General features: G+C 36.7%; 3 protein-coding genes and 2 non-coding genes across 5 annotated transcripts; 1 reads left to right on the forward strand and 4 right to left on the reverse strand.

The window, feature by feature from the left end:
- Nucleotides 1–1236: 1236 nt before the first annotated feature.
- Nucleotides 1237–1319, reverse strand: Trnal-caa. The gene has a single exon. It is a non-coding gene; the product is annotated as a tRNA-Leu (tRNA).
- An 18558-nt stretch (nucleotides 1320–19877) lies between these two features.
- LOC123257805 (myb-like protein X) lies at nucleotides 19878–23405 on the forward strand. Its single transcript, XM_044717788.1, has 2 exons — nucleotides 19878–21933; nucleotides 21991–23405. Exons 1-2 carry the CDS (start codon nucleotides 20895–20897, stop codon nucleotides 23331–23333), a joined length of 2382 nt encoding a protein of 793 aa, XP_044573723.1. The 5' UTR covers nucleotides 19878–20894; the 3' UTR covers nucleotides 23334–23405.
- Nucleotides 23406–25457: 2052 nt separating this feature from the next.
- LOC123257812 lies at nucleotides 25458–29699 on the reverse strand. Its single transcript, XM_044717795.1, has 3 exons — nucleotides 29424–29699; nucleotides 26666–28937; nucleotides 25458–26551 (listed from the first exon to the last, which is right to left on the reverse strand). The coding sequence occupies exons 1-3, from the start codon at nucleotides 29697–29699 to the stop codon at nucleotides 25458–25460; spliced, it is 3642 nt and encodes a 1213-aa protein (XP_044573730.1).
- A 7399-nt stretch (nucleotides 29700–37098) lies between these two features.
- On the reverse strand, nucleotides 37099–41514 carry LOC123257813. The gene is made up of 3 exons (XM_044717796.1): nucleotides 41239–41514; nucleotides 38481–40752; nucleotides 37099–38366 (listed from the first exon to the last, which is right to left on the reverse strand). Exons 1-3 carry the CDS (start codon nucleotides 41512–41514, stop codon nucleotides 37099–37101), a joined length of 3816 nt encoding a protein of 1271 aa, XP_044573731.1.
- Nucleotides 41515–61484: 19970 nt separating this feature from the next.
- On the reverse strand, nucleotides 61485–61566 carry Trnal-uag. The gene has a single exon. It is a non-coding gene; the product is annotated as a tRNA-Leu (tRNA).
- Between the last annotated feature and the right edge of the window lie 10523 nt (nucleotides 61567–72089).

Genomic DNA, 72089 nt, shown 5'->3' on the forward strand with positions numbered 1-72089 from the left:
ATTCGCGGTATCTCATCCGCTAACAAGAGATCCCGCTAACAAGTAGCGGGATGACGAATTACTTAACCGTCATGCCACCGTGAACCGTCATACCGCGATTCATTCGCGGTATCTCTAGGTCCCGCTAACAAGTAGCGGGATACTTGATCTTTACAGGGATGACGGTTGTCGTTTAGCTACAAACATTAAGAAATTTACCAAATGAAAAAAAAGGCAAAAGAAGCCCTAGTCATTGTCTATTTTCAGTATTTGGCGTTTTTTAAATCTTAAACACTGCAATTTAGCTGCTTTTAAACGCAACTCACCTTAGTTTAAATGTTTAAGAAATTTACTAAGCAGAAAAAAAGGCAAAAGAAACCCCGCGTTAGCTAGTTGTCACTCTCTAATCCTGCAAATTGGCGTACTATACTGTCTTAAATGACTTATAAGCGCGTTTCAGCTTATATAGGTAAAAACCCAGAAATGTTGTGAAGACATAAGGTGCACATAGTGCAAAAAATTAAAAATAAGACGCCAACTACGTTGTTTTCTTGCTGTTTAATCTGCACAGATTGAAGATAAATGAACACCTTCAGTATCATGATAAAGGGGCTGGCGAAGGGTGTCAAGTAGTTTTTAGCTCTGCCTTCTAAGGCTTTTACTCGTGACAACCACTGTGCCTGCGATCTTATCGTGCCAAGTTTGACAGCGTTTGTTGAAATTTGACCATAACAAGCCCAAGAATAATGGTGCAACTGACAATATAAAGGAAAAAAATCTCTTAGTTGCTTGCCTTAAAGTCATTTTTCTGAAGGTTTGTGCATCCACAACTCTGAGCCCAAATAATAGTTTTCCAGGTGTAGTAGCAAACTTTACCCACATATATGTAACATAGCAAAAGAGCATAATAAACTGGACTATTTGATTTAGGATTAGTAATTTTATAAGTCTACTCTGCGTTGTCTTTTCTTCCGCAGACAGTGGTGCTTGCATTGGGGATTTTGCAGCAATTTGACTTAATATTTTGCTATCCTCTGAGTTCATAAAGAGCTGATTTAAGGCTTGGCTGCAAAACTGCAAGAACAAAACGATAATAATCAAATCAAGCAATACTGATATATAGCGCCTGAGGCCCGTTACATAACATATCCCATTTTCATCTTTCTTTACCTTTTGAATAACATTTATAGAAGAAAAAATAGAAAATAAACGATTAAAAAATTTATGTAACATATATATACTTTCCAATATTTAACGTGCCCCTGGCCGGACTTGAACCAGCATGCTTTTGCAAGCAACAGATTTTGAGTCTGCCGTGTCTACCATTCCACCACAGGGGCATTAAGTTTTAATGCTATAGGCAACACGGAATTAGTCAAATTTTATATGTCTTTCAAATCAAAACTAAATATTCTACAATAATCGATAGTTACTCTTAAATGCAGAATGAATAAATTAGCTGATCTCCTTGATTCAAGAGGTGTAGACAAAGAAATATGTAAATTACCGCATAATTTAGAAGCTGAACAGATGCTTATTGGTGCAATGATTCGTGATAATAGAATCTGTGATGCGGTTGAAGACACAATTACAGCAGAAAATTTCTATGATCCACTGCATCAAAGTATTTTTACGCAAATATCTAAAACCAGAAAACATGGCATAGTTGCCAATGAACTGAGCCTCAAAATGTTTTTTGAGAACGACCAAGCGTTTACCGAATGTGGTGGGGTAGAGTACTTAGCAAAGCTTGCAGCAAAGGCAAGTATTGCACTTGATATTTATAGTTTGACTAGAATAATCCGTGATACTTACTTAAGGAGATGTTTAATCAAGCTCGGGCAAGAAATAGTTGGTGATAGCTACAACTACGATATTGAAAATCCTGCACAGGCGCAAATTGAACAAGCAATGACAAAATTGTTCAATTTGGCAGTAAAAAAACAAGGTGAGAAAACATATATAAAACTTGCAAGTTCAATTAAAGATGTAGTTGAGAAGATCAGCACACTGAAAAATAATCCAGAAGCGCTAGGCGTTACAACCGGACTTCAAGATCTAAATCAGCTTCTTGGTGGTCTACAAAAATCTGATTTATTAATTTTAGCTGCAAGGCCTTCTATGGGTAAAACAGCATTGGCGCTAAACATCGCACTTAATGCTTGTAAGATGTTGCAAAAAAGAGCAGATAAGCAACACTATGTAGCGTTTTTCTCGCTTGAAATGTCAGCAGAGCAATTAACTGCAAGGCTGATCACTATAGATTCAGGGATTAGTTATTATAAGGCATTAACCGGGAGAATTAGTGATTTTGAATTGCATGAATTTATCAATACTAGTACAGAATTATCTGAACTGCCTTTCATCATAGATGACACCCCTGCGCTATCAATTAGTGCCCTTCGCACCAGAATACGCTTGCTGTATCAATTATATAATGTAGAAGTGGTATTCATTGATTATTTGCAGCTAATCAGAGGAACAACAAAAAGGAGTAATGAAAATAGAGTGCAAGAAATCTCGGAAGTGACGCAGGGTTTGAAAGCAATTGCAAAGGAGCTAAATATTCCCATTGTTGCACTATCTCAGCTCTCTCGTTCTGTTGAGCAGAGGGATGATAAAAAACCACAACTTTCTGATTTACGTGATTCAGGGAGCATAGAGCAAGACGCAGATATAGTAATGTTTCTCTATAGAGAAGAGTATTATGAACTAAGAAAACAGCCAAATGAAGGAAACAATAAACATCGGGAATGGCAAGAGAAAATGGAAAAAATTAGAAACATTGCAGAGCTCATTATTGCAAAGCAGAGAAATGGACCAATTGGCAGTGTGAAGCTATATTTTGACTCTAACAGAGGTGCATTCAAAGATTACACGGAAAGGCATAGTTCATAGCTTGGCAGCAATCTTCTTGTTCCCAAGTTCATTGATTATTTTTTTTATGTAAAGATAGCTTGACAACTTCTTAAAAATCCTTTTATAATGGTATTATATTTTATAATACGTGAGATGATGAATAAAAACAATGTACCCTATTATATAGCTGGAACTCTGGCTACTTTCACTTTATTAGCATCTGGAGTGTTTGCTGCAGCTCCTTATATTGGTTTCTTAGCTCCAGTTGCAGCATTAAGTGTTGGCCTTCCATTTATTATTGGTGGTGCTGTATTTTCTGCTGTAGCTATTGCACTTTCGTATGCAGCAGTTAGTAAGAACAAAACTATTTCTGAGAAGGAAGCTCAGCTTTCTGATGAAAAAAGTAAAGTAGAAGCTAAAGGTAAAATAATTTCTGAGAAAGTAAAAGAAATATCCGAAAAAAATACTCAACTGGCTAATCAAGCAAAAGAGATAGAAGATAAAGATAAAACTATTTCTGAGAAAGATCGGGAGATTTTTAGAATGAAAAATGAGTTGGCTGCAACCAGAAGGATTAATGCTTCTCAGCCAGGTGATGCGGTAGAAATTGGTAGCGTAAACCAGCAGCTTACTAAGAGAGATTTCGAAGTATAAACTCAAGAGCAAGCCATTATTTCACAAGCAAAAGGGAAATTTAATAGTGTTGGAAATAAATTAAAAAATATTTATGATACTATGCCATCAGCTGAGTTTGCAAAGGATATCAAAACAGCATCTGAAAAAGCATTTACTTCTACAAAAGAAGCATTTATTAGTGGTCGTGTAACTCGTATTGTTAAAGATGGCTTAAAAGATGTTTATGGTACGTCATTTGAACCAGTAAAAAGTGCACTTAATAGCTTTGGAAGCAGCTTGAAAAACACTTGTGATACATCAATTGAGTCAGCAAAAGGGACAATTAGTAGTGTTGGAAATAAATTAAAAAATGTTTATGATACTATGCCATCAACTAAAATAGAATTTTCATGGGTCTCAGAAAAATTTTCACCATACTGGAATAGTGTTAAAAACTTGATGTTTGGTAATAAGGCAGATCAAGCAAGTGGTGCTAGTCAACTTTCAAGTGAATCTCAAGGTAATGGTATTGTTATTCCAGAGGGGGCAAAGCTAGAGCTTTCTCCAATATTATTTGATTTTTTGTTCAGAGAAAAACAGAAGATGGTAAGGCAATTTTTAAGAGAGCAAACTGATGAAAAAAAGAATGTGGCTACACAAGAAAATTTAAAAACTGAGACTCCTAGCCAGGAAAATCAGATGAATATTGATAACGTTCCTAAGCAACCTGATCATTTAAATGTTGATGCTGCTAAAAGTTATTTAATGAGTCTTTCTGAGGATCAGGATGTATTTTATGATGCAGAATCTGGTGATGAAAAAGGTACTGAGATTTCTAGCCCAGAAAGTCAGCCAACTAAAGAAGAAAATGGTCAAGGCCGGTTTGCATGGAGCCTAGGAAAGGTTAAGTCGGCAATTACTGAAGTAGTAGTGATAGGTGCTGATGTTACTAAACCATATTGTGCTAAAGTAACTAAGGCACTTGCCACCTAACTTGAATATGTAGACAGCGGTGCGCACCGTTGTTAACTAAAGATAATCCCATCCAGGAGAAATAGTTTTTACACTATTTCTCCTCTTTAGCATCAACCCTCAAAAAAACCGGCGTAGGTTTAGGCAGCGTAATGCCTAAGCTTACGCATGCGTTGCACAGAGATTTTAAATCTCGTTGTTCTTTCGGAATTTGCAGTTGATTTAGTATCATCTCTGCTGACTTGGGAACGATTGGCTGCAATAAAATGCCTATTATCCTGATATATTCCAGTAACTTGTAAATTACTAAATTCACGCGCTCTCTGTCAGTTTTGCTTAGTGTCCAGGGTGCACTTTTGTCTATGTAGGCATTTGCTTCAGAAGAGATGTTGATGATTAGAAGTATGATATGGTTAAATTCATACTTTGATAGGTGATTCATCACTTGATCGAGTATAGCTTTGCAACCTGGAAGACTTTCTTCACCTTTAAGTAGGATTTGATCGATTGTTGGTACAATTCCAGAACATTGCTTGTGTAAAAATGAAATTGTTCTTTGCACTAAATTGCCTATGTTGTTTGCCAGTTCTGAATTTATCCGGCTGATCATATTTTTCTTACTAAAGTTGCCATCTTGGCCGAAGCTTGCTTCCCTGAGGAGAAAATAGCGTAGCTGATCAACACCAAACTCTTGAGCGAGGCCAATTGGATCTATGACATTACCAAGGGACTTGGATATTTTCTCTCCCTCGTTCAACCACCAACCATGAACTGCAATTTGTTTTGGCAGTGGCAGGTCTGCTGCAAGGAGAATCGCTGGCCAATATACAGCATGAAAGCGCAATATGTCTTTACCGATTACATGAACGTTGAAAGAGTTGTCAGCTAGGTTCGGCGTCATTCCAGTGCTTGACACTGGAATCTGCGTTTTCCCTTGGTTTGGTGTCATTCCAGTGCTTGACACTGGAATCTGTGTTTCTGGTTCTGCCCAAAACCTCTTATATTCCTCACCTTCAGTACTAGGGAAACCTATTGATGTAAGATAATTGGTTAATGCATCTATCCAGACATAGATTACGTGTTTGTCATTACCTGGTACTTTTATTCCCCAGTTAAAACTAGTGCGAGAGATTGAGAGGTCAATGAGCCCTGATCTTACAAACGATATCACTTCATTTCTTCTGCTCTCAGGAAAGATAAAACTTGGCTGATTTTTATAGAGTTCCAGTAATTTGTCTTGCCAGTTTGACAAGCGAAAAAAGTAGCTCTCTTCTTTTATCCACTGAACTTCTGCGCCTGTTGGTGCTTTGCCATCTATCAGCTCTGATTCCTGATAAAATGCTTCATCACGAACTGAATACCAACCCGAATAGGAATCCAAATATATTTGCCCTCTCTCTTCAAGTCTATTCCATAAAGCTATAACTGCTTTTTTGTGACGTTCCTCCGTAGTGCGAATAAAATCGTCATACTCAAAATTCATGAACTTAGCCAATTCTTTAAATGAAACGCTCACATCATCTGTAAATTCTTTTGGCTGCATTTCCTTTGCTTTAGCTGCTTTTTCTATTTTTTGTCCATGTTCATCTGTACCGGTGGTAAATTTGACATTTTTCCCAGCTAGTTTCATGAACCTTGCCACCACGTCACACAAGAGAGAAGTGTATGCATGACCAATATGCGGCTTATCGTTTACGTAATATACTGGCGTGGTGATGTAAAAGTTCTCGAATTGTTCCATGGTTTAGCATTTTGATAAAAATCAACTGAGTTAATTATAGTATTAAAAAGGCAGTAATAAATAAATATTGATTGGGTTAAGCATAATTTTTGAAAAAAGCTATTTACTGAAATTTTATTAAAATAAGAAACAATCAGGCATGATTATTGAAAGAACAATGAGAAATTTTCTTGTAATTCTATTTATAGTTTTCTATGCATTTGATGCACACGCTGATGGAGCAACAGATGTAATGTGTAATGTAATAGGTTACGTTCATGGAATAGGTGGACCAATGATTACAGTGGTAATAATTGGTTCAAGCTTACTTGCAATATTTGGCAGAATGCCTTGGCCTGCACTTTTCGCACTGGGTATGTTTGTTGCTGTGTTTTTTGGTGCTCCTCAAATTGTAACAAAGGTAACAGAAAAAGAAGTTTGTTGTCTTTTTAAAGTCAAACCTTGGAGAATGGAAAGTGTGTTGCTGCTCCTGGATATGAACGTGTAGGTACAGGTTATGCTTGTCGTTCCGGTTGGGCGCTAACTAATAAAGGCTACTGTATAAAAGCTGGCCAAGATCCTTCAAAGTATTGGAAGTGAAAATGGTGCTTTTATAGAGTTAAATCTAACAAACCACAAAGTATATAATTAACATCTACTCCTTTAGTTAGATTCCACTCACGCTTTATTACGTTGTACTCCATACCAGCCATGTTTTGCAGCGTTACATTATTTTCTCTTAAGTGATTTGCAATTTCTGACGGCTTGAGAAATTTATTCCAGTTATGTGTACCTTTTGGCAGCCAATTTAATATGTACTCTGCACCAATTATTGCAAGGCAGAAGGATTTGATAGTTCTATTTATTGTGGATATAAATATCAGCCCATTCGGTTTTAGCAGTTCTATCGCTTTTTTCATGAAAAGCTCTAAATTATCCACATGTTCAACTACTTCCATCAACAGAACCACGTCGTACTTCTTGTCATTGCTTAGCTCTTCAATGCTGGTGTGTATATATTCTATATTTAACCCTACTTTTTTTGCATGTGAATGCGCTACTTTTATGTTTTCTTCACATACATCTATTCCCACAACGTTAATGCCAACGCGTGCCATTGACTCTGACAAAATGCCACCACCGCATCCAACATCAAGCAATGATAATTCTTTCAAATTGCATTTTTTTAACTCTTTTATTTTCTCAATAATGTAAGATACTCTAACAGGATTCATTATGTGCAATGGTTTGAATTTGCCGTTCTCATCCCACCACTGGCCTGCCATTTTAGCGAATTTTGATATTTCATCTTCGTTATAAGTTTTTGTTTTTTTTTTCTTAGAGGTTATATTGCTGAGTTTATCAAGGCGTTTTTTATGTCTGCTTTCTTTTGAAAATTCTGTTTCGAGGAATTGTTTGACTATGTCTTTTGCTAATCCACTCGCAGTAAACCCTGCACCAAGACACAGTACATTTGCGTTGCCATGCTCGCGAGCTAATTTTGCGATCTCAACACTGTTACATAAAGCAGCGTAGATTCCTTCAAAACGATTTGCCACAGTACTCATGCCCAAACCTGTACCACAAATTAATATCCCATAATTTGCTTTTTTGCTTGTTATATCTTCTACAACTTTAACAGCATAGTCTGGATAATCCACGCACTTTTGCTGAGCAGTGCAGCCTTGATCTACCACTCTGTAACCTAGGGCTTCCAGGTAAGGTTTTATTTCTGATTTTAATTCATAACCAGAATGATCTGAGGCAATTGATACTATACCTAACATATAAGAAATAAGGACATTTTATATGGGTTTGAACTTTCTGTCAAGTCATTCAATGCTTCTGACCTTTTGGGGTATCCGTTCAGCGGAGTGGCAGAATAAGGTAGACAAGGTGATCTAAAAAGATAATCATAGAGCAAAAGTGAAATAATATGGTAAACCTTTTAGAACTTTGCAAAAATTTACAGCAAAAAATAGAAAGGTTAGAAGCAAAAATAGAAAGATTGGAAAAAGAGAATGAAAGTTTAAAAGCAGAAAATAAGGCTTTAAAGATAGAAAATGCTGAGTTAAGAGAAAGACTCGGTTTAAGCTCAAAAAATTCATCAATACCAAGTTCCAAAGAGTTGTATAAAATAAAAAAGAATAAGCCGAAAAGCGAAAGGAATATTGGCGGTCAGGTTGGTCATAAAGGAAGTTTTCGCGCCAACATGGATGCAGATAAAGTAGTAAAGATAGAGTTGCCTAATACTTGCGAATGCGGAGGAGAAATTGCAATATGTGAAAAACCATATATTCATCAGAAAGTTGATCTTCCAGAAATCAAGCCTTATGTAGTGGAATATCAGTTAGAACATGGCCGTTGTCGGAGATGCGGAAAGAGAAGAAGTAGCAAGTTACCGGAAGGTGTTACGCCAGATACATTTGGTCCAAGGGTTAAGTCAATAATTGCAGCGTTCAGCGGATTCTACAAAAATTCAAAACGCGAAATAGCGAGTGTCGTAAATGATATCTTCAATTTGAACATAAGCGTCGGTAGCATATCAAATAGTGAACATAGAGTTGCTTCAAAATGCAAAAAAATGTATGAGCAGATCGAACAAGAGATAAGTAGGAGTAAAGTTCTACATATTGATGAAACGAGCCATTATAACAAAGGTAAACTCGCTTGGTGTTGGATGTTTGCAAGCAATACGGCAAGTTTTGTAAAATTTACAGAGTCAAGAGGAATGAAAGTTTTACAAAATAGTAAATTCTGCAATCGCAATAGCTTGGTAATAACTGACAGGTATGCAGCATACAATTATTTTGCCGATAAAAACAGGCAAATCTGTTGGGCACATTTATCAAGAGATTTTGAAAGATTAGCACATAGTTGGAATATTGAAGTTAAAGTTCTGGGTTGTTACTTGAGAAACGTGGCCACTGAATTATTTGCACTAAAAAAAGCTTTACTAAAAAGTGAGATAGATGTTTTGAGGTTTGTCAGACGTGCCAGAAAATTAAGAAAACGTACAAAGTATTACTTGAAGGAGATATCTCGTTTACCTGAAGCAATTGGAGCCTCTCGAGTTGCAAAAAATGTTCTGAGATCTGAAAGAATGATGTGGAAATTTTTAGATGACCCAGAAAATATTCCGCTGACAAATAACCACGCTGAACGGCAAATTCGGCATTATGTCGTTTATCGCAAAAACTCATATTTTACACAATCAAAGCGGGGAAATACATTCCTTGAGCGGATAATTTCATTATACTTAACTTGGAAACAAAGGGGTCTCAATCCTTTCCAAAATCTCCTATCTATTGTTTCTTAAACCACTCTCCTGAACGGATACCATATTTTACACAATCAAAGCGGGGAAATACATTCCTTGAGCGGATAATTTCATTATACTTAACTTGGAAATAAAGGGGTCTCAATCCTTTCCAAAATCTCCTATCTATTGTTTCTTAAACCACTCTCCTGAACGGATACCTTTTGGGAGTTCTAAAGCTATAGCTAAGGTTTTCCTACGTCATACCGCAATTCATTCCACAACTGTACGAACATTGTGATTTGAGAATAATCTCCGCCAGGAAGGGTGTCATCCCAGTGCTTTGGCACTGAGATCCAGAAAACTTAATTTTAAATAAGTACACCAGATAGCTGTATAATAAGAACTGGATTCCAGTGTCAAGCACTGGAATGACACCTTCTGTATAAATATTAAGAAATTTACCAAACGAAAAAAAAGGCAAAAGAAGCCCCGTGGTTGGCTAATTACTTACATTATACTTTCAAGTATGGCGTTTTTTTATTCTAAACACTTAATAACCGCGATTTAGCTGCTTTTAAGCCACAACTAATCTAAATTATAAACGTTAAGAAATTTACTAAACAGAAAAAAAGGCAAAAGAAACCCTAGGGTAGCTAGTTATTCACTATCCATTTTTTAAGTTGGCGTTTTTTAATGTTTTAAATGCTTTATAAGCGTATTTCAGCTTGTGTAGGTCAAAACCCGGAAATTTGATAAAGACATAAGGTGCACATAGTGCAAAAAATTAAACATGAGACGCCAGATACGTTGAGTTTTTTTGTCATTTAATCTGTACAGAGAAGATAAATAAATAGCTTCAGTTTCATGATAAGGGCGCTGGCGAGGTTTGTCAAGGAAGTTTTTTGTTTCTGTGGGCTACCTGGATGACAGGATTGCTCTTGAATTTGTATAGCTACATTGTCGGTAAATCTAAATTGCTTTAGTTATAGAAATAAATTTCGAGTCAGATGTGTATAAATTCTATATAATTTTTATCCTACTACTAATTTAACAAGATGGATCATATAGATATTATAAAATCAAAATTATTATTATCCGACATAGTAGGTAAAAAAGTCAGATTAATAAAAAGAGGAGATAGTTTTGTTGGGCTCTGTCCATTTCATAACGAAAAAACCCCATCTTTTTCGGTGAGCAATACTAAGGGGTTATATTACTGTTTTGGTTGCTTGGCTAGTGGTGATGCATTTGAATTTATTTCACAAACTGAAGGATTAAGCTTTAAAGAAGCATTGGAAAAATTAGCATCGGTTACAGGTGTTGAACTGCCCAAAAATCTTAGTATTACAAAAGAGGACAATAAACTATTTTTAGCGCTTGATTTAGCTGCAAATTGGTTTGCACAAAAAAATCAAGGTGTTGTAGATTATTTAAAGCAGCGTAAGATTTCACCTAAAATCATAGATAAATTTAAGATAGGTTATGCACCAAGCTCTGGTTTGAAAGAGTATTTAAACTCTTCAGGTATTGAAGACAGAATTTTGATTGATATTGGATTAGTAAACAAAAATTTTCGTGATTATTTTTATGACCGGCTGATATTTCCTATACAGAGCATTGCAGGGAGAGTTATTGGTTTTGGCGGACGTGTGCTAAGTTCTGAGCAACAGCCGAAATATTTAAACAGTCCAGAGAGTCAGCTCTTTAAGAAGAGGGAGAATTTATACGGATTAAACTTTGCTTTAAGCGAAATACGTAAAAAACAGCACATACTCGTTGTTGAAGGATATATGGACACTATAGCGCTACATCAAGCGGGAATTAGTAATGCAGTTGCTCCGCTTGGTACCGCAATTTCTGCAGAACAGATAAAAAATCTATGGAGATTTGCTAAAGAAATCTCCATCTGTATGGATGGCGATAGTGCTGGACGTCATGCTGCTACTCGAGTTGCAGAACTTGCTCTGCCAATATTAGAGCCTGGATACACGTTAAAGTTTGTGACTTTGCCGAGTAATAAAGATCCATACGATATATGTAACGAACTGGAATACAAGAAAGAAGACGTATTGACTGCGCTTGATCACTCAACAAAACTTCATTCTGAATATTTATGGCATCACATAATCGATAGCAATTTGCAAAATTATGAAAAACTTGCTCCGGAAAAATATTCAATTCTTGAGCACAAGTTCATGGAATATGTAAATACTATTAGCAACAGCAGTATTAGAAGGTATTACAGAGATTATTTTTACAATAAGGCTAGTGAACTAAGAAGTAGCTTCAAAAAACAGATTTTTAATAGTAAAACTAGAGCAACAAAAGGTGAGTATCTTCATAACAAATCTCCAGAGCTAATTGAAGCAGAGCAAAATCAGGCCGTAATTTTGCGTATAGCCGTAGAATTTCCTGAAATCTTGAACCGTCCTATATTTTTTGAGCAATTTTCTCATTTTGAATTTACTAATGAGATGAAAAGATTACAACAGCGTATAATTGATGTAATAAGTAACAAAAACAAACTCGATAAAGAGGCTTTGTTACAAGAATTGAAACAGTTTAACGTTATAAAGTATGTATTTGAAAAAACTAGTGTACTAAATAGCCAACTGAACGAGAGAAAATCTGCAGAAATTGTGTGGAATAATATAGTGTTACTAAAAGAATTAAATGCATTACGAAAAGAAAGAACCGAAGCGAGGCTGAGCGGTAATCTTGACTTAGAAGAAAGGTTAATAGAACAAATAGAGCAAATAGAAAGTAGTATACAAGAAATGCAAATGGAGTTTATTGAAAAGTAAATATCGTCTCGTTAGTCAACAAGAAAATTACAAAATAAGACAATATTTTACATAAGATTGAAATTTTTAACTAATTAAGCCTTCCTCCAACAGCTTTGCCCTGTAGTTTTTGATATGGTTAGGATCACTTGAAAATGTATAATTTTTGTAGTTAGCTCTGCTATGCATATAAAGCTTACTATTGACTTTTATCACATTATCTCACATTATCTCACATAATATGCATGTGAGAAGAATATGAACTGGAAGAATTTTCGTCTTAGTACACGTCTCAACCTAGAAGGGCCTGTAATTGAACAAGTGTACGAGTTAATTACTGCAGTTGATAGTGTTAAAAATAGCTGGCAGATAACGAAAAAACTACTACCACAAACAATTGAAAGATTAACTCATTCAGTTATTGTTACATCTTCTGGCGCTTCTAACCGTATTGAAGGAAATCGTCTAACCGATAAAGAAGTTGAGGATCTATATAAAAACCTACGTGTCAAAAAATTTAAAAATAGAGATGAGCAAGAAATTGCTGGCTACTTAGAAATGCTTACACTAATATTTCATGATTATACGGATATTCCAATTAGTGAGTCATCAATATTGCACATTAACAACCAGATGCTACTTTATAGTGAAAAAGATTTGTATCATAGAGGAAAATACAAAGCAAGTTCTAATAGAGTTGAGGCAAAAGATCAGAATGGAAAAGTTGTTGGTATAATTTTTGATCCCACACCACCTTACCTTGTTAGAAAGGAAGTACAAGAGCTTATTGATTGGTATCACTGGTCCTTAAATAATAAATTTAAGCATCCTCTTATTATTGTTGCTAACTTTGTTTTTGAGTATCTGGCAATACACCCTTTTCAAGATGGGAATGGCAGAACTAGTAGATTGATGACTAATTTAATGTTGTTGCAGCAGGGTTATGATTTTGTATCTATTGTATCACATGAAAAGATAATTGAAACTAACAAACTTGATTACTATTTAGCGCTTAATAAAACACAAAGTAGCTGGAAAAGTGGCAAAGAAGATATTTCCCCGTGGTTAATATTTTTTCTTAATGTACTCAAAACGCAAGCAAATGAGGCGCATTATATTCTTGAGAGGGAGAATACTGAATATTTATTATCAAGAAAACAATTGTTCTTCTGGGAATGGGCACTTAGCCTTGCAGATAAAGAATTTAGTAGAAAAGATGCTATAGAAGCTCTAGGATTTCCTCCAAGAACAGTAGAGGCAATTACAAAGAAACTGCTAGGGATGAAATACTTACAGCGTCTTGGAGAAGGCAAAGCCACTAGATATAAAGTTATTATTTAAAAGTTTTAGTATGTTTTTCAAGATTTTTTTAAATCCAGTCTTATGCACAACTTTGTTTGCAATTTTACATTTTTATTCGATTAAAAATTGCATTTTAGCAATAAAAAACTTACTTATTGTAGGAAAATCTTGTGTTTGTTCTCATATAAAACTATTTATGGAGTGACAATGGTACATGTATTATACTTACATTTCTGATTCGAAAATTTATGCAGTTGTTTCTAACAAGATTGGTCAACAAATTCTATTGTTTAAAGGTGAGAAACAAAGTAATCATCATTTCCAGTATTGCTTTTATTCTACTGTTTTTTATCAGCAGTGCATTTTTAAAAAAAGATCAGGCGGTTCATAGCGATAATGCAACTAGTAGCTTTTCAGTAAAAACTCAAGAATGTGCGCCGCAAAACCGCACTATATATTTAAATTTTTCTGGTACAGTAAATCCCTTACATAGAGCTAGCCTTGTCTCAAAAATAAGTGGTAAGATTATTGCTATTTATTTACCTGATGGTGAAAAGGTAAAAAGAGATGATGTAGTGTTAAAGATAGAAGATTATGACAGGATTGAGCAAGCTCAGAAAGCCAAAGCTTTATTAAAGCAGCGTGAAATTGAGTATGATTCCTCTCACAAACTGAATAAAAAAGGCTATGGGGCACAAATACAAGTAGAAGCAGCTTTTACTGCGTTACAAAGTGCAAAAGCTGACCTAAAAAGGCTAGAATTGGATTTAGAAAATACTGCAGTCACATCTCCTATAGATGGTTATATTGATAAAATCAATGCAAACGAAGGGGATTTTGTTAATGCTGGGCAAAAAATAGCTGACGTGGTTAATTTCGATCAAATTCTTGTAGTGTTATACGTTTCGGAAAATGAAGTAAATAAAATAGAGCTAGGCAGCACAGCTCAAATTAATTTGCTGGACGGAAAAGAATTGGCAGGTGAAGTAAGTTTTATTAGTAAAATTGCTGAGCCTAAAACTGGGTCTTATAGGGTAGAAGTAAAGGTAACTAATAATAAAATGATATCCTTGCAGGGACTAACTGCCAACGTAAGGCTACCTTCAGGCGAAAGATTTGCATATAAAGTTCCTTCTTCAGCCCTGAGCTTAAGTGACGAGGGTGCTCTTGGAATAAAGATTGTTGATGACAATAATTATGTAGTATTTGCACCAATAGAAATTGTTGATCATGAGAGCGATGGGGTTTGGATAGTAGCAAATAACGAAGGTAAATCCATAAAGTTAATAGTATTGGGCCACCTATTTGTTAAGCCTGGTGATAAGGTTTAAGACATAAGATCCTTTGACCTTACCCAGAAAAAGTGGAGAGAAAGTGTGGAATGTTTTTTACAAAAAGAATGATGCATCAAATTGTTCTGGAATGCAATAGTTAATAGTGACGTTGTTTGTTATAAAAAATTTCTATGTATTCAAATATTGCAGTTCTAGTGTGTTGAGCAGAGTGTTGTGAAGTATCAATAAGTATTTCTCTTTTCAATGAGCTAAAGAAGCTTTCTGCAACAGAATTGTCGTAACAACAGCCTTTATTACTCATCTATATTCTTTACAGCTAAGAGATATTGATACCCTTGCGCAGTATATTGTGAACCTTGGTCACTGTGCAGCAGTAGATTTTTAACAGGTTTACGCCTATTAATGGCCATTAATAAAGAGTTCATAACCAATTGTTTATTTATTGCACTACTCATTAACTACCATACGTGAGAATTATTGCTGCCAAATATAGCCATCCCTCCTTGGTTTTGATGTAAGTAATCCCATACTTTATTTGGTTGATCAACAATAAAGTTTTGATCTAGTATATTGGGAGCTACAGCTCTATTATCTGTTTGTTGTTTTTTAATTTTAAACTTTCTTCTCAGTATAGCCCTGATGTCATTTTTCTGCATAATACTTTGCACCGTTTTCAAATTGCAACTTTTACCCAAAGCCTTCAATTCAGCATGAATTTTAGGAGCTCCATATCTACATTTAGAAACTTGATATATTTTTTGAATAGCTTCGAGTAGCTCTTTATTTGCTGATTCTCTACTGCTTATTTTTCTTGTGGTCCACTTATAGTAGCCACTAGCAGAAAATCCTACATAATTCCTGTACTTTATAGCAGTTACTATATAAAAAAATATTTTACTCTTTTTGACTGGCCAGGGCTTTTTTTTAAATGTCTCTTTCCCTTGTTACTCTTGCTTTGTAAATCAAACCTCTCTTTGTCGTAAGGAGCCATGTTACCTCTACCTGGAAATGCATCTGCTGCCGACTTTTTTTCGTTGTGTTTCTTTATCCATTTTCCTAATAAACCACCCTTTATTCCTAAATCTCTTGCTATTTTTGTAATTGTTTGACCTGCCTTTCTTTGTTCATTTGCCAGCTTAACAGCTTCCAATTTGAATTCTGCCGTATATTCTCTTACCATTTCTAATCCTCCAAAATTTTATTTTACCCGAAAAAACTCTTTTCTTTCTCTCCACTTTTTCTGGGTAAGGTCACTACTGCTATTCCACGTCAAGAACAACCATAAGTTCATTAGGGTTCACATAACCTAAAGCATTTTTTGCTTGCTCATCAAGCAGATCTAAATCTAAGCTTTTTTCATATAAGCCAAATACTTTGTTGTCCAACTTTTCCTTTTCAGAAGAGACATCCTTTAGCAAAAGTTTATTGTACTCGATTTCTTTTTTTAAATCGATTAACGTCAATAAGCCACGTTTACCTGTAATTGTGCTAATGCTGAAATATAATGTAAGGGAAGAAATGAGTAAGGCTGCGCTTAAACACAGTAACTTTTGCTTCTTTTTAGATATAAGCACCGTACTTTCACATATAAAAAATATATAACATGAAAAGGTGAACAAAAAGCTAAGAACCTTGACGCGCTTTACACCTTGGCTTTACCTTATTTATAATGTAAATCTTACCACCCCTTTTCACAACTTTACAATTTTTATCTCTGTTACGATGAGATTTTAGCGACCCTTTGACTTTCATATCTATAGTAAGAATTAAATTACTTTACATTATAATCACTTATCAAGAGTTAGTCAATTGATAACATTTTATTAAAATATTGTATAATTGTTGCTGATACTTCTTCGATCGACTTTTGCGTGACATCGATAATTGGCCAGTTATTCTGTTTAAAGAGCTCCTCTGCTTCTTTAATTTCCTTTTCTACTTTCTCAGGGTTAGCATATATATTATTATCTTCGTTGTTAATTGAAGTAAGTCTATTTTTGCGTATTTCTATTAGCCTACTTACGTCTATTGTTACCCCTATTGTCAGTTTATTTTTTAATTTTGCCAAGTCGACATAAAAGGGTACCCCACTAACAAAAGGAATATTTGCAACCTTATAGCCTCGGTAAGCTAAATACGTACTGGTGGGAGATTTTGATGTACGTGAAACTCCAACCAAAATTATATCTGCTTTATCAATATCTTGAATATTTTGTCCATCATCATGATTAATAGTGTAGTTTATTGCCTCAATGCGCTGAAAATATTCGTTATTTATCTCAGTATGCAAGTCAAGCTTTTCGTCTTTTTCAATTTCAAGATAAGACGAAATTTCTCTAATAATATGTGATAATATTGCTCTATAGGGAATTTTCAACTTTATACAGTTATCTTTTAGATATTTTCTTAGCTCATCATCAGTAATAGTGCATATAACAAAATTATGCTCATCACTTTTCCTATTAATTTCCTCCAGAATTTTGTCAATCTGCTCTTCTCCTTTTACAAAAGACCAAACATATTCGATCGTTTCTACAGAACGAAAGTGTTTCAGAGCTGATTTTGCAACTGATATAACAGTTTCACCACTTGAATCTGATACTAAGTGTAGATTAAGCTTTTTAAGGGTCATATACTAAAAATAATAGCTAGCAATCTGCTACTGAAATTATGCTAATTTGTTGACCTACGTAAATATAGAAAAACTATCCTGTTGATAAAACTCAAACTAATTGGTAAATTCTTAACACAATTATTCTCAAAATGAATGTTTTTATTAAAGCCTACAAATTTCTCTTATTTTTCTAAGAAAGCTCTACCTTGGCTTGGGGTGATTTGTTTCGCATGTTTTTTAATTGGAATGTCTTTGGCGTTATTCTTCTCCCCAGAAGATTATAAACAAGGAGAAATTGTACGAATTATGTATCTTCATGTGCCTTCTGCATGGCTTGCTCTTGGAATATATGGATTAATTGCATCACTCAGTTTCATTTCATTGGTGTGGAACAATAGCATTGCTAGTGTCTTGGCACATGCTGCTGCTCCTGCAGGGACAGTCTTTTCGGCAATATGTTTAATCACAGGCAGCATCTGGGGAAAAGGAACCTGGGGCACTTGGTGGGTATGGGATGCAAGGCTTACTTCAATGCTGATTTTATTTTTCCTATATGTTGGCTACCTTTCATTGTGGAGCGCTTTTGATAATGAAGCGAGGGCAGAAAAATCAGCAGCAGTATTTGCCATTTTTAGTGCTATAAATATTCCCATAGTAAAATTTTCTGTGAATTTATGGTCTACTCTTCATCAGCCTGCAAGCATTTTGAGAAGAGGTGGAGTAGCAATAGAAGGTTCTTTGCTGTTGCCACTCATTGTAATGTTTATGTTTTGTGCCACATTTTTTTTAGTAGTGTGGATACTGTATTCGCTTTACTTAATTAATTTATATAAGATAAAGAGAGAAATTAGTGTGCGGTATTAGATAGTCTTGCAATTCTATAGCTAAAGTGGCTTGGGTTTATCTACAATTTGAAAAACAACAAATTCGTCATTCCGCTACTCGTTAGCGGAATCTATGCTGAGATACCGCGAATGAATCGCGGTATTACGTAGGGAAACCATTCTTGCAATTCTATAGGAAAAATGTTTTATCTGGCTTGGAAACTCTTTATTTAAGAGGTGTAGGAAAGGCGTAGATTTCTCTTTCCATTTGTAGCGTACTGCATTAATATTTATGTATTAATCTAGAAAATAATGATGAATAATATTGTAATTGTTGGTCTGCAATGGGGTGACGAAGGCAAGGGTAAAATAGTAGATTATCTTTCTGAGAATGCAGATGTAGTTGTGAGATTTCAGGGAGGAAATAATGCAGGGCACACTATAGTAGTAGATGATGAGGTTTATAAATTAAATTTACTGCCCTCTGCTGTTTTGAGGCCAGGCAAAATATCTATCATAGGAAATGGCGTTGCTCTTGATTCACACGCTCTAATCTCAGAAATAGAGTCATTGAAAGTTAAAGGAGTAGACGTAAACTATAACAACTTGATGGTATCTGAGAGCTGTCCATTAATACTTAGCGTACATAAGGACAAGGAAAAGCTATTTGAAGATTTAAATGGAAATCACAAAATTGGTACAACAAATAAAGGGATAGGACCATGTTATGAAGATAAAGTTGGGAGGAGAGCTATACGCCTTTGTGACTTAGAAAACGCAGATGAGCTCAATAAAAGATTGGATACTCTTTTGAATTACCACAATGCTATCAGGAAAGGCCTTAACTACCAGGTAGTTAAAAAAGAAGAAATATTAAAGGAAATTCAAGAGATTTCAGAAAAAATTCTTTCATATAAAAAACCTGTGTGGAAGATATTAAATGACTTGATGAAAGAAGGTAAGAAAATAATATTTGAAGGTGCCCAAGGCGCATTTTTAGATATCGACCACGGAACTTACCCTTTTGTTACTTCAAGTAATACTGTAGCATCGCAAGCAATAACAGGCTCAGGGTTATCCTCCAATGCTTACATTATTGGTGTGGTAAAAGCTTATACAACAAGAGTGGGCAATGGCCCATTTCCTACTGAGCAGAAAAATGAAGTAGGAGATAGCTTGTTTACTATAGGTAAGGAACTTGGAACAGTGAGCAATAGAAGAAGGCGTTGCGGATGGTTCGATGCAGTTTTAGTGCGCCAGGCCGTACAACTCTCTGGAGTTTCAAGCATTGTATTAACCAAATTAGATGTGCTTAATTCTTTTGATACAATTAAAATATGCACTGGTTACAAGTATAGCGGAAAAATGTATGATTATTTACCCGCATCGCATTCAATACAAGGGGAATTAGAGCCAATATATGAAGAGTTTCCTGGCTGGTAACTCAAGGTAAAAGGTCGATTGAAACATTGCCTATCAATTTAATAAAATATATAGAAGGGTTAGAAAAATTAATAGGTGTACCAATTCATCTAATCTCAACTAGTCCAAAGAGAGAGGATGTTATTAAGCTTAAAGATTTCTGAAAACGTCTTTGTATCTTAGAGCCTGTACGTAATCTCAAAAAAGAGATAAAGTGAGAGGATAAAGTATATAAAGTAGGATATGCGAAGTTTATAACCAAGTGACATAAGTCGAGAAAAGTTTGAGATTATTGTAGCAGATCTGGAATCTTGCAGAAAGAAGACAAAACCAAGAACACTTGATTTACATGATATATTTTGTGGAGTGTTATACGTGTTAAAAAGTGGTTGCCAGTGGAGAATGGTATCAAAAGAGTTCCCAAAATGGCGCAATTGTTACGACTATTTTAAGAAGTGGAGTGAAAAACCAGATGTAAATAAAGAAAGTGTTCTGGAGCTGGTATTAAAAAAAAATAATTGCGACAAAACAATGGTCGGAAAAGCTTCTGCATAATTGATGCACAGAGTATAAAAAATGCAGATACTGCTGAAGCTATGATGCAGGCAAGAAGATTTCAGGGCCGTATTGCAGTAGATACGCAAGCATGCAATTTATACAACAACAGCAGAGATAACTGACCGTAGCAGTGCTGTGAGAATGGTCGAAAATGCAAAAGAAAACCTCTCGGGAGTTAAAAATGTACTGGTTGATGCAGGCTATACTGGAGAGAATTTTGTAACTCAAATAAAAACGATTATTGGTGCAACCGTTGAAGTGATCAAAAGAAATGAATTACGTTCCTTTGTTGTATTGCCCAAAAGATGGGTTGTGGAGCGATCTTTTGCTTGGTTAGAAAAATGTAGAAGATTGTGGAAAAATTGTGAGCGAAAACTCAATACTAGCCTACAAATGGTCGTTCTGGCTTTCACTGCCTTACTTCTGAAAAAATTATGAACAGGCTCTTACTAACTCTTATCTAATAAAAAAAATACTTGTGTAACTTCGAATAGTCTATTATGCAAGACAGCAGTATAAACATGTAGTAAGAAATGTATAATGAAAAATAAAAGCTCAAGTTTAACACTTGCAGTTATTTTTACACAATTAAGTAATCATAAAAGTTAGTGTAGGACGAGGTTATACAGTTTGATTTCTTTTAATATATGTTAATTGGTATAATATAAATATAGTTAAGGAGGCGTATTATGACTGGAAGTTTGGCTAAGGAAGAAAAAACAGCAGAGGCAGGAAAAACAAGTAATCAGTCAGAGAATTATGATGTTGAATCAGTTATAAGGGTAGCATCATGTGCTTGGAATGCAATACATTGCTTGTTGGCATCTTATGAATACGATCTATATTCGTCATGGCTTGAATCGCATTTTACATCCCTCAAGGACTGTATCAATAAAATGGAAAAAGACAATTCTTTCACTAAGGACTCTGCTATAATAAAGTTCTGCCGCTCAATTGCAGAAAATAATAAATTATACAAAGAGTTAAAAAATTTAAATAATCCTGCTGAAAAATTTTCTCAATTAGAGAAGATAATAACAGGCTTTAAACTAAAAGACCTAGAAGACAAGGTAAGCTTCTTAATGCTTTTGAAAGAAGAAAGTGACTTCACTGCTATACAGAAGGCTTATAGAGATGAGTGGAGTTTTTATGACCTAATAAATGATAGAGATTTTAAAAAAACGTACATAGATAAAGCAGTAACAGAGTCTGCTAATAAGAGCTTTAAGAAAGATATAGATAAATGCATAAAGTTGGCAGAGCAGGGAAAAAAAGCTGCAAGTAAATATCTTGGAAGGAAAGGCGTAGAGCTTCAAGCTTATTACACAGAAACTGATAACGCTTATAGAGTTTTGAATATCAACTCTATTAATTACAATAGAAGTGAGCCAACCAGGATGAGTGACATTTTACAGCAAGAGAAAGATATTAAAGAGCTGAATATCTATTGCAATAAAAAACATGAAATACACGCTCATCGGAAAGGTAAGGAAAGATATTATGAATTTAAAGAGGGCGCATATTATGAAATGAAAAGCACTTGGCCTGTAAAGGATGGATCCGAAATGTGTACCATGATTATAAATGTGAGTAGCGATGGCATAACTGAAGTACTAAAATTTAATGATGAAGATTTTGTGCTATCGGATGAGATCTTAGAATTGATAAAGCAAAATGATGAATTATATATTCAAGGTCTCTCCTTATATGATGCTGTACTAGAAAAAGGTAAGGCTGCTGATGTTGTACCTACTGCTAATAACAATTTTCAAAATGAATCTATAGTGGCCTATCGCAAGGAACCAGAGGGGGAATTAGACCCTAAAGTTGATGCTGACAATAGCCTTCCTCCTTCTATTAATAGCAATGCATCAACTCAAACGGAAGTCAATTTACAACACACTGAAACTCAAACAGAAGTTGCTTCACAACAAATCGAAACTAAAACGGAAGTCAATTTACAGCACACTGGAACTCAGACAGAATTTGCTTCACAACAAATGGATGAATTGATTTTAAATAATCAGATGCTGTCCGAAAAAAACGTTGAATTGAAGCAAGAAATGTCAAATTTGAAAAAAGAAGCTGTTGAATTGAAGCAAGAAATAGAAGCAGGGTTGCAAGTGATAAATAAAAAGCACCATGAATTAATACAAGAAAATCAGCGACTACAGGAGAAACTAGAAACAACCCAAGCAGAAGCTAATCAAACAATTGTAAAGTTAGAGAAGCAGAATAGCAATTTACAAGACAGGTTTGAAAAAGAGGAGCAAAAAAACACGGAATTGCAAACTGAACTGGCACAAAAAAATGAAGAATTAGCAGGTGTGTTAAAAGAGCTACAAGGGAAAGCACAAGAACTTAAAGGTGTATATGAAGAAAAAAGAAACCTAAAGGAAGAGCTGAAAATTGTTAATGCAGGAAAGAAGAATTTGGAAAAAGAGCTAAATCAAGCACGAGAAGATGCGGAACAGATAATGGTTGAACGACGCCAGCAGAAAGAGCGCTTGAAAGATCAGCTAAGAGAATTAGATCAGGAATATAAGGTACAAGTAGAAATTGAGCAAAAGATTAAAGAATCAGATAGGCAGGATAGCGATTTACAAGATACACTTGGAGAAGAGAGACTAAAACTCAACATTGAAGAACTAGAAAACGAGTACGAGGAATTTCCAGGAGATAAGGTGCTTACACTTGAACTCACTAAAGATGAAGATAAAGTCGAAGAGTTAAGAAACGAGCTAGAGCGTGAGAAAGAAAAGTGTAAACAATTATTAGAAGAAGAAAATGAATGGGGTGATGAATTGGTAGGAATGCTTGATGGACTGGAAGAAAAAATTCGTGCTGATGAACAAAGGAGCTTCAACAATCAATTAACGGGAGAAATTTCTAATGAGTCTGGTAATGCTCCACGACAGAAGAAAAGGTTATCCAAATCTTCAAGCGTTGATAATGAGTCTTATGTTCCACTGAGAGAGAAGACAACATTACTCAGATCTTTAAGCGTTGATAGTGGACTTGATAGCGATGAAGAAAATTGTGATAATGATTTATCTTTCAACATAAGTCCTATAAGTTCTATTGAGAAGGTGGCAGAGAGTAGAAACGTAGGTAGGGTATCATTGTGAAGATGGTTGGGGTTAAGTTGCAACTTAAGTGGGGCGCAAAAGGTCTTTTGTGTTGATAATAATTTAAAATCTATAGTAGACTAAAAAAGATTATTAAATTATAATATAACATATGATAAAAGACGAGAAATCGAAAACAATTTTTGAAGTGGAAGGGGCAGTAACTGCTTTACTACCTGCAGCAGAATTTAGAGTGAAACTGGACAATGAACATGAGATTATCTGTCATGTATCAGGGAAAGTGAGAAGAAGTAAAATACGCATCATTATAGGGGATAGGGTGTTAGTTGAGATGAGCATTTACGATAGGAATGCGAGAAAGGGTAGGATCATTAGAAGGCTTAAAGGTACAAGTGACAGAACGATCTCTAAATAATCTTATTCTTGCTTCATCATCGAAAAGGCGTATAGCTTTACTAAAACAAATAAACATTGAGCCAGGTTTAATTTTGCCAGCAGATATAGATGAAGCCCCTTTAAAAAAGGAACTTCCGAAGGATTACTCAATCCGTATGGCAAAAAGTAAAGCGGAGAAAATACAAAGCTCAAATCCAAATTACTTTGTGCTTGGTGTTGATACAGTTGTTGCTTGTGGTAGAAGGATATTGCTCAAAGCTGAAAACGTTGAGCAAGCAGAAAAATGTATCCGCTTGTTATCAGGAAGAAGGCATAGAGTATACACCAGTGTATGTCTATTAACTCCCGATCAATCTAAACAACATATCAGGACTGTGGTTACAATAGTGAAATTTAAACGTCTCAGTGAACAAGAAATTAAGTATTATTTAGCATCAGAAGAGTGGAAAAATAGGGCGGGGGGATGCAACATACAAGGCCTAGCTGGAGTGTTCGTATTGTTCTTACGCGGCTCCTACTCTTCCGTTATAGGGTTACCATTACATGAAACCTATTGTTTGCTAAGCAATTATTTTAACTTCAATTTATATTGAAATACCTTTATTAGTATCTTTTTTTTGTTGTGACTCAGCAACCTGTTTAGCCCAATCTAGTGGTCTTTTATTTCTGTTAGCTAATGCAATTCTATTGCGATCATAACCATCAGTGTGTTCTGTTAAAGTATCTCCTCTTTCTTCTTCTATTACTCCAGCTTTCAGTTGTGCTTCATCTTTCTCTAGTAATTTATATAGTTCGCTATTTTGATCTACAGTTGGATTAGTGTCATTATTTTCTCGTTCTGCCACTGTTTTTTCTAACCACTTACGTATAGGGTCATATTGTTTACCTTCTCCTATCTTTTCTAAAATGTTTTCTGAGAATGAATCTTTAGGAATATTTTCTTTAGTAGCCTGTTGTGCCGGTTCTCTTAACCCTTTATCCGGGTTTCCCAATGCTCCTTTTAACTCACTCGTATCTCCGATTTCTTTTGGTTCAATGTTTTCTAAGCTCTTCTTTAACTGTTCAGGATTTACTTGAGATTGTTCATTATTGTCATGAGTTGGAGATGAATAGCCCGAATCGTTTGCTTTTATGTCTGTTGAGCTGTCTTTTAGCAACCCAACTTCTCTCAAGCGTTTTTTAGTTTCTTCGCTAATCTGACTCTGATCAGCTGGTTTTAACCCGAGATTTTCTTGACCTAATGTATTTTTAAGTTCTTCAAATAGAGTTAGATTACTTTGTCTAATATGTTCTTCTAATTTCCTTCCTACCTGTTTTAAATCTGTTTGAGATTTACTATCACTATTAGTTGGAGATATATAGCCTGAATCACTTATACTATTTGGTGTTGAAGCAGAGACACTGATCCCCAACCGGCAAGACGAATGAGTAGTGGACTGTAGAGTAATATGTTCTTGTCAGTTTCGCTGTCTAATTGGTACTAAGAAAATTTTACATTTGTGGAACTTAACGATAGGTGTGTGTGTGCATACATGTTGTGGATTGTAAAGCTAGTTGGTATAGAAAATATAAAGATGACAATATAGGTGACTTATAAACTATGTATCGATAGTCCATTCCTAAACATCCCGGGCCACCCTGAAACACGGTTTCTGAACTGAGTAGTTTCGCAATTTTCGTTATTGGCCGGGTTTTGAGCCGGATGATCCGGACTGCTCGAACCTTATTGTCCTTTCCTTGGAAAGTGTCGATCACCTTCGCTAGATGTCATAATGCTGGTGGTGTGTTGGACTCCTTGACGAGCGCAACGCTGCCGATCGAAATGTTAGGGGTTGGCGTGGTCCACTTAGGACGCTGCTGATGCTTCGCCTCTGCTGACAACTGCGAATGTTGGATTCGTCCACCTACTCTTAGCAGGTTGTCCTTGTCGATGATTGGTGAGATCTTGACCAATTGAGATTGGTTCCCTAGAGCCTTGTTTGCGCGTAGTAACTGGATCTCCTGTTGAAAACCAGCTTGAGCGTGTTGCAGCCACCGAGTCCTTGCTGCCTTGATCTCATCGAATGTTAGAGAATTCGATGTTTGTTTCGAAGATGGGTGCTTCATGCGATGAATGAAGCGCAAAACGTAAGCAAGTGTGTGTATAAGCTTCAGCCAAGATGAGTTGCGATTGAGAAGCTTATCCCATGGGTTGTCCGTCGTGACATTCGTCTGCGCAGCTAGGCAGGTAGTTTTGACTTCGTCTTGTATGCGTTTGTCTGAAAGAGAAGTACAGTTATGAGTATTGTTCAACCTTTCCAAGAATTGTTCCTTGTCCCTCAGCCATGAAGGACCCTTCCACCATAATTGGAAGTCAATGAGCTCGGATACTCCCAAGCCACGGGATGCGCAATCCGCTGGGTTCGATTTTGAGTCTACATGCCGCCATGCATGCTTCGGGATGGTTTCGAGGATTTCTGAAGTGCGGTTCCCAACAAACGTCTTGAGTTGGGCTGGTAAATACGATAACCATGACAGGACTATCGTCGAATCACTCCATGCGTAGATCGTTACGTCGTTGTTCATTAGTCCAGCTTTTATGGATTGCAGAAGTTGACTCAATAGAAGTGCGCCACATAATTCCAGGCGCGGCAAAGACTGCTGCTTCAAAGGTGCCACTCTGGTTTTTGCAGCCAGTATGGCGACCGAAATGGTTCCATCGTCGTTAACCACTCGGCTGTATACCACCGCTGAGTACGCCTTGGTGGATGCATCTGAAAATCCGTGCAATTCGATTCTCTGTTTGTCGCTTTTAACTAAGCGCGGTATCTGGAGCTTGTGAAGGTTGTCCAGATCAGCTCGCCATTTGAGCCAGTTGTTTGCTAGTTTGCTCGGTAGTTCGTCGTCCCAATTCAAATTCAACAGCCAGAGTTTTTGAAATAGTATTTTGAATTGAACTACGATTGGTGCTAATAGACCGAGAGGGTCGAATATACGTGAGACATCCGACAACACTTGCCTCTTGGTGCAGCGAGGGTCTTTCGATAGGTTTACATTGTACGCCAATGTGTCCTCTCCAGGGTGCCAATGCAGCCCTAGCACTTTGACTGGTGATTGTGAGGAATCCGTGTTATCCTCCGATTTGATGCGTTTGGTATTCGATACCCATTTCCCGAGCTCTAGGTTAGCACAGGACATCAGTTGGACCAGTTCGTCCCTGTTGCGTAGCAGCTCATCCTCACTATTTGCTCCAGTGAGAACGTCGTCGACATAGAAGTCCTCCAACACGATTTTTGCTGCGTTCGGAAACTCGTGCTTATGGTCAGCAGCTAGTTGCTCTAGCACTCTGACTGCTAGAAATGGTGCGCATGATGTTCCATACGTCACCGTGCATAGTTGGAAGTGCTTGATAGGATCTGAGGGATCCTCTCTCCATACGATTCTTTGATAGTCTCTATGTTTTTCGCTCACCCATATTTGACGGAACATCTTGACTATGTCCGCTGAAGAGACGTATTTGTACATACGGAATCGCAAGCACACAGCAAATAGGTCTCGCTGAATACTCGGTCCGATCGAGAGCGTGTCGTTTAACGCCATGCCTTTGGCGTCTTGATATGATCCGTCGAAAACCACTCGAAGTTTCCGACCCAATACGGGATGATGTGGCAAGTAGAAATTCCTACCCTTGGGAATTTCGGTCGGTGAGATTTCTCGCATATGTCCTAGCTCCTGGTATTCCCTCATGAACTTTACGTAGTCGTTACGTAATTGTTGATTCTGTGCTAAACGTCGTTCAACTGATTTGAACCTCTGCAACGCTCCTTGAAGTGTATCTGCGAATTGTGTTTCGGATACTTTAAACGGAAGTTCCACTATGTACTTGCCTTGTTCGTCTCGAGTGTGTGTTGCAAGAAAGTGTTTCTCCACCTCCTCGTCTTCAGGTTGAACTTCTGCCTTGCGTTGTATGCTCTCCAGCTCCCAGAACCTTCTGAGATAAGCATCGATGTCTATTGTCGTTGTGAGTGCCGTAGCGCTGCATGCGCGTGATGAAAGCAGTGATGTAATTACCCATCCGAAAATTGATGATATAGCAATGAGCTTTCCTTTGTCGTCGTAGATTTTTCTTCCAGTTATAACACTCCAAACGTGTTCGCTGCCCAAAAGAATGTCAATTGGGGCATTCGTGCTAAATTGCGAATCTGCCAATTGCAGATCGTTGAAAACTCGAAGTACAGACGCGTCGATGGTCTGCCTTTCCAATGATGACGTAATCTTTCCAAGCACGTGAGCCTGGACTACCAGCTGATCTTGCGAAATACGGGATTGGATGCTTATAGTGCTGCATCCCCTTGTAGTGTCTGCTTTGGTTGATGAAATTCCCGTAACCAGTATGCGTGATGGCGTACGAGCCAAACCAAGTGTTTGTATACAGCGTTCAGATATGTACGACAGTTCTGAACCCGTGTCCAATAGGAGTCGGCATGCAACCAAATCTCCCTTTGCGTTGCGAACGTTGACCATGGCCGTCGGCAAGGTGCTCCTGTTCCATCCAGTTGATTGTTGTGAATTTGCAGTGCCTTGTGCACATACCATTGCTGCAGAACCTTCTGCTTGTGCGATGTGACTCGTAGTCACCGTTGAGATGTGTGCGCTAGGATCCTCCTGATCCTCACCAGTTTGAGAGATTGTTCCAATAGCCTGTTGCGTGCGTTGCAGGTGCAACAGTGAGTGATGCTGACCTTTACATTGTCTGCACTTGAACGTAGATTTGCATTTTCTGACCCCATGACCAGGATTCAGACAATTGTAACATAGAGCGTTTTCCTTGGCAAACGAAAACCTCTGTCCTGCTGACATATCCAAGAATTGTTGGCATCCATACAGACGATGCTCTGTAGAATGACATTTGCTGCACTTGTTTCCTTCAAGTACAACCAGCGAATGTGTGACCTTCCTTCCCTTGTCACCGATTGAGGCTGTAGTCTTGCCTCCGATTGTTTCACGCTTGCTGAGCTCTAGTTCCTCGCAACGTGCATCCAAAAATTTGAAGAATTCCTCCAGTGTGGGTGAGTCTGTCTCCACACTGCGCTCGATCCACCTGCGTCGAGTATCTGCATCCAGCTTCTCCAGCGTCAAGTAGATGATCCAACAGTCTCGTCCTGTTTCCTCTATGGCATCCAAACCACGCACTATTTCATTGGCGCCGTCTGACACCTTCCGTAATGTTGCTGTATCCGACCTTGTTGTTGTTGGCAGCTTCATAAACTGCTCCAATAGTGAATTCACGATATGCCGTGGACGATTATATCTTTCATTAAGTCGCTCCCACGCAGTGTTGTAAGCTGAATCCGTAATAGCCAAATGTCGTACCAGATTTGCAGCTTCGTCGATCAGAAGAGATTTCAAATGATGAAATTTGTGCGTATTTGTCAAATTCGCCTTGTTGTGAATTGTGCTCTCATATATGTCTTTGAAAGCTGGCCACTCTGAATAATTGCCAGCGAACCGTTTAATTTGAATTTTAGGCAATTCGCTTTGAGCTGATGCCCCTACCATTTGAGCACTACCTGAATTCGCCGCGTAGGCGTCTCCTCCTTCAGGTCTCGACATGTTTGCAGTGGCTCGATTTGCCGCCAACTGCTCGAAGAGTTGTTGTTGTTGTTGTAGCAAACTTATTATTGCGTCGTTGTTTTGCAGCACGCCGCTGCCGTTTTCACTGTTCCCAATTGATGGACTAGGTCTTGTACCTACCATCGCCGAAAGTAATGCATGCGCCCTTAGATATTTTTCCTCGTAGAATATGTTGTCATGCTCCGGATCCACATAGCCATCTACTTCGTCGAGCATAGCTATTTCATCACCAAATCTATTGAAGTCTTTCCATGTTGTGTTGAGATGCTCCAGCCGCGAAGACACCTCTGCCCGTGTGGCGTTCGAATGTTGCGCGTCCTCAGCCCAAGCCAAGCTCCGTGTGATATTGGCCTTGAGTCTGGCGCGCCCTTTTGTCAATGCTTTTAATTGCTCCATGCCGAGAAACAATTACAAATGAGAACCAATGCACAGAAAACTACAAAACAAATCCGGATGCGAAGGACCAAACAATGATCCCCAACCGGCAAGACGAATGAGTAGTGGACTGTAGAGTAATATGTTCTTGTCAGTTTCGCTGTCTAATTGGTACTAAGAAAATTTTACATTTGTGGAACTTAACGATAGGTGTGTGTGTGCATACATGTTGTGGATTGTAAAGCTAGTTGGTATAGAAAATATAAAGATGACAATATAGGTGACTTATAAACTATGTATCGATAGTCCATTCCTAAACAGACACTAACAGTTGGACCTTCCACTATTTTTACATCTGCTAAATCGTCTTTTTGCAATCCATCTTCTTTATCTTGTGACAGTTTATCAGTAGGATCAACTTGCCTTAATCCTCTATTATCCTGCTGTGATCTATCTCTGATTTCTTTAAGAAGATTTTCAGGTGGAGTTTGATCACTTTGTTCAATGTTCTCTAAGCTCTTCTTTAACTGTTCAGGATTTACTTGAGATTGTTCATTATTGTCATGAGTTGGAGATGAATAGCCCGAGTCACTTTTATTATTGAGTGCTGTAGCAGAGAGCGGCTGTTCACTTTCTTTCCACTTAGCATCACTAGCATCTTGGTTATCACTGTTATCTGGAGAAGATGAATAAGGAATTCTGTCCTTTAATGTCTCTAACGGTGATGGGTTATTTTTTCTACTTCCTGCAATTGATGCTTTTCTATCATCAACATCAATGTGCCGTAAGTTGTTTTTCTTGAAATTTCTGATGTCTTGTAACAGATCGCCTTTGCTATTTCCTTCTTGTTGCTGGGTTTTAGGTTGTTGCTGATCATTAGGTGTTTGCTCACTTCTATCTGGTTTTTGGCTTCCAGGTACAGCATGTCCAAATGTAGGATTGTCATACCGTTCATCTTCTTGCCTATTATCTTGATTGTGGCTTACAGACTTGGTGAAAGTAGAACTATCTGAAGAATCAGAAGTTGCACCTTTTTGCTGATTATTAGGTGTTTGCTCATTTTCGCGCAAGTCATCTGGTTTTTGGCTTCCAGATTTGGCTCCCCCTTGCTCATCGAAAACACCTTTTTTAGGTGGTAGTGAACTAGTTCTAGGTGGAAGTGGCGGAGGAGTTTTTTTGTTCTGAGGATTCTCCTCAAAAAGCGATTGTAGGTTATAAACTTGACCTCCCGAATTTGCTTCTCGTGCTGCTTGTCTAAGCTCACGCTTTTCTTTAGCCTCCTGAGAATTAATTTTATCGTCAAAATCTTTTCCAATTCCGCTATCGTAAGACTGCCCTCTGCTGTTAGATTGTGGTCCAAAATGTGAATGGTGATCTTCTTTTTTTCGAGTTATATCAGTAGCTTGAACGCTAACATCTCTATTAACATCAATTCTTGTTGTAGTTTCAGATGATAGCTCGTTACTGTCTTTATTATGTTGCACCTCATTCACTTTTCCTTTTTCCCTGAATTCTATTTCATGCAAGAATAAACCACCTATTTTTACATCTCTGTTTACTTCTAACCGTTCTAGAGAAAAATCATCACCTTTAACAAGGTCTACACCGTTAGCATCAATCTTAATTTTGATCTTACATTCTTTCCCCTCCGCATACCACTTTAAAGTCATTTCATATGAACCATCAGTTACGACATAATGTCTTATTTTTTTCCCTTCTTCCTCGGCAACAAAACCATGCATTCCGCTCTTTCCATCACTATGCAATGTTGAAAATCCCGAGATTTCATTCTTCTCACAAAAATCACTATTTAAAAATTCGCTAATTTTAAACTCTTTTTTGTTATCTCCCAGCGTAATACTTGCGTGATTACCGTATATTGAAACTCCTGCAACATCATCAACATACTCTTTCAACCTTTCTTTAACTTCACTTTCAAGCTCTTGTCCAGCTTTCTTTGTCTTGTCGCATTTCTGAAGAATAACTCCATATGCTTTATCTTTGTTTTCTTCTTCGTCCCAATTCCAGTTGGCGTGTTTTGTTAAAAACTTTACTGTGTTAAAATCAACTCTAGCATTATAAATTGGGTCGTCTTCCTTTTTTATTTTATCAAATAAAGGAAAAATTTCTTGAATGCGCTCATTATAAATGTGTTCTTGTTGTGTATCGTTAGTGCCCATATATCCCTCACTAATAACCCTCTGCCTTTAGTTCTAGCTAATACTAGCTAATATAATTATCACAAGCATTGGTTGAATTTTTATTAAGGAAGGTTGTGTTACTAATGTGATGACACAAGCTATTTTATGGTAACATCAAACGATTTAAGTTGTCATTCCAGTCTGGAATCCAGCCTTTCACGAACCCCATCAAAAATGTTGTGTTTTAACATAAGATTAGCTACTTTTATGCTCACTAACTTAGTGCCAATCAAGATTCCTGGATCCCAGTGTCTGGGCACTGGGATGACATCCTTCTTGGCGGAAATCACTCTTATATCACAACAGCTGCATAGCCTAAATTGCTTTAGCTATAGCTCTGTTTTTGCAACTTCAAATATCTGCTACTCATAGTAAACACTTCTGGATCTTGAGAGGTTAGCTTGAGTATAGCGAGTATGTTGATAAACAACAAAGCGGCGATCGAAATATCAGCAACATCCCATAGCAATTGAACTTTACCTATCGCACCAAGCGGAATAATCAAGGTAAAAATTACAACCCAGATTTTAGTGTATTTATTATCCATAGACACATAGCGTATTGTCTGTTTTGAGCAAAAAAACCAAGTAAAAATAGTAGTAAAAGCAAAACAAAACATTATGGCCATAATTAAATAGTCAATATAAGGCCAATTCATTGCCTTTCTAAAAGCAAATATGCACATGTTAGTGCTCTCTAAATCAGTGACCCAAGAATCTGTGACAAGCAGTACCATTGTTGTAATAAACACTATAAACGCAACTATAAAAGGCGATATTATCGTAATTAGACTCTGCTCAATAATAAATTTATTATTATTTTTCTTAGGAACAATTGAAGAATGTACGATTCCTTCAAGGCCAAGCCCTATATCTGTTGCAAAAATACCTCGCAAAGTTCCTACTTGAATAATAGTCAACATTTCTAGAATCAAACCTAGAGATAAACCAGAGTTAAAGCTACTGGTTGTAAAAAAACTGCTTGTTATTAGTTTTAGAGAAGGAAGAATATTTTCACTAAATTTAAATAATATGATACCGCAAAGTGTGAGGTAACTTACCGTCATTATCGGTATCATAGCTGATATAAAAATTTTAATTTTTTTTAAGCTGAGAGCTGCAACAACAAAAAATATTATGGCCATTACAATGCCACCAATGACTACAGGCACATCTATCATGTTAAGTGGTATTGATAGAGAATTTACCTGAACAAGGTTACCAACTGTTATTGAAACCATTATCATAACAACTAGAAACACAATTGTAGCTTTTCTAGAGTTAAATGCATCAGCCATGTAGGCTACAGGGCCACCTATAAACCGTCCGTTCTTTTCCTTTCTGGTTTTTATACTTAGATAACAAGTGACATATTTTATCACAGAAGTGATAACAATAATTATCGCCATCCACAAAATAGAGCCCGGTCCTCCGGTTTTTAGAGCAACAGCAGTTCCTGAAATATTTCCTACTCCTAAATTTCCCCCTAAAATTGTAAACAGAGCGGCTATAGAAGAAAATTTATTTTCTCCTTTTTTAGCTCCAAGGAGTGAAAGGGCGTATGGTAATCTAAATACCTGTAGCCATTTTAGTTTAATCGATAGGTAAACACCAGCAACTAGCATGAGTAATATTGTTGGCAGTAATAAAACAAACTTTACTGTATCCATCTGTAAAAGTGAGATTTTTATTTGAGTATACAACAAAAATTGAAAATACCTAACCTATTTTCTATGTATGACTTCGTTTCCGTCATTCTAGAAACCTTGTATCTTGAAAAAAGCATCTAGTGTTTTTAAGCTTAAGCATTAGGTGGAGAAGGGAAGAACTCTGGAAGATTCCTTAGATATAAAATCTGTAGAAAAGAAAAGAGTTCCCTTCTCAAAAGTAGAGGCTGGACGGTATCGTAGAAAGGCCTAAATGGTTCTAATTCTGTATTCACAAGGTAAGCCTTACTTTTCATTTTTAATAGTAGTATATGGAGTTATATATGATCAACAACTTTTTAGGTATAGATGTTTCAAAAGAACGCTTTGATGTTTCTCTCTCATTCATAAGTAAAAAAGGAAAGCGTGAAACTAGGAAAAGGAAATTTAAAAATGATGATACTGGGTTTCAAGGTCTACTGAACTTTCTACAAAAACATAACGTAGAAGAAGTAAAAGCTTGCATGGAATCCACTGGTTGTTATAGCGAAGCTTTGGCTGAGTTCCTCCACAACGCTGGATATTTCGTTAGTGTTGTAAACCCAGCTTGCATAAGATTTTATGCAAAAAGTAAGCTTACACGACAAAAGAATGACCAGACTGATGCAGAGATTATTGCAGATTATTGTCAAAGACAGGAACCTTCTCGTTGGACACCACCTTCTCCTGAAAAGAAAAAATTAAAACATCTTTATCGTTGCTCAAATGCGTTAAAGGATGAGTTAACATTAGCAAATAATCATTTAGAAAAGAAAGAGAGACTGCCTAAAGAAGTTGCAAATGCTTGGGAAGACCTTGCAATGAACATAGAGCAAAAAATAGAAACAATAAAAAACTCCATACGCGAACTATTAAAACAACACAAAGAATTGTTGGAAGATTTTCAACTCCTATTAACTATTCCAGGAATAGGAGAGGAAACAGCAATAGCTATTTTAGCTGAAATTCCTGGTATAAAAGCCTTTATAAATGCTAGGCAATTGGCAGCATATGCTGGAACTATACCACAAAATATAACATCAGGCTCATCCGTACATGCCAAGCCCAGATTAAGTAAAACCGGTTCACGAACATTACATAAAGCAATGTACTTTCCTGCTATAGCAGCTAAAAAGCATAATCCTATCATTATGGCTTCTTGCGAAAGATTAAAAGAGAAAGGCAAGCATGCTATGGCCATAGTTGGTGCTGCAATGCGTAAGTTACTTCATATAGTTTTTGGTGTTTTAAGTTCAAAAAAGGCCTTTGATCCAGATCATATCAAGAACTATAGGGCTAAAAGGTTAACTGAAGGTTTAGTACTTTAAAATCAAAAAATGCTTCTAATTCATCTTATGTAAAATGGCATCTTACACAAATTTATTGAATGTTGTTGGTTAGTGGATATGTTGATAAGTAAATTTCTGCTGTTTTATATGTAACTAATTTACTTATCAACATATCCACTAACTATAATCTGTATACTGCTACACAGTTGGAAGTATTTTTTGATTTTATTATGCAATTTGGAGAATTTTTATGACTTTTTTGTTGACTAACAAGACGGTATCTTTTCTTGTCATCCAAGTAGCGTGACACATAACTGTACGAACATTGTAATATGGTACAATGTTAAGACGATGTCATTCCAGTGCTTGACACTGGAATCCAGCTTTTAATGCAACCCCTCACCAAAAATATTGTGTTTTAACATAAGGTTAGCTACTTTTATACTCACCAACTTAGTGTCCAATCTGGATCCCAGTGTCTGGGCACTGGGATGACATCTTTTTTCTTGGTACAAATTACTCTTATATCTCAATGTTCGTACAGTTAGTGCGTGACACTTGTATCTTTATGATGTGAGGCATTAGAGCTAAAATACCTCACAGGGAGGGTGAAGCTGATGCGACACTAATGCCATTAAGCCAGATTTTGCTTCCCTCCCATAGAGTTAAAGACTGAACAGTATCTTTTGGAATTATATCCCGTATTACAAGGTTAGTCTAAACTCTCAGTTTATTTATAGTCTTGGAGGCAATTTTATGCAAGTAAATGCTATTTTGGGTGTGGATATTTCAAAAAAGAAATTTGATGTTTGTTTGTTAGTGGACAGTAAAAAACGACACAAAGTCTTTCAAAATAATCAAGATGGTTTTGCAAAACTTGTAGTTTGGTGCAATGGCCATGGAGCAAATCTTACTCATTTATGTCTTGAAGCAACTAGTTGGTATGGAGAAGATTTGGCTACTTTTATGCACGATTTAGGACATAATGTCAGTATAGTAAACCCAGAAAGCTTTTGGCAAAAGTGAGCTGCTCAGAAATAAGACAGATAAATCAGATGCAGTTATGATAGCTAGATTTTGTATCGCCAACAAACCTGCTCTTTGGAAGCCCATTGCACCTGAAATGAGGCATTTGAGGGCGTTGCATGCAATCGCTAAAAGATGATAAGGTGCAACAGACAAATCGCTTGGAAAACAAAAATATGCATTCCAGTTGCAAAGAAGCTATATCTAAAGTAATTTTGGCAATAGAGGAGCAAATTATTGTTCTCGAAAAAGAAATTAATGAGCATATAAATAACTATCCACATCTAAAAAATATGGTGGAAAACCTTAAGACTATAAAAGGTATAGGATATCTTACTGCTGTTGCTGTTGTCGCAGAAATGCCATCAGTTGATAACTTTGACAATGCTAAACAATTTACAGCTTTTGCTGCCAGGACATTATCAATCGGGATCGTCAGTAAGTAAGAGAAGTTGCATATGCAAAATAGGATCTGAGCGTATTCGAAAAGCTCTTTATATGCCAGCTATAGTAGTCAAAAACCATAATAATCATTTTCAAAAGTTTTGTCAGCGTCTAGCAAGTAAAGGCAAATGTCCAAAAGTCATAGTTCTTGCGTTAATGCGAAAATTAATGCATGTCTTTTTTGGTATTCTTAAAAAGAATCAACCATTTAATTGTAATTTTGTTGGATAATTTGTTTGACAGCAGAGACAGTATCTGGGATCTAAATTTTTTATGTGAAACCATTATGTTTATATACTTGTAGGCCCAAGTTCCTCACATAGTGAACAAAAAAGTAAATGAGATTCCAGTGTCACGCGCTGGAATGACACCTACCCCATGAGAACTCTATTTTTCATACCACTCATTTATAAGTTTATTGATATCAGAATCTATAAAATCCTTTAATGGTTGCCTGATTTTTATCTCAACATTTTTATGGATGCACCTATCTTTACATATCGCATAATTTATATGGAAGTTAAGGTCAATATACCCTTGATTTAAAAATATATTCATCTTAAAGGGAAATAATACCATTGATCCCCAACCGGCAAGACGAATGAGTAGTGGACTGTAGAGTAATATGTTCTTGTCAGTTTCGCTGTCTAATTGGTACTAAGAAAATTTACATTTGTGGAACTTAACGATAGGTGTGTGTGTGTGCATACAAATTGTGGATTCTAAAGCTAGTAGGTATAGAAAATATAAAGATGACAATATAGGTGACTTATAAACTATGTATCGATAGTTCCTAAACATCCCGGGCCACCCTGAAACACGGTTTCTGAACTGGGTAGTTTCGCAATTTTCGTTATTGGCCGGGTCAATTCTCCTGCTGCCGTCTTGATCTTGACTGCGCGAACCATATTGTCCTTTCCTTGGAACGTGTCGATCACCTTCGCTAGTTGCCATGATGCTGGTGGTGTGTTGGACTCCTTGATGAGCACAACGCTACCGATCGAAATGTTAGGGGTTGTTGTGGTCCACTTAGGACGCTGCTGATGCTTCGCCTCTGCTGACAACTGCGAATGTTGGACTCGTCCACCTACTCTTAGCAGGTTGTCCTTGTCGATGATTGGTGAGATCTTGACCAATTGAGATTGGTTCCCTAGAGCCTTGTTTGCGCGTAGTAACTGGATCTCCTGTTGAAAACCAGCTTGAGCGTGTTGCAGCCACCGAATCCTTGCTGCCTTGATCTCATCGAATGTTAGAGAATTCGATATTTGGTTCGAAGATGGGTGCTTCATGCGATGAATGAAGCGCAAAACGTAAGCAAGTGTGTGTATAAGCTTCAGCCAAGATGAGTTGCGATTGAGAAGCTTATCCCATGGGTTGTCCGTCGTGACATTCGTCTGCGCAGCTAGGCAGGTAGTTTTGACTTCGTCTTGTATGCGTTTGTCTGAAAGAGAAGTACAGTTATGAGTATTGTTCAATTTCACCAAGAATTGATCCTTGTCCCTCAGCCATGAAGGACCCTTCCACCATAATTGGAAGTCAATGAGCTCGGATACTCCCAAGCCACGGGATGCGCAATCCGCTGGGTTCGATTTTGAGTCTACATGCCGCCATGCATGCTTCGGGATGGTTTCGAGGATTTCTGAAGTGCGGTTCCCAACAAACGTCTTGAGTTGGGCTGGTAAATACGATAACCATGACAGGACTATCGTCGAATCACTCCATGCGTAGATCGTTACGTCGTTGTTCATTAGTCCAGCTTTTATGGATTGCAGAAGTTGACTCAATAGAAGTGCGCCACATAGTTCCAGGCGCGGCAAAGACTGCTGCTTCAAAGGTGCCACTCTGGTTTTTGCAGCAAGTATGGCGACCGAAATGGTTCCATCGTCGTTAACCACTCGGCTGTATACCACCGCTGAGTACGCCTTGGTGGATGCATCTGAAAATCCGTGCAATTCGATTCTCTGTTTGTCGCTTTTAACTAAGCGCGGTATCTGGAGCTTGTGAAGGTTGTCCAGATCAGCTCGCCATTTGAGCCAGTTGTTTGCTAGTTTGCTCGGTAGTTCGTCGTCCCAATTCAAATTCAACAGCCAGAGTTTTTGAAATAGTATTTTGAATTGAACTACGATTGGTGCTAATAGACCGAGAGGGTCGAATATACGTGAGACATCCGACAACACTTGCCTCTTGGTGCAGCGAGGGTCTTTCGATAGGTTTACATTGTACGCCAATGTGTCCTCTCCAGGGTGCCAATGCAGCCCTAGCACTTTGACTGGTGATTGTGAGGAATCCGTGTTATCCTCCGATTTGATGCGTTTGGTATTCGATACCCATTTCCCGAGCTCTAGGTTAGCACAGGACATCAGTTGGACCAGTTCGTCCCTGTTGCGTAGCAGCTCATCCTCACTATTTGCTCCAGTGAGAACGTCGTCGACATAGAAGTCCTCCAACACGATTTTTGCTGCGTTCGGAAACTCGTGCTTATGGTCAGCAGCTAGTTGCTCTAGCACTCTGACTGCTAGAAATGGTGCGCATGATGTTCCATACGTCACCGTGCATAGTTGGAAGTGCTTGATAGGATCTGAGGGATCCTCTCTCCATACGATTCTTTGATAGTCTCTATGTTTTTCGCTCACCCATATTTGACGGAACATCTTGACTATGTCCGCTGAAGAGACGTATTTGTACATACGGAATCGCAAGCACACAGCAAATAGGTCTCGCTGAATACTCGGTCCGATCGAGAGCGTGTCGTTTAACGCCATGCCTTTGGCGTCTTGATATGATCCGTCGAAAACCACTCGAAGTTTCCGACCCAATACGGGATGATGTGGCAAGTAGAAATTCCTACCCTTGGGAATTTCGGTCGGTGAGATTTCTCGCATATGTCCTAGCTCCTGGTATTCCCTCATGAACTTTACGTAGTCGTTACGTAATTGTTGATTCTGTGCTAAACGTCGTTCAACTGATTTGAACCTCTGCAACGCTCCTTGAAGTGTATCTGCGAATTGTGTTTCGGATACTTTAAACGGAAGTTCCACGATGTACTTGCCTTGTTTGTCTCGAGTGTGTGTTGCAAGAAAGTGTTTCTCCACCTCCTCGTCTTCAGGTTGAACTTCTGCTTTGCGATGTATGCTTTCCAGTTCCCAGAACCTTCTGAGATAAGCATCGATGTCTATTGTTGTTGTAAGTGCCGTAGCGCTGCATGCGCGTGATGAAAGCAGTGATGTAATTACCCATCCGAAAATTGATGATATAGCAATGAGCTTTCCTTTGTCGTCGTAGATTTTTCTTCCAGTTATAACACTCCAAACGTGTTCGCTGCCCAAAAGAATGTCAATTGGGGCATTCGTGCTAAATTGCGAATCTGCCAATTGCAGATCGTTGAAAACTCGAAGTACAGACGCGTCGATGGTCTGCCTTTCCAATGATGACGTAATCTTTCCAAGCACGTGAGCCTGGACTACCAGCTGATCTTGCGAAATACGGGATTGGATGCTTATAGTGCTGCATCCCCTTGTAGTGTCTGCTTTGGTTGATGAAATTCCCGTAACCAGTATGCGTGATGGCGTACGAGCCAAACCAAGTGTTTGTATACAGCGTTCAGATATGTACGACAGTTCTGAACCCGTGTCCAATAGGAGTCGGCATGCAACCAAATCTCCCTTTGCGTTGCGAACGTTGACCATGGCCGTCGGCAAGGTGCTCCTGTTCCATCCAGTTGATTGTTGTGAATTTGCAGTGCCTTGTGCACATACCATTGCTGCAGAACCTTCTGCTTGTGCGATGTGACTCGTAGTCACCGTTGAGATGTGTGCGCTAGGATCCTCCTGATCCTCACCAGTTTGAGAGATTGTTCCAATAGCCTGTTGCGTGCGTTGCAGGTGCAACAGTGAGTGATGCTGACCTTTACATTGTCTGCACTTGAACGTAGATTTGCATTTTCTGACCCCATGACCAGGATTCAGACAATTGTAACATAGAGCGTTTTCCTTGGCAAACGAAAACCTCTGTCCTGCTGACATATCCAAGAATTGTTGGCATCCATACAGACGATGCTCTGTAGAATGACATTTGCTGCACTTGTTTCCTTCAAGTACAACCAGCGAATGTGTGACCTTCCTTCCCTTGTCACCGATTGAGGCTGAAGTCTTGCCTCCGATTGTTTCACGCTTGCTGAGCTCTAGTTCCTCGCAACGTGCATCCAAAAATTTGAAGAATTCCTCCAGTGTGGGTGAGTCTGTCTCCACACTGCGCTCGATCCACCTGCGTCGAGTATCTGCATCCAGCTTCTCCAGCGTCAAGTAGATGATCCAACAGTCTCGTCCTGTTTCCTCTATGGCATCCAAACCAAGCACTATTTCATTGGCGCCGTCTGACACCTTCCGTAATGTTGCTGTATCCGACCTTGTTGTTGTTGGCAGCTTCATAAACTGCTCCAATAGTGAATTCACGATATGCCGTGGACGATTATATCTTTCATTAAGTCGCTCCCACGCAGTGTTGTAAGCTGAATCCGTAATAGCCAAATGTCGTACCAGATTTGCAGCTTCGTCGATCAGAAGAGATTTCAAATGATGAAATTTGTGCGTATTTGTCAAATTCGCCTTGTTGTGAATTGTGCTCTCATATATGTCTTTGAAAGCTGGCCACTCTGAATAATTGCCAGCGAACCGTTTTATTTGAATTTTAGGCAATTCGCTTTGAGCTGATGCCCCTACCATTTGAGCACTACCTGAATTCGCCGCGTAGGCGTCTCCTCCTTCAGGTCTCGACATGTTTGCAGTGGCTCGATTTGCCGCCAACTGCTCGAAGAGTTGTTGTTGTTGTTGTAGCAAACTTATTATTGCGTCGTTGTTTTGCAGCACGCCGCTGCCGTTTTCACTGTTCCCAATTGATGGACTAGGTCTTGTACCTACCATCGCCGAAAGTAATGCATGCGCCCTTAGATATTTTTCCTCGTAGAATATGTTGTCATGCTCCGGATCCACATAGCCCTCTACTTCGTCGAGCATAGCTATTTCATCACCAAATCTATTGAAGTCTTTCCATGTTGTGTTGAGATGCTCCAGCCGCGAAGACACCTCTGCCCGTGTGGCGTTCGAATGTCGCGCGTCCTCAGCCCAAGCCAAGCTCCGTGTGATATTGGCCTTGAGTCTGGCGCGCCCTTTTGTCAATGCTTTTAATTGCTCCATGCCGAGAAACAATTACAAATGAGAACCAATGCACAGAAAACTACAAAACAAATCCGGATGCGAAGGACCAAACAATGATCCCCAACCGGCAAGACGAATGAGTAGTGGACTGTAGAGTAATATGTTCTTGTCAGTTTCGCTGTCTAATTGGTACTAAGAAAATTTACATTTGTGGAACTTAACGATAGGTGTGTGTGTGTGCATACAAATTGTGGATTCTAAAGCTAGTAGGTATAGAAAATATAAAGATGACAATATAGGTGACTTATAAACTATGTATCGATAGTTCCTAAACAACCATATCCTCATATACGTTACTTACAAACGTCTCTCTCCCTACTTTATCTTTATGTTCCTTTGGAATAGGCCAGTGAATATTTATATCTGATGCATTACCTTCGTAACTAATAGACGTGGGAAGGCCAAAATCTCCAGGATCTTTATAATATATGTGCCAGCCTGGTTCTACTGTAACCTTTATTGCACCTTTAAGAGTGAAGCTTGCTTCATTTATCTCGCCAATAAGTAAATCAAATTTTGCAATTTCCTCGTCAGCATATAGTTGAGTGCAAGAAAAAAATAAAAACAATATTAAATATATATGTATTTTCATTAAGGTAAATTTCTCCTTTTATAGAGAAAGTAATTTAGATTTTAATTATTATATTTAATAGTATTATATAGATTATTTATTAATATAGCATTATGCTATAGCTAAACTGACTTACGACAATCTGAAAAACGACAAATTCGTCATTCCGCTACTTGTTAGCGGAATCTATGCCGAGATACCGCGAATGAATCCACAACTGTACGAACATTGTGATTTTGGCCCATAAGGAGGGTGTCATCCCAGTGCTTGACACTGGGATCCAGGAATTTTATTAAGTTGGCAAGCATAAAAATAGCTGTTTTTTGTTAAAATACAATGTTTTGATGATTATGGAAATGCTGGATTCCAGTGTCAAGCACTGGAATGACATCATCCTTTTTTCTGAATTCCAGTGTCAGCTACTTTCATGACATCGTTTACTATGTGCCATATTGTAATGTTCGTACAGTTGTGGAATGAATCGCGGTATGACGTGTTGCTTGGGTCAGCTATAGTATAAATATACTAGGGGTTATAGTTTTCTTATGCTGCCTTTTTGTTATTAGACAACCACAATATAAAGGAGCGAAACGGATGCAAACAGTAGTGCATTTCTGCACCAAACGTATTACCTTTAACGAATAGTAAAATGTGAGATTTTTTGGAACTACCGTGGAGCAATTGCTCCACGGTTTCATTCTACTTAGAATCCACCCATGCCACTCATTTCTCCTGCACCCATAGGAGATGAAGCATTTTCTTTGCTTGGTACATCAACTATCATAGATTCAGTAGTTATCAGCACACTCGCAACAGATACCGCTGTTTCAAAAGCAATACGCACCACTTTTGCTGGATCAATCACACCAGCTGTAAATGCATTAGCGTAATTCATAGCCTCAACGTTGTATATAAGCTCTTTATCATTCTGCTTAATCAAATAGTCAATTATAACAGCAGATTCAAGACCAGCATTTTTAACTAACCTTCTAATTGGAGCACTGAGAACTTTCTTGATAATGTTTATGCCTATTTGTTCCTCGTCACTTGCACCTTTTAATTTGTCGAGAACAGATGAAGCATAAAGAAGCGCAACCCCACCACCTGGAACTATACCTTCTTCAATTGCAGCTCTTGTTGCATGCAGCGCATCTTCGACTCTATCTCTACGTTCTTTAACTTCCACTTCAGTTGCTCCACCAACTTTGAGCACAGCAACGCCACCTGATAATTTCGCTAAACGTTCTCTTAGCTTTTCTTTATCATAATCAGAAGTTGAAGTTTCAATTTGAGATTTAATCTGCTCGATTCTAGCTTTCACACTGTCAGAATCGCTATTTTCGCTGACAACTGTGGTATTATCTTTAGTAATTTTAACATTTTTAGCCGTACCAAGATCATCAAGCGTGAGATCTTCCATCTTGATTCCAAGTTCATCTTTTATGACGTACTTAGCACCAGTCAAAGTTGCTATGTCTTCGAGCATCTCCTTTCTTCTGTCACCAAAACCTGGAGCTTTTACTGCAGCAACTTTTAAACCACCACGCAATTTATTGATAACTAAAGTGCTTAATGCTTCACCTTCGATATCCTCTGCAATAATAACCAAAGGTTTACCAGATTTAACAATAGCTTCAAGAACAGGAAGTAAAGGTTGAATAATATTTAATTTTTTCTCTGTAATTAATAGATAAGGATTATCAAGCTCCACGATCATTTTTTCATTATTTGTAATAAAATACGGAGAGAGATAACCGCGATCAAATTGCATGCCAGTAGTCAGCTCAACTTCTAACTCTTTTGAACCTTTACTCTCTTCAACAGTTATTACACCCTCTTTTCCAACTTTTTTCACGGAATCAGCGATACTGTTACCTATATCCTTATCACCATTTGCAGAGATTATTGCAACTTGTGCCACTTCGTCTATTTTCTCTAGAGAAATTGTACGAGACATTGACGCAATTTCCTTTAATATTACATCTTTTGCCTTCTGTATTCCGTTTTTAATACCAACACGATCGTTTCCAGCAGCAATTGATTTTGAAGCTTCCATTATCATGTTGCTAGTTAGTATTGAGCACGTTGTTGTACCATCACCAACTTTATCGTTACATTGAGAACAACTTTGTGCAAAGATGCTTGCTATCGCAGCGTTTAATGGTTTTTCAGGCTTGATACCCTTCATCACCTTATAACCATCTTTTGTAATTTCTGGTGCTCCATAGGGCTTATTAATCCCTACTGTTTTTCCTCTAGGTCCCGCAGTTATTGCCACCGTTGAGTCTACTATTGCTGCGACTTCACGAAAGGCTTCTTGCAACTGCTCACCTGATACTACTACATTAGTCATTTTTATCACCTCTTGTTAATAAAAAATTTAGAAAACTATAATAAAATCATTCACAATGCGTCATGTTGCGCTTTGTTTAAGTTTAGTAAAATAAAGACTGCTATTTAATGACAGCAAGTATATCGGACTCTTTCATCACGATAAGCTTTTCATCATTATGTTCTATTTCTGTACCAGCCCATTGACGATAGAACACTTTATCACCAGCTTTCACAGTTAAAGTTACGCGTTCGCCACTTGAATTGCGTGAACCTTCACCAATTGCTATAACTTCACCTTTAGTAGGTTTCTTTTCAGCACTTGATGGAAGCACAATTCCACCTTGCTTTTCTTCGCTAATAGGCTTGATCAGCACGCTATCATCTAATACATTTAAACTTATACTTGACATTTGTTTTTCCTCATCAACAAATTAACTTATAAGTTTATATATATATACTCGTAAGTTAGATTTCAAGGGCTGGAGCTTGTAAAATATGCACGCCATTATAAAATATGCACGCCAAAAGCAGTTTCTAAAAGAGCCTAATGTTATATAATAAAATTTAGATTTATTTATAGAGATTTCATGAGTTATATACCATTTTTAAGTCGTGGTGTGATAGTGCTATATGGGCCTGACACTAGAGATTTTCTGCAGGGTATTATAACCAATGATATTAATAAGTTGGATAGCCAAAAAGCCATTTACTCTTTATTGCTTAGCCCTCAGGGAAAATATCTATATGATTTTTTTCTTATTGAATATGGTAAATACACCCTCTTAGAGTGCGAAAACATGCACTTGCAGCAAATAATCGAGAAACTGGATTTGCTTAAAACTTATTTGAAAGTGAAAATTAAAGACGTTAGCGCACTATATAAGGTTGGAGTTTTGTTTAATACTAAGTTGGCGGAGTGTAGTAGTGAATCACAAGTTATTTTTCAAGATCCAAGGCACAAGCTGCTAGGAATGAGGATCATACATAAAGATGAAATAAAAGAGCCGGTTGGGGATTTTACTCAGTATGAAAAAGTTAGAATTCAAAATCTCGTTCCAGATGGAGCGAAAGATATGGTGCAGAATTCATCGTTTCCGCTGCAATTTTTAATCGATAAGGTAAACGGTATAAGCTTTAATAAGGGGTGTTATATAGGTCAGGAAGTTGTAAATCGAATGAGCAGACAAGAAATATTCAGAAGAAAACTTTACCTTGTTGAGGGGGATAACGCACTTCCAGATATTGGCACTAAAGTGACAAATGAAAACAATGAGGAAATAGGGAAACTGCGCTCTAGTGTAGACAACATTGGACTTGCATTGCTTAATACTGGAAAGAGCTATGCAAATTTATATGCTGGTGGGGTCAAGTGCGTTAAGACGTTGAAGTCTTAAGGTAGCCCATATAGAAACGAAAAACTTGCTTGACACCCTTCGCCAGCGCCCTTATCATGATATTGAAGGTATTCAGTTATCTTCATCTGTGCAGATTAAACAGCAAGAAAACAACGTAGTTGGCGTCTTATTTTTAATTTTTTGCACTATGTGCACCTTATGTCTTCACAACATTTCTGGGTTTTTACCTATATAAGCTGAAACGCGCTTATAAGTCGTTTAAGACAGTATAGTACGCCAATTTGCAGGATTAGAGAGTGACAACTAGCTAACACGGGGTTTCTTTTGCCTTTTTTTCTGCTTAGTAAATTTCTTAAACATTTGCAGCGTAGGTTAGTTGCATTCAAAAGCAGCTAAATTGCAGTGTTTAAGACTTAAAAACGCCAATACTGAAAATAGACAATGACTAGGGTTTCTTTTGCCTTTTTTTTCATTTGGTAAATTTTTTAATGTTTATGGCTAAACGACAACCGTCATCCCGCTACTTGTTAGCGGGATCTAGAGATACCGCGAATGAATCGCGGTATGACGGTTCGCGGCGGTATGACGGTTCGTGGCGGCGTGACGATAAGCTCGTCATCCCACTGCTTGTTAGCGGGATCTAGAGATACCGCGAATGAATCGCGGTATGACGGTTCGCGGCGGTATGACGGTTCGCAGTGGCATGACGATAAGCTCGTCATCCCGCTACTTGTTAGCGGCTAAGAGATACCGCGAATGAATCGCGGTATGACGGTTAAGTAGGGTGTCATCCCAGTGTCACGCACTGGGATGACATTATAGGAGCACTGGGATGACACCCTCTTGGATGGAAATCAGTGTCAGATAATTTCATGACACCAGTTGTTGTAAACTCACTTTTTCTCGATTTTTTGGTTTATCTTGTCTACCTATTTTGCCACTCTGCTGAACAGATACACTCAACTAATGGTCAATACATCTTCTATTAAAAATTGTACAAATTCATTGCCATTCCAGTAATTCATAGAGATTTTACCCAAAATAGCTTTAACATTACCCTGCATGATAGCAGAGCCAAGATGAGTATTTGCAGAACGAAATGCAATAGCTTTTACCATAACATTATCATCAGCAATAAAACATTTTATATGGTCAACTCCTATAACTTCAGGCTTTCTTATCTTTGCTCCTTGGATAATAAACCTTGGTTCAGGATTTCCAACTCCAAATGGTCCCAAGCGTTGCAATTGATTCCATAAAGACAAATTTATTGCTTTAGCAGTTACTATACTATCAGCTTTTAAAGTTTTCTCATTTATAGAATTTGAAAATCTTTCAGTAAAAAAATCATGCAAATCATTTATTTTGTCTTCTTTAATTGAAAATCCTGCCGCCATACTATGGCCACCACCTTCAATAATCAAATTTATAAACTTTGCGGAAAGGACTGCAGCACCGATATCAACTCCCAAAATTGATCTACAGCTTGCTTTTCCTATTCCATTATTTAAAGATATCACTACTGTTGGCAAGTGAAACTGCTCCTTTAGCCTTGATGCAATTATACCAATTATTCCCTGGTGCCAATTGCCACTTATCATTATAAAATTCGCACCTGATTGGGCAGACTTTTCCGCTTGTGCTGTAGCTTCCAAGAGAGCCTCATTTTCTAACACTTTTCTTGCATTATTCAAATCTATTAATTTTAGCGCGATTGAATGTGCCTCTTCATCATCATCGGTGGAAAGCAACCTTGCACCAAGCGATGCTTCTCCAATTCTTCCTCCAGCATTTATGCATGGCCCAATACTAAACCCTAATCGAGAAACACTTGGTTTTTCAAGGATTCCCAAAGCATCAAATAAAACACGCAAGCCAACGTTTTTTCTTGTTGACATAACTTTTAATCCTTGTGAGACAAGTGCTCTATTGAGGCCTGTGATCTGCATAACATCACAGACAGTTCCCAGGGCAACCAAATCCAACAGATCAAATAAATCTGGTTCTTTTTTGTTGGTAAAAAATCCTTGCTCACGTAGGCTTTTATTAAGAGCAACAATTAGCAGAAATGACACTCCAACTGCTGCTAGGTTATTATAAGGAGAGCTCTCATCAAGGCGGTTTGGATTCACAATTGCTACGGCGCTTGGTAATTTTTCCGTACCAAGGTGATGGTCAACAACTATAATATCAAGACCAAAAGCCTTTGCATCTTCTATTGGTTGATATGCAAGCGTACCACAATCAACGGAAATACATAAATCAATTCCATTCTTTTTAAGTTGTAATAAAGCATCTGTGCTTAATCCATAACCCTCATCAACACGATCTGGAATGTAGATTATAGAGTGTATATCGATTGCTCTCAGGTACCTGTTAATCAATGCTGACGACGTTGCACCATCAACATCATAGTCACCAAATATTGCAAGGTTTTCATCATTTTTTATTGCCCGTATTATACGAGAAACAGCTTTATCCATATCAAGAAGGTGAAAGGGATCTGGTAATAGCGATCTGATTAGTGGATATAAGAAGTCGCTTGCATTTTCTATGTTAACACCACGAGTAACCAATATTCTTGCTAATATTTCTGGTAACTCAAATCTCTGTGTAAGAGTTAAGATTTGCCTTTGATCTGCTTCTTGCAACTTCCACAATGCATTTGTTATGCTGCGCTTTTCAATTTCAAGTAGCATATTCTTTCTTTGTAAATAAAACTACTTTACCAGAATTTTTAAGCTTGTTCTATAATTGTATTAGACTTCTGCATAACCTAAACTAAGTAGAAAAAAGATACCGTCTTGTTAGTCAACAAAAAAGTCATAAAAATTCTCCAAATTGCATAATAAAATCAAAAAATACTTCCAACTGTGTAGCAGTATACAGATTATAGTTAGTGGATATGTTGATAAGTAAATTAGTTACATATAAAACAGCAGAAATTTACTTATCAACATATCCACTAACCAACAACATTCAATAAATTTGTGTAAGATGCCATTTTACATAAGATGAATTAGAAGCATTTTTTGATTTTAAAGTACTAAACCTTCAGTTAACCTTTTAGCCCTATAGTTCTTGATATGATCTGGATCAAAGGCCTTTTTTGAACTTAAAACACCAAAAACTATATGAAGTAACTTACGCATTGCAGCACCAACTATGGCCATAGCATGCTTGCCTTTCTCTTTTAATCTTTCGCAAGAAGCCATAATGATAGGATTATGCTTTTTAGCTGCTATAGCAGGAAAGTACATTGCTTTATGTAATGTTCGTGAACCGGTTTTACTTAATCTGGGCTTGGCATGTACGGATGAGCCTGATGTTATATTTTGTGGTATAGTTCCAGCATATGCTGCCAATTGCCTAGCATTTATAAAGGCTTTTATACCAGGAATTTCAGCTAAAATAGCTATTGCTGTTTCCTCTCCTATTCCTGGAATAGTTAATAGGAGTTGAAAATCTTCCAACAATTCTTTGTGTTGTTTTAATAGTTCGCGTATGGAGTTTTTTATTGTTTCTATTTTTTGCTCTATGTTCATTGCAAGGTCTTCCCAAGCATTTGCAACTTCTTTAGGCAGTCTCTCTTTCTTTTCTAAATGATTATTTGCTAATGTTAACTCATCCTTTAACGCATTTGAGCAACGATAAAGATGTTTTAATTTTTTCTTTTCAGGAGAAGGTGGTGTCCAACGAGAAGGTTCCTGTCTTTGACAATAATCTGCAATAATCTCTGCATCAGTCTGGTCATTCTTTTGTCGTGTAAGCTTACTTTTTGCATAAAATCTTATGCAAGCTGGGTTTACAACACTAACGAAATATCCAGCGTTGTGGAGGAACTCAGCCAAAGCTTCGCTATAACAACCAGTGGATTCCATGCAAGCTTTTACTTCTTCTACGTTATGTTTTTGTAGAAAGTTCAGTAGACCTTGAAACCCAGTATCATCATTTTTAAATTTCCTTTTCCTAGTTTCACGCTTTCCTTTTTTACTTATGAATGAGAGAGAAACATCAAAGCGTTCTTTTGAAACATCTATACCTAAAAAGTTGTTGATCATATATAACTCCATATACTACTATTAAAAATGAAAAGTAAGGCTTACCTTGTGAATACAGAATTAGAACCATTTAGGCCTTTCTACGATACCGTCCAGCCTCTACTTTTGAGAAGGGAACTCTTTTCTTTTCTACAGATTTTATATCTAAGGAATCTTCCAGAGTTCTTCCCTTCTCCACCTAATGCTTAAGCTTAAAAACACTAGATGCTTTTTTCAAGATACAAGGTATCATCTAAGTAGCTGACACTGGTCTCCATCCAAGAGGGCAGTAGCCCCTTCGGTGTCATTCCAGCGCGTGACCAGGTCTTTTTAGCTATCATAGGATGACAGAAGCAGACACTCCACTTTGTCGTTCCAGTGCCTCCTTTTTTTGTCATTCCAGTGCCTTGACTATTTGGATCCAGGAAAAAGAATGGTGTCATCCGAGTAGCCCCTTCGGTGTCATCCGAGTAGCTGACACTGGGATCCAGGTTGCTCACAAGCAAACTAGTATAGAAAGTGGTTACAACGTTTCCGATGAGATTGCAGAAAGGCTGGATCCCAGTGTCAAGCACTGGGATGACACCCTCCTAGTAGAAACGCTTTTGTAATTGCAACATTCGTGCAATCTTTAGCCATAAACATTAAGAAATTTACCAAATGAAAAAAAAGGCAAAAGAAGCCCCGTGGTTGGCTAATTACTTACATTATACTTTCAAGTATGGCGTTTTTTTATTCTAAACGCTTAATAACCGCGATTTAGTTGCTTTTAAGCCGCAACTAATCTAAATTATAAACATTAAGAAATTTACTAAACAGAAAAAAAGGCAAAAGAAACCCTAGGGTAGCTAGTTATTCACTATCCATTTTTTAAATCGGCGTTTTTTGATGTTTTAAATGCTTTATAAGCGCATTTCAGCTTATATTAGGTAAAAACCTAGAAATTTTATAAAGACATAAGATGCACATAGTGCAAAAAATTAAACATGGGACGCCAGATACGTGAGTTTTTTTGTCATTTAATCTGTACAGAGAAGATAAATAAATAGCTTCAGTTTCATGATAAGGGCGCTGGCGGAGTTTGTCAAGGAAGTTTTTTCGTTTCTATGGGTCAGTTGGTACGCGCTTTGCCTTTTAACAGATGTAAAAGCACAATTATTACGAACAACATTCCACCAACAACTGATATAGCGCCACCTATAATGAAGCACGTGCGTGCTAACATTGATGAAATACTTGGCAGATCTGCAACCTTCCTTAAAGCACCATATCCACCAAGCCAAACAAGGCCAGTAATATGGAGAAAATGCCCTATACTGTAGGCATAAATCTGTAATCTTACCATGGAACTTTTTATCTCTTTAAAGTTTAATTTGGGTAACAGCCAATAAACAAAGTTCATAAAAGCTATAGTGATCCCAACTACAGAACCATGGTAATGAGCGGGAATCGTGACATTACCTTCAATAGTCAACACTCCGAGCACATCTCCATAAGTGAACAACAAAAATGAATGTAATAAATAGTTGCTTTTATCATTAATAAAAGTTCTGATGTTGCAGCACACTAATATTATCAAAAAGCACGGCAAAACTGCTCCAGCAATCCTCATATGCCAAGTAAAAAACTGTATTAACTTGGCACTATCAACTGGATAAACAAAATATACAAACGGTGCGCCTACAGCTAAAATCGTGTTTATAAATAGTGGTAAAATAGTAATTTTATTGCTTGAAGCTAAACTAACATCACTGATCATTAAATAGACTAAAAACATTCCTTGAGTAAAAGCAAACTGCAATAAATGTCCGCCTCCCCAAAAGAGATATTCGTAAAATAAATTATTATCTGAGTGATATAGACCTGGAGGCATATTATTATATGCTAAAACAAAGCAAAGAAATGACGATACAAGTATAATAACTAGCCCAATTTGCCCAACAGAGAGAAATGAAACCTCTTTTTTTGATGTGTATGCTAGCATTGTATTTACTAATATACTGGCAATAAATAAACTGAGTCCAAGTAAAAATAATTTGTTTTGTAATACGGGAATATAGTTACTTTTGATAACTTCAGTGTTTGGAACGAATGCGGATATAAATATGAGCAGCATCGAAAGGGTTGATAGAACCCATGAAAAGTTAAACCAACTATTGGTATTTTGTAGGTTTATGATAAAGAGCAGAGATATTATAGAGCACATCCACACTAAAATTGACAAGTTCACGTGTATTACCAGCGCATTATCAAAAATATATTGTGCAGAAGGAACGAGAGAGGAGATAAAAGGCAATCGTAGAAAAATAACAATTATTGACAGTAACCCAGAGCAAGCAAGGGCACATACTGCTAAGAACATCCATTTTCTACAGAGCGGAGCGTTGTCTTGTATATTAAGCACAATCTTTTTTCTCAATTTTGTTCAATACAATATATAACACTGCAATAATACCTAAAACATAGCAATAGTATACGTGTGGCACGACTGCCAAAGGTGAAACTCCAGCAATAGTGCTAGCCAAAAGCAATTGAGCGCCATACGGTATTAATCCTTGAAATACACAAGAAAATATGCCTAGCCATGCTGCACTATAGTGAGGCGGTATTTCATATTTCTTAGCAATATCTCTAGCAATTTCACCACTAAAAATTATAGCGATGGTGTTATTTGCAAGTAAAATATCAAATATACTGACTATTTTTGCAATAAATAACTGCGCAGTTTTTTGTCCACCACGTTGTATCATAACCCAAGATGAAAGTTTATCTGCAAACTCCTTAGAATTTTTACCTACCAGTCCTGAAAGTCCGCCAACCATCAATGACAGTAGCATAATTTCATGCATACTCATAAACCCTTTGGTGATGTTTTGGCTTAAAAACAATAACCCATAATTGTTGTTATTTATAAATCCAATGATTCCAGCAAAAGTTATGCTTAAAACCAATGCCGTAAATACATTGATTCCAAAGTTTGCAAGCAATATAAGTATGATGTAAGGAGCCACAAGCAATAAAGAATACTCCTTAACTGAAATAGCAGCACTATTGCTTGAGCTATAAAATAATATAATTATTGTGAATATAGAAGCAATTAGTGCCACTTTTGCATTCAGTTTTAATTTTTTCTTTATATCAGCCTTTTGAGACATCACAGATGCAATTGTAGTATCAGAGATAATAGATAAATTGTCGCCAAACATTGCTCCTCCTACAACAGTTGCAACTCCTAAGGAAGGAGAAATCCCAGCTTGTGTCAGTTCAACTGCAATAGGAGCAATTGTTGCAATGGTGCCCATTGATGTACCAATAGCAGTGGAGATGAAAGCTGCTACAAAAAATAATCCTATGAGTAAAAATTGTGTTGGTATAAATGAAAGAGCCAAATTAACTGTGGCATCAGCACTACCGATTGCTTTAGTTACTTCACTGAATGCACCTGCAAGTAAAAAAATGATGCACATAGTGATAATATTACGATCTCTTACCCCATCTAGAAAGGCATACATTTTTTCTTCAGTATTGCCCTTGTATAAAACCCAACCCAGAGCTATGGCAGGAACAATGGCTACCAGTGGAGATAACTGATAAAAAGCATTTGACACGCCAAGAATAGTAAAATATATACCACTTCCTACAAAAAGAAAGAGGAACAGTAAAATAGGCAAAAAATTTGTAAGATAAAACATACCTCAGCTCTGATAAATGCAAATCAACTATGATATAATTTATATTATTATAAACCACAGTTAGCATCTTGACCAATGTTTTTCTAGAAAGCAATCTACCAGAAAAGGTTTCCATGAAAAGGACTATTATAATATGATTGTTATCATCTACTTGAATTAAACTGGGAGATAGAATAAGTAAAAAATATGAATGACATAACAACAAAGCAAGTCATATCCTTATGGGATGCGCAAGTTGGTGGGTTTTTGCCAGATAGAAAGGAAGGTGAAGAAATTGAGTGTTCAAATGAATCATCAGCTACCTAAAACTTTATATTCTTTCATCTGGCATTTTTTGAAACCATACAAATTATCGGTCTCGATTTTTGTTTCCCTTGCAATCTTTGCGGGATTTTGGGGACCGTTGAACAGCATACTGATTAAGAACATCATCAACCTTCTACCACATGTGCAGAATGGAGATATTTCAATTTTAATATTACCATCAAGCCTGATTGTCGTGAATTTTATCGTATTTGATAATTTCACTTGGAGAGGAATTGGTTATATACGCTGTAGATTTATTCCTGTTGTTATTAATAGTGTCATTGGAAAAGTGATGGATCATGTACTCGGAAAATCTAATAAATTTTATCAGGATAATTTATCAGGAAAAATTTCAAGACAAATTACTAATCTAGCAGATGGAATTGAAATTCTGATAAGCAGAGTTGCACCGAATTTCTTAAGAGGAGCTTCATTGTTGTTGGCTGCTTTTATAGCTGCTTACTCTGTAAATTCTATATTTTATTTCATATTGGTTGTCTGGTTCATATTCTTTGCAAGTGCAAGCATTATGATGTCACGAAAGCTTATTTCGCTGTCTGATGTTCAAGCTAAAGAAGAATCGATAGTGATAGGTGAGCTGGTTGATTCTCTATCTAATCAAAGTAATGTCAGAAATTTTTCTAGAAAGTCTTATGAAAATTCAAGAATGATTCCATTTTTGTGTAATCAGCAAAAAGCGTATACAGCAACCCATTTTTACTCATTTATCATGCACTCTATACAAGGAGGATTAATAGCCATTATGATGGCTTCTTCTGCTTGTTTTCTAATTTATCTTTACAGCAAAAACTTAGTGGCTATAGGTGATTTTGCTTTAATATTAGGTTTATCGATGGAAACAGGACATATGATGTGGTTCACCATGTCAGAGGTCGATGAATTCAATAAAGCAGTCGGTAGATGTAAGCAAAGTTTAATTTCATTAATGATACATTGCGAAATTCAGGATAAACTTGATGCAGTTTCTCTCAAATGTAATAGTGGGCAAATCACTTTTAATAATGTCAAATTCCATTACGATGGTACCGAACCTCTTTTCCAGAATAAATCAGTCGCTATCAAAGCTGGACAGAAGGTAGGACTTGTTGGCTATTCAGGTGGTGGTAAATCTACTTTTGTGAACCTGATATTAAGGCTTTACGATGTAACTGATGGTGCAATTCTCATAGATGATCAAGATATTTGTAATGTTACGCAGGATTCTTTGCGTGCAAAAATCGCAATGATCCCACAAGATCCATCGCTTTTTCATAGGACTTTGATGGAGAATATTCGCTATGGAAAAACAAATGCTAGCGATGATGAAGTAATTGAAGCGGCAAAAAAAGCACATGTTCATGAGTTTATTTCAAAATTACCCCAAGGTTATGATTCACTCGTTGGTGAAAGAGGTGTGAAACTTTCTGGTGGACAAAGGCAACGTATCGCAATTGCCAGAGCTATCTTAAAAAATGCTCCTATATTAATTCTGGATGAAGCAACTTCACAGCTTGATTCTGTGACTGAAAGTAATATTCAAGAATCTCTATGGGAGTTGATGCAAGATAAAACTACAATAGTAATAGCCCACCGCCTATCTACGCTTTTGCATATGGATCGCATTTTAGTGTTTGATCAAGGTAAGATTTTAGAAGATGGCACGCATCAGGAACTTCTTGATAAAAACGGAATGTATAAGACCCTATGGAATGCGCAAGTTGGTGGGTTTTTGCCGGATAAAAAAGAAGTGGAGATTGTATAATATTTTCTTAATCTAATGCTTCAATGTTTCCGACATAGGAAAAGTATCATCTTTATTTTCTATAGAGGAAGGCACACTATTTTGATTATCATCACCATCAATTGGAGTAGTAGGGTGCATTAAAGCAACTTTCATAACTTCATCAATATTCTTAGCAAAAACTACGTTGATCCCCTCTTTGATGCTTGCCGGAATCTCTTGCATATCTTTCTCATTTTCACTTGGTATAATCACAGTTTTGATTGATCCTCTGAGCGCTGCAAGCAATTTTTCTCTTAAGCCCCCAATAGCTAAAACTCTACCACGCAATGTCACTTCGCCTGTCATAGCAACATTTTTGTTAACTGGTATATTCGTCATAAGAGAAACAATAGACGTACATACCGCGCCGCCAGCAGAAGGGCCATCTTTTGGTACAGCACCCTCAGGTACATGCAAATGTATATCATTATTTTGGAATTTTTCGGGCTTTATACCAAAAAATAAACAATTCGATCGAATATAACTATACGCAGCTTTTATAGATTCTTGCATAACCTCTCCAAGCTTTCCTGTGTATTTTATTTCTCCCTTGCCCGGAATTAGGACTGATTCTATCATCAAAATATCACCACCTGTTTCAGTATAGGCGAGCCCAGTTACTATTCCTACTAAACTCTCATTTTCCGCAATGCCAAAGGTATATTTACGTACCCCTAAATAATCTTGTAAATTGTCAACCCCTACGGATATTTTCTTATTTTTATCAGTCAATATTTCTTTAACTGCCTTTCTCATGAGCTTTGCAAGCTCCCTTTCCATACTCCGCACACCACTTTCACGTGTATATAAACGTATCAACTCGTATAACGCCTCATTAGTTATGTCCCATTCCTTCTGATACAAACCATGCTCCTTCTTTAACTTCGGAATAAGGTGGTGTGTAGCAATACTGATTTTTTCATCTTCAGTATAACCAGACAATTGTATAATTTCCATCCTATCACGCAAAGGATGTGGTAAATTTAAGCTGTTTGCCGTAGCTACAAACATTACACTTGAAAGATCAAACTCAACTTCCAAGTAATGATCCGTAAAGTGTTTATTGTGCTCAGTATCTAAAACCTCAAGTAATGCAGATGCAGGATCGCCACGCGAATCAGAACCCATCTTATCTATTTCATCAAGCAGAAAAAGCGGGTTGCATGAATTAGCTTTTTTCATGTGTTGAATGATTTTACCAGGCATTGAGCCAATATAAGTTTTCCTATGCCCTCGTATCTCAGACTCATCACGCACACCACCAAGAGCTATGCGAACAAAATCTCTTCCTACTGCTCTTGCCATAGACTTAGCTAAAGAAGTTTTACCAACACCTGGCGGTCCAACTAAGCAAAGTATAGGACCTTTTATCTCTTTTACTCTTTTTAATACCGCTAAAAATTCTATTATTCTATCTTTTACTTTCTCTATGCCATAATGATTTTCATCTAAGATTTTCTTAGCTGCATTTAAGTTAATTTTTGCATCTTTGTACTTTCCCCATGGCAACTCAAGCAACCAATGCAAGTAACTAGATATAACTGTAGCTTCAGGAGAAATGGGATTCATTTTCTTGTATCTCTTCAAATCAGTTATAGCTTTCTCTCTTGCTTCCTGAGAAAGCTTTGTTTCATTTATCTTTTTTTCAAATTCATTGAGTATATTCCCTTCATCACCATTCTCAAATTCGCCTAATTCTTTCTGTATAGCTTTCAATTGCTCGTTAAGGTAGTAAACTTTCTGAGTGCTTTCAACTTGCGATTTAATTGTCTTATATAAACGGTTTTGTGCGTTCAAAATACTCATTTCTCTCTCAATAAAAGCAAAAGCTTTTTTTAAACGCTCTTCTGGGTCATAAGCCTCAAGTATACTTTGTTTATCTGATACTTTTATATTTAAATGTGAAGCTACCGTGTCTACAAGTTGATCAACTTCTTTGATTTGATCAATGGAGTTAATGGCAACCTCGGGTTGATTTTTCTTGTTTAGCTTACACCAGCTATCGAACGCGTCTACAACAGACCGCCTTAAAGCTTCTAAATCAATATTGTCTTCATCTTCTTTATAATAATTGTCTAACTCTACCCTGGCTTGTAATAAAGTATGAGAGCTAATATATTCTACAACTCTTCCCCTTCTTATCCCCCGGATTATAACTTTTACTGCATTGTCAGGTAATTTTATTAACGGTTGTACAATGCTTGCTAACACACCTACTTCATAAAGATCTTCAGGCTCTGGATTATCAACAGAGCCATCTTTCTGTGCTACAAGAAAAATCTCATTTTGGTGATTACTACTACTTATTGCATACTCTAGTGCATTAACAGATTTTTCTCTGCCTATGAATAAAGGCACCATTATATTTGGAAAAATTACTACATCTCTTAAAGGTAATACTGGCAATGCAGTAAAACTAGAGCTTACAGCACGTTCAATGTTCATAATATATGCCTCAAATTAATCATTAACCGTTATAACATTGCCATTGTTATTATGATTAACCGTTGCTTTTCCTAATTCTACCATTTTCTTAGTGATTACTATAGTGCTACCTTCAAAGCCTCCGTTTCCAGATGTATACATAATGTCAAGCAAAAGTGACTCCAAGATAGCACGTAACATTCTTGCACCTGTTTTGTAGCTTATAGCCTTTTTAGCAATAGCTGATATTGCTTCATCTGAAAACTCAAGGTTTACTTTGCTAAACGCAAGCAATGCTTTGTACTGTTTTATTAGTGCATTCCTTGGCTCTGTCAACACATGTATTAAATCTTCATGATCCAGCTCATCTAAAACAGCAGTTATTGGAACCCGCCCTACAAATTCGGGTATTAAACCGAATTTGATTAAATCTTCAGGTTGAACATCATGTAAAGCATTCTTTTTCTTTTGCTCTTTAGACTGACTTATATCTGCTCCAAAGCCAACTGACGTTCCCTTTTTTCTCGCTTCAATAATTTTATCGAGGCCTTCAAAAGCTCCTCCACAAATAAACAGTATGTTACTAGTATCCACTTGTATAAACTCTTGTTGTGGGTGTTTTCGCCCTCCTTGTGGCGGAACATAAGCAACTGTACCCTCCATAATCTTAAGCAGAGCTTGCTGGACCCCTTCACCTGAAACGTCACGGGTTATTGAAGTGCTTTCAGATTTTCTTGTAATCTTGTCTATTTCATCTATAAACACTATACCACGCTGTGCTTTTACAACGTCATAATTTGCAGCTTGTAATAAACGCGACAACACGCTTTCTACATCATCACCCACATAACCTGCCTCAGTTAAAGTTGTCGCATCAGCCATAGCAAATGGCACATCTGAAACTTTAGCAAGTGTTTTGGCTAGCAAAGTCTTACCAGAACCAGTGGGACCAATAAGCATTATATTTGACTTCTCGATTTCAATATCACTTATAGCATGAAATTGTACCATGGATTGACAATGGTTATACATAGCTACAGATAAAACGTGTTGCGCGTGTTCTTGACCTACAACATGCTTGCTGAGAAAGTTTTTTATATCCTCAGGTTTCTTTAGTAATAGCTTCATATCAGATATACGATCTGAATTAAAAGATCTATCTTTCTTTTGACTTATTGCTTTATGGGATAATTCTATGCACTCATTACAAATAAACACCTTTAAACCATCCGAAGAGTTAGTAATCAATTTATCTACTTCATCTTGCGCCTTGTTGCAAAAAGAACAGTAGTGTAAATCATTATTGTTATCCATTAACCCACCTTTTGTTTAACTTTAATATTTTCAATTTCAATATCTGTACGCTCAGCTATCACCCTGTCAATTAAGCCAATTTTCCTTGCTTCTTCAGGATCCATGAATTTATCTCTTTCCATCATTCCTTCAATTTTCTTCAGTGAATTTCCAGTATGTTTTTCATAAATTTGATTTAGTTTTTTCTTAACCCGCAAAATTTCATTAGCATGTATTTCTATATCAGTTGCTTGACCATGATAACCACCAGATGGCTGATGTATCATAATTCTTGAATGAGGTAGAGAGTAGCGCTTACCTTTTGTACCAGCTGCAAGCAATAAAGAACCCATAGACGCAGCTTGACCTATACATAAAGTTGAAACGTCTGGGTTTATATATTGCATTGTATCGTAGATCGACAAACCAGCAGTTACAACACCACCTGGTGAGTTGATGTACATACAAATGTCTTTATCGGGATTTTCCGATTCTAAAAATAAAAGCTGTGCTACTATTACACTGGCCATGTTGTCCTCAATAGGACCTGTTACAAAAATTATTCTTTCTTTCACTAGTCTTGAATATATGTCATAAGCGCGCTCACCGCGACTAGTTTGTTCAACTACAATTGGTATAAGAGTCATACCTTTTCCTACTAAATATTATCAAATAATTCCTTTAATTCTTTCACAGAAATAATCTGCTCTTCTTTACTAACTTTTTCTATTATATAATCTGTCACTTTATACTCAAGCGCTTGCCCTCTAACTAATTCTTGAAATTGTTTATTTGATTCAAAATGCTTAAGTACTCTGTCAAATTGCACATCTTTACTGACATATTGATTTACAATAACACTCAAAACATCATTTTGAGTTAATGATATTTTATGTTCTGCACTAAATTTCATAAATAACATAGCAAGCTTTACACGTTTTTCAGCTTCTTTACGAGAATCATTTTGAGCACCCAATTCTCCTTCCATTCTTTGTTGCTCTTGTTTTACTATGTCTGTGGGTAAATCAAAACTATAGTTAGCATCCAAATAATCAAACAGCTCCTTTTTAATTAAGAGATTTCTCATTTCGGTGCACTGATCACCAATCATTTTTTTTGCATGATTTATTAGCAAAGAATAATCTTTAAACCCAATACTCTTAGCTATTTCATCATCATTTTCAAAATCTTTGGCAATTTGAATCTCATTAACTCGCACAGAAAAATCAGCTTCCTGTCCTGCAAGGGAAATGGCTTGGTAATTTTCAGGAAATTTCAACTTAAAGTTCTTTGTTTCTCCCTTTTTCATACCAGTTAATTGATCTTCAAAACCATTAATAAATGTGCCAGACCCTAAATTAACGGCAAAATTTTTGCTACTTCCACCTTGAAAGAGCTTATTCCTAATCCGCCCTTCAAAATCAATTATCAATTTATCCCCATCTTTCGCTTGATAAGAAGCATCATCAACAGAGGCAAAATTGGGGAACTTTGTTTTGATAGAATCAATAAATTCTTTTATATCTTCCTCTTCAATCTTTGCTTCAATTTTCTTTAAGTTTATTTTGTCAAGATCTATCATCGGTACTTCAGGCATCGACTCAAAAGATAGCTTGTATACAAAATTGCCCTCCTCATTTTCTTTGCCCAGATCTGGTAATGATATAACATCAACCTTAGGATAAATGTGAGACTTGACTTCAATTTTTTTCATCAAATCACTTGAGCAATAATCAATTGTATTATTTATCACATATTCCAAAGCCTCGTTTTTATAATTTGCAACAACAAGGTCATAGGGCATCTTTCCAGCCCTAAATCCAGGTGATTTTGCATTTTCTGCTATCTCTTGCAACCTGGAATTTACCTTTTGTTTTATATAATCACTACCAACTGTGATTTCATACTCATACTTTAGTTTATCTATACTAAGCTCTTTGTAGGTATATACGCTACTTACTTCGACTGTATTTTGAGGTATATTATTAGACATCATAATTCATTTATTAACATTTTAATTCATATCTTAATAGAGTCATTTTACCAGAATTTAAGTTAAACACAATCCTTAAGAACAGGTTTTTACACAAACAAAAGTGTATTTAGTGATTATAAATTTTCCCTTAAAACCTAAGTTACATGACTTTAAAGTGCGGATAGAGGGACTTGAACCCCCACGAGCAAGCTCACCAGGACCTAAACCTGGCACGTCTACCAATTCCGCCATATCCGCAAGAAATTTTCAGTACCCTATTATAGGTATTCCATTAAAAATATTCAAGGTTTAAAGTCTTACTTAATTTATGGTATTTACACAATCAAAAAAGCTTATTAACATTTCTTAATGAAAGCTCTAAACCCTGAAAATCAATAATGAGATTAATAACAAGCTTCTTACTCGCAATTTTTTTGATTACACAAAGTGGTTGCACAACCCTTATAATAGGTGGTGTGGTGGCTACAGCGACAGCAACAGCAATAACAATGCAGGACAAATCCTTGGGAAATATCATTGATGATACGACTATGGTCATCAGAATTAATAAGGGGCTCTTAAAACATGGGCTATTTTCATCCATAAAGGTTAAAGTAAGTGAAGGAAGAGTATTGCTCATTGAAAGTGTTGACACTCCTGAAAAACAACTTACAGCAGAAAAAATAGCTTGGCAGCAAAAAGAAATTAAAGAAGTGATAAATGAAATAAGAGTAATACCAATTCAAATGGCTTCCATGCTAGACACCACTGTAGATGGCATGATAACAGCGGAAATAAGAACAAGACTCCTGGGAAAAAGAAATATTAAGTCAATTAATTATAGCGTTAATACGGTTGATAGAGTTGTTTATTTGATGGGTATAGCCCAAAATAAAGCGGAATTAAAAGCTGTAATAGCAATTGCAAGAAAAGTAAAGGGAGTAAAACAAGTTGTAAGTTATGTACGATATAGGTACAGTAAGTTACGCCATTAGGCAAAAATCGCTTTCAAATTATAACATTTGTACAATTGTGACAATAGGTAGAGAACATAAATGAAAGTTGCCTTTCAGATGGATGAAAATATAAATTTTGAAACTGACACTACATTCGTGCTAATAAAGGAAGCACAAAGGAGGAAGCACGAAGTTTTTGTCTATGCTCCTAACAATTTAGCACTAAAGCTAAACCATCCAATTGCTCTGGCTCAGAAAGTCAGCGTTGATGATTTTAGTTTTATCTCTAAAGAGGATGTAGCAATCAACTTGAATGAAATGGACATCATATTTATCAGACAGGATCCACCCTTTGATATGCGTTATATTACAACAACATATATCTTAGAAAAAACCAGCGCATTGGTAATTAACAATCCAACAGAAATAAGAAATTGTCCTGAAAAATTGATAACTTCATTATTTCCAGAGCTAATTCCGCCAACTTTGATTACTGAAAATATATCAATGATTAGAGATTTCTACTACAACTATCAAGATATTATTCTGAAGCCATTGTATAGTTATGGAGGAAACGATGTGATAAGAATACAAGATGAGAATAGTATTCAAGTAGTAGTGGATCTCATGATAGCAAAATACGAATGCCCTGTGATTGCACAATCATTTTGTAAAAACATAGATAAAGATAAAAGAATATTGCTACTTTATGGCCAACCAATTGGTGTAATGAAACGAATTCCAAAAATCAGTGGAGAGATCAGAACAAACATGCGACTTGGAGCAAGTTTTGAGCCCGCTCAAATGAACGATAGAAACAATGAAATATGTAACAAAATTGGTCCTGAATTAAAGAAAAGAGGGCTAATATTTGTTGGTATTGATATTATAGATGACTTCCTGCTCGAAATTAACACAACTTCACCCACGGGAGTAGTTTATATCAATAAATTGTATAATATATCGCTAGAAAAGGATCTTTGGGACGTGTTTGAAGAAAAAGCAAGCAGCCATCAACTAAACCTGTGAACAATCACCTTAACAAACTCAGTAGTCCCATTCTTTATCCCTGTTTTTTCTGTACTATTGGTCATATCACGCAATTTTTGAGAATTATTTAATAGATCAAATAGTACCTCTGTTAGATTTTTTTTTGCTTCACTATTCTGCTTAACTATTATAGCTGCTCTCGAGTCTTCAATATATTTTGCGTTATAAAATTGGTGATTATCTTTTGAGTAAGGGTAAGGAATATATATAGCAGAACGCCTAGCAAGAGTGATCTCTGCTATTGAAGTTGCTCCTGCTCTGCTAATTACCAAGTGAGCATTGGCCAGTCTATTCTCCATATCATCAAAAAATTCACTCAATTCACAATCGATCTTTTCACTTTTGTATAGACTTTTGACCTTGTTTACATTTTTCTTCGTACATTGCTGCGTCACTCTAATTTTCTTTTTCATTTTAATAGGTAAATCACAAATTACGCTGCTTACTACATCATCAAAAAAATTTGCACCTTGGCTGCCTGCTATGACCAATATATTTAGGATTTTCTCAGTGCTAGAATGGCTCTGTGCTTTTATATCAACAAAATTTCCTGTAAAAATACATTTATTGCCCTCTGCATATTTAGTCTCCGGAAAGCTGGTTGCAATTAATTTTGCACTCTTGAAAAAGAATCTATTTACTCTCCCTAAAACTGTGTTTTGTTCATGTAAAATTATAGGTATAGAAAGAACTCTTGCTGCAAGAAGAGTTGGAAAAGAAGCATAGCTACCAAAACCAATGACCGATTTTGGTTTTAATTTTCTTACTTGATACAGTGCTAACATAGAGCTGTATATCAAGAAAAGGAAAAACTTAAATTTGTTGCTGCTTGGTCTACGTAATGGTAAGGTGTAGCTTTCTATGTCGGTATTTTTATTTGTTTTTTTATCAGTGAATAATATGCAATTGTATCCTTGTGTCTTTAGTGCTTTTGCTAAAGCTATGGCCGGAAAGATATGCCCACCTGTGCCACCTGTTGCTAAAATAATATCCATCTGTAAATAATAAATCCTAGATTGTTAACTGTTATTTAACAATTTGCACGTAGAATTTTATTAAGCGTTATGATAGTTGAGTTAAAAATGCCTAAAAGTAATAGTAAAAAAGAACCTAATGAGAAAAATAAACCTCAAGAACAAAGAGAAGGCAGAAGCGGAGGTTTTTTAGAACTGCTAAAAAATATAATAAAAATTCTTTTCAATTCGGTCGTTGACCTACCTGAGCACGAGCAGCATAATAAAATGAAAAGCACTAATCTACAACAAGGTTTGGATACTAAAGGAAAAGGCCCAGAAGATCTTCATCCAAAGGCAAAGCTTGAAGTTAAAGAAGCAGCTAAGGGATTGAAAGAAGAGTTACAGAATTCTGATGCTGGTGGTAATCAATCTATTGAAACTAAAGTGCCTAATCAAACTACTACTCAAGACATTGACAACTCTAAAACGATGGAACGTTAGTTCAACTATTTAACATCTGCAGCAAGCACTGATTCATGTATCATCTCTGAAATGGTTGGATGAGGAAAAATCGTAGATTTTATGTCGAAGTCTGTTCCTTCTAGTTGCTTTACAAGAGCAAAATTGCTAATTAACTCCGTTACTTCTGCACCTATCATGTGGCTACCCAGAATTTCTCCGGTTTTTTTATCTATAATCGTTTTCACTAACCCTTCAGTTTCACTGAGTGCAACAGACTTACCATTAAAATTAGAGTGAAATTTTCCTATTTTTATATCATACCCACCTTTTATTGCCTGTTCCTCAGTAAGGCCGATGCTCGCTATTTGTGGATGAGAATAAGTGCAATTTGGTATGCATTCTTTTTTTAACGCATGAGCATTTTTACCAGCAATCTTTTCAATGCAGATCACGGCTTCATGGCTCGCTTTATGTGCTAAACATGGTGGGCCAGCTACATCACCTATTGCATACACATTTGATTCACTAGTTTCATACCATTCATTCGTTTCAATAAAGCCAGAAGGGCTTAATTTAATTTTTGTATTTTCTAAACCTATATTTTCAATATTTGCTTGAATTCCAACCGCAACAATCACCCTCTCAAATTCTTTGCTCTCACCACTACTTAGTAGCACTTGAGCAGAGTCTTTACTTTTAGTAAGAGCTTTTACGCTACTGCTTGTATATATTTCTATCCCCTGTTTTGTGAATATTTCTTGTGCTAAATCTGAAATGTCCTTATCCTCCAGCGGCAAAATAGTGCTCTTTATCTCTATGATTGTTACATCAACACCCAAAGTACTATAAAAACTTGCAAATTCTATTCCAATTGCACCAGACCCTATAATTAGTAGCGATTTTGGTAATCTCTCTGGAGTCATAGCGTGCTGCGCATTCCATATTAAATCTCCATCTGCCTCTATTCCAGGCAGATTCCGTGCCCTCACGCCTGTTGCTAAAATGATATGCTTGGAAACAATTTCTTGTTCTTCCTTATCGCCAGCAACTTTTATAGTACCATTGCCTGCAAGTTTACCAAAGCCCTGATGAACTTTGATGTTATTCTTCTTCATCAAATAAGCAACACCGCTTGACAATTTATCAACAACGTTTCTTGAATATTTCACTATTGATTGTATATCAAAATTCGCTCCCTTTACTTCTATACCAAACTCTTTTGATCTTTTTATTAGCCTATAAACCTCAGATGCTCTAAGCAGTGATTTTGTTGGTATACATCCCCAATTTAAGCATATACCGCCTAAATTTTTTTCTTTTTCTACAATTGCAGTTTTAAACCCAAGCTGTGCCGCCCTAATTGCCGCTATATAACCACCAGGACCGCTACCTATAACCGTAATATCATACTCATTCATCAGTTTTCTTCGTATTCAAAAAGATTATATATAACAGATGGAACCCGTATGATCAATATTCAGGTAGCTGACAACATAGAAACGAAAAACTTACTTGACAAACTCCGCCAGCCCCCGTATCATGAAACTGAAGCTATTGTATTTGCTTTCGCCAATCTGCAGATTAAAAGGTAAGGATTACTTAATGTATCGGCGTCTTATGTTCAATTTTTTGCAGTATATAGATACTGTATGTCTTTACAAAACTTCATCTACATCTAGATTTTTATCTAAATAAGCTGAACGCGCTTATAAAGCGTTACAAGACATCAAAAAATGCCAATACTCGACAGAGATAGTAAAAGACTAGCTAACTCGGGGATTCTTTGTCTTTTTTTCTGCTTGGTAAATTTCTTAAACATTTGCAGCGTAGGTTAGTTGCAATTAAAAGCAGCTGAATTTCGCTTGTCAAGCGTTTAAAACATAAAAAACGCCAATATTTTAAAGCGGATAATAACCCCAGGGCTTCTTTTGCCTTTTTTTTCACTTGGTAAATTTCTTAACGTTTGTAGCTAAACAACAACCGTCATCCCGCTACTTGTTAGCGGGATCTCTTGTTAGCGGCTGAGATACCGCGAATGAATCGCGGTATGACGTAGGACTGCTGTTATCCCAGTGCCCAGACACTGGGATCCAGTTTTCTTTACAAATTCACCAAAAATGTTTCATTCTATAACGCAAAACCCATACTCACCAAACCCAATGCATTACTTGCAATTAAGTTTTCTGGATCCCAGTGTCTGGGCACTGGGATGACATCATAGGGGCACTGGGATGACACCCTGACAATCGTCATCCCGCTGCTTGTTAGCGGGATCTCTTGTTAGCGGCTGAGATACCGCGAATGAATCGCGGTATGACGTAGGACTGCTGTCATCCCAGTGCCCAGACACTGGGATCTAGCCTTTATTATTTGGTTGAAATTAAGTCTTCTGGATCCCAGTGTTAGCTACTTTCATGACATCATCATAAAGTAAAATGAGATCCCAGTGTCACGCACTGGGATGACATTATAGGGGCACTGGGATGACAAGAAGAGGGCACTGGGATGACAGGAGAGGGAGGCTACTTGGATGACACCCTGACAATCGTCATCCCGCTGCTTGTTAGCGCTTACTATTACCCACAAATAAAAACATAGTATTGTATTTACTCAAATAATTTAATTTTATTAACCTGAAAGCTTATTAGATTAAAATTATTAAACTAAGAGTTATAATTTTAGCAACTAAAAGCTGTAAATTGCACCATATAAACAGTTATTTCAAGCAAAAGTTATGCCATTAAGAGCTATGCAACAAACATTTATATTTGTGGGTAATAGTAAGATCTAAATCCGATAGAGCATTGTTGGCACACCATCAAAAGTCGCCTCAGACCTCTAATGCATCAATGTACAGACTTACACCTTTTAGTTGGTAATACCATTTTAGACGTTTATCATTCGTTTTAGAAAATACTATAGTAGCGGAATGACGAATTTTTGTTTTTCAAATTGTCGTAAGTCAGTTTAGCTATATAAAACATAGTATAAAAAGAGCTATTTCAGCAAAGTTTCAAACAAATAAAGTTCATTAGCCTCACAATTGGCACTTTATGGGATATACTTGATACATAAATTTAAAACACAAGTTAACGAATTATTATGATTTTTACCAAGATAATAATATAGTAAGATTTGGTAGTGAAGTATCAAAATGGAAAAATACACCAACGCATGGTTTAATAAGAAAGATAATCATGATTGTGCAAACGATGGTACTTGCGGGCAATCTATAACGGATTTTAGGATTGGTAATACAGACATTTCTTTTTTTGATAGTAACAAAAACTTAATTGCCAAAGTACCTAAACTACCAAAGTATTCTAGGGATAAATATGGGCATCAATTGTATAAGGAAGCTGAGTCAAAGCAGTTCAATTATTTTTCCACAAATATACATGATGTTTTGTCTAACAGCTTTACCGTTAAATACGGGTATATAAATTGTACTATAAAATACGACAACTTATCTGAGCAAGAACAAAACCAAATAGAAACAGACATTAAAACTGCCTATGAGGCATTTAAAGAAAAGTTTTGCTTCAAAGATAGTAGCATAATTAAAGATATAACGGTTTACATTTTTAATAATAGAAGCGATTATACAAAGTATAACAATCTTCTCGGCATAGATGAAGATGGTGGTCCAGGATATATTACACGAGGAGTAACAGATTGTCAGAATATTCTGACATATAAGCAAAGTGCCATGGATTTTGTTCTAGGTCATGAGCTAGGCCACATATTTCAATTGCGTTTTTCACCATCGGCAACAGTCAAAGATTTGAGTACTCAGGATACTGAACTCATAGCAAATGTTGTTGGACGAGAAGTAGAAGAAAAAAATTATAAAGCTATTTGCAAGCAGATGGGTGTAGATGAATATAAATACGATGGATGGAGTTTTATTTTTAAATACATAGGTACAACTGGTAGTGTATACCGCCTAAACCTTTCAGAAGAAGAGAAATTTCAAATTATACAACGTGTCAAGAGTTCTGGACTAGATGAATATGAAGACCATGGATGGATGTTTAAATTTAAATATAAAGATACAACTGGTAGTATATACCTCAAGGACCTTTCAGAAGCAGAGAAATTTCAAATTATACAACGTGTCAAGAATTCTGGACTAGATGAATATGAAGATCGTGAATCAATGTTTAGTTTTAAATACAAAGGCACCACTTATAGAGCAGAACACAGAGATTATCTTTCAGCAGAAGAAGAAAAACTTCAATTTATCAAAGACATTAAGAACTCTCATGAATCGCTCGTTAGTGAATGTGATGGATTGGGGAATGAGAATACAACTTTAGTGATTTACGTTGATGAAAATAAGGAGATAAGTCAAATGTATTTTCATAATCTAGACAAGAATATATTCAAATGGTTAGATAAGACACTTATAAGCAGAAGTAAACCTGAAGAAGATGTGGATGACACAGCAGGAAAAGAGCCTGAACCAGAATCAGCCGAAGAGGATACTCAGCAACCCAGTAATTTCTTATCCAATATTTTTTCAACAATTAAATCCATTATTGATTCTATCTCATCACTCTTTTCATGGTTATTTGGGTCGAAAGAGAAAGAGTCTAATCAACAATCTGATGATAATCCTTCTTTGTTTAAGCTCGATGCTAATGAGTTAGATCACGAAGTTAAGCCTGATGCCAATGAGTTAGGTCACGATGTTAGAGATCACTTATCAGACAATTATAACCATTACAACTCATCTGATGGGCTAATGTAATATAGCTAATTTACAGTATCTGTTCAGATGCATGGCTAATGTACAAATATTGAAACAAAAATTCCAGTGCCCCTGTGATGTCATTCCAGTGCTTGACACTGGAATCCAGCTTTTAATCGAAAATGTTGTATAGTACACAATCAAATTTTCTGGATCCCAGTGGGCTTTATTGCATCGCTCAAGTGAAAAGAACTGGCAGTTACTGACAAAATTCATTATAAATAGCCATTTAACTGTTGAAGAAAAAATATGCCACAAAAAATGAGAGTCAGTAACTGCCATGAATATAACAAATTTCTCCAAGAAAGAGGAAGCATTTTTTGTTATATCAATGACGCCATAGAAAATTGGTACGAGAATTGTCCAAAAATGCAGGGCGGCAACTATATTTATAGTGATAAAGTTGTGATTTTGGTGCATATAATCGTCAGTTTCTTTAGAATTGGTTTAAGACAAACAGTCGGGTTTATAAAAGGGTATTTGCAACAAATAGGAAGAGATTTGCAGCTATTCACAAGCATCAAAAGAAACTTAATATTAAGATAAATGATTGCAGAATTGATAAAAATAATATGGAAGATATCGAAATTGCTATAGACAGTACAGGAATTAGTATATACAACAACACACAGCAAGGAAAATAGCACTGACAGAAAATATCGTGGCTATGAGCAAACGAGAAAATTGCACGTAATGTTGAATATAAACAACAAAAAAGCCATAGCTGTAAAATACAGTAACGGTGTCTACTCTGATCACTATGGAGCTTGTGATTTGCTAAAAGAAGTTGATTTTCAGCATGCCATAAAAGCACTATATGCAGATAGAGCATATGACAGAGAAAAGCTCTATAAGCTGTGTAATCAATATGGTATAAAAACGAAAATTCCTCCGAAAAACAACGCAGCAGAGCATCCAAAGTTAGACTATATGGCTGAGAGAAATTCTGCAGTCAAGCTCATAAAGTCATATGATGAAGATGGTATAAAGAAGTGGAAAAAAGAGATGAGTTATGGAAAAAGATCTTATATAGAAAGTTTTTTCTCGCGACTGAAACAAACATTTGGATTTAGTTTTAGGAACAAATCTGAAATGAATCGTGAGAGGGAACTGCTACTCAAATGTTATTTGCTTAATAAATTCACTGATATTGGTATGGCTAAATTTGAGATAGTTACATGAATTTACCATAAATCACCATCTCATAAAGTGTGATGCAACAAAGCCATCCCAGTGTCAAGCACTGGGATGACACCCATTTGTTCCTATAGTTGTCTTTTCTCGTCTACCTTATTTTGCCACTCTGCTGAACAGATACAATTTACAACCACCCCCCTACCCTTTTTAGTTGTTCAGCAAATATAGAGAGGTTAAAGGGAGTGGTATTACTTAAACAACTAAATAAAAAACCAGGTAGATCATTCTGAAATTCTTGCATTTTTGTCCATAATTTTGTTAAATAACTTCCCTTTTGGTCATATCGAACCAAATTTCTTTTTCACACCACCTTTTAAGCCACTTTCGTTAGTTTTTGTCATAATGCGATCAAACACTCCCAATAACCTCTTTAATAGGTTTGGAGTTAGCGAAGAGATAAGATCAACAGATACGTTATTGTTTTTGTCATCACCACTTGCTTTATAGTCTATTGAAACGATTCCCCTACTTTTCCCACCAGTAAGAAGTTTTCCAATTATAGGAATTTTTAACAAAGATTTATTAATTGAATATGCTGGTATTACTTGTCCTGCAACCTGGAATTTATAATTTCTAATATCGAGCTTACCACCAGTGCTAATACCTAACTCCGCCCCTTCAAGCCAAGATTCTTCAATTTCAATAGTGCCATCTTTGTATGAAAAAGGTGCATTACATTTGTAAAAGTATACACCTTCATTTTTTATGGCATTTACAATGCCAGGCAATGAAGACATCGACAATAAAGTAGTAAGTAGTGGAGCATCTTTGATGTAGAAATTGCTAATGGATAACGTACCATAATGTTCTCCACTTTCTCTCTGAGGAGAGAGATAAAAAGACAATTTGCCGTTTTTAATTGATTTACTAATGCCTAAGGAACGCAAAAGCATACCTGAATTATCCGCATATATTTCGAGCCCTATTCCACTGTATTCTGCTAGTATGTTGCTGCTATCTTCCAGAAACTGCCCTGTAAATTGACTTCCTTTGCAATTACCTTTAGTACAGGTTACATTCAGCTTAGCATTTTTGATAACGATGCCTTCTTTCATAATTACATTGTCAACATTCATACTAATCTCTATATCTTTATTTAATCCATTACTGTTTTTGCCAAGCAAGCCTAAAATATCACTTAAGTTAATTTCCTCACCATAAATAGTTATGGCATTTTTCTCCTTACCTGATTCAATTTCTATACTAAAATCATTATCAGGCAATTTAAAGCTACTAGAATTTAAATATAAATTTCCATTTTCTACTCTTCCGCTGAATTTTATATCTAGGTCATTTCCTACAATGTCTAATTTATCTACTAACAATTCACCTGCTCCTTTTAACCTTGTAGAAAACAAAATTTTATTGTGATCTTCAAAGCGATTTTTCCACCCTAAGTAGCTTGAA

Source organism: Drosophila ananassae (assembly GCF_017639315.1).
Source record: "Drosophila ananassae strain 14024-0371.13 chromosome 4 unlocalized genomic scaffold, ASM1763931v2 tig00000066, whole genome shotgun sequence".
Classification (NCBI taxonomy): domain Eukaryota; kingdom Metazoa; phylum Arthropoda; class Insecta; order Diptera; family Drosophilidae; genus Drosophila; species Drosophila ananassae.

What these genes read in the sequence shown, in the direction of transcription:
- LOC123257805 (XM_044717788.1), top strand. Translation starts at nt 20,895, where the DNA reads ATGACTGGAAGTTTGGCTAAGGAAGAAAAAACAGCAGAGGCAGGAAAA. An exon ending in TGATGCTGTACTAGAAAAAG is followed by an intron (nt 21,934 to 21,990) that starts GTAAGGCTGCTG and finishes ATGAATCTATAG; the next exon opens with TGGCCTATCGCAAGGAACCA.
- LOC123257812 (XM_044717795.1), bottom strand. Translation starts at nt 29,699, where the DNA reads ATGGAGCAATTAAAAGCATTGACAAAAGGGCGCGCCAGACTCAAGGCC. An exon ending in ATGCATTACTTTCGGCGATG is followed by an intron (nt 28,938 to 29,423) that starts GTAGGTACAAGA and finishes CTATTGGAGCAG; the next exon opens with TTTATGAAGCTGCCAACAAC. An exon ending in AGTGTTGTCGGATGTCTCAC is followed by an intron (nt 26,552 to 26,665) that starts GTATATTCGACC and finishes CGAGCAAACTAG; the next exon opens with CAAACAACTGGCTCAAATGG.
- LOC123257813 (XM_044717796.1), bottom strand. Translation starts at nt 41,514, where the DNA reads ATGGAGCAATTAAAAGCATTGACAAAAGGGCGCGCCAGACTCAAGGCC. An exon ending in ATGCATTACTTTCGGCGATG is followed by an intron (nt 40,753 to 41,238) that starts GTAGGTACAAGA and finishes CTATTGGAGCAG; the next exon opens with TTTATGAAGCTGCCAACAAC. An exon ending in AGTGTTGTCGGATGTCTCAC is followed by an intron (nt 38,367 to 38,480) that starts GTATATTCGACC and finishes CGAGCAAACTAG; the next exon opens with CAAACAACTGGCTCAAATGG.